Genomic DNA, 72,089 nt, shown 5'->3' on the forward strand with positions numbered 1-72,089 from the left:
TGGTCCGTGAGTTTTGGTGGGCGGCCCTCTCTTGGCAGGTTTGTTGTGGTGCCATATTCTTTCCATTTTTAAATAATGGATTTAAATGGTGCTCCGTGGGATGTTCAAAGTTTTGGATATTTTTTTTATATAACGCAACCCTGATCTGTACTTCTCCACAACTTTGTCCCTGACCTGTTTGGAGAGCTCCTTGGTCTTCATGGTGCCGCTTGCTTAGTGGTGTTGCAGACTCTGGGGCCTTTCAGAACAGGTGTATATATACTGAGATCCTGTGACACTTAAAGTCAACCTGTGTGCAATCTAACTAATTATGTGACTTCTGAAGGTAATTGGTTGCACCAGATCTTATTTAGGGGCTTCATAGCAATGGGGGTGAATACATATGCACGCACCACTTTTCCGTTATTTATTTTGTATAATTTTTTTGAAACCACTTCACCAATTTGAACTATTTTGTGTATGTCCATTACATGAAATGCAAATAAAAATCTATTTAAATTACAGGTTGTAATGCAACAAAATAGGAAAAATGCCAAGGGGGATGAATACTTTTGCAAGGCACTGTATGATCTTCAATGTAAAAACACACATCACATCTCACACACACACTTTCAAAAAAGCTTTAATTAGAAATAGTTATATACACACGGTATAATTAAATTAAACTTTATACAAATATTAAAAATACGATCTTCACACCCCACTGCAACGTACAGAGGAAAAAAACAAAACATGAACGCATTGAAATGCAGAATCAAGAGATGGACTTTGTTTTCATTGTCATTTAGGAAACAACGGTGGTCTGGATGGAAAAAAATAGTTACAAGCTTTTTAAATCCCTTAACACGCAACATTTAAAAATGTCTAATAGACAGAAAAGAAAGTGATTTGTTTCAGGTGCTTAGGCTTTTGAATATCAGTTGCTGAAGAAGCCTTGGGGAGGACAGAGAGAAGGATGGACTTTCTTTAGTCGCGTCCAAAAACAAAAATAAAACGCATTGAAAAATACACAAGACAGTTGTATGACTAGAAAATACAAAAGTAAGGCCATTGGGAAACATTGAAGACGCTTCAATATCTAGCAGGTAAAGATGGAGGAAACTTCCGGTACAATTAGAAACAAAAAGAAAGTAATACAATGTACAAGGTCTAAGGCAACGTTCTCTGTTTGCGTTTATGAAGCCATTGACAATCACAGGTGGACAGACCGACACAAATAAACAAAAAACCCAAAAATAAAATGTGAAAAAAAGAGTTTCAAAAAGCCAGACTAGACCCAGACCCTGTCTCCTCATCCTAAATGGGCTAGGGTGATGACCTCAACCCCAAATGTATAGGAGTGGTTTCATCAACAGAGGTAAATTAAAAAACTGTGCTCACTTAAAATTTGAACTGAACATTTACAACGTAAAGATTACTGTTGTTGTTTCCTGCAACCAGTTGCAGTTGTGTCAATGCTCCGGTTTTGAAGCAAGGTTTTTCAGTTTAAGTCGCAGATCCACGAGGTTACTCTGAAGCAACTCTGCAGAAAATGGAGGACATTTTAATCCTTGAACATTTAAAATATACATCATGTACTGTATTCTTACAGTAAGGACTGTTTGTTCTTATGACCATTGTAAAAAGCAGGAAAAAAAGAGGGCAGCCATTTTGAACTGGGGTAGCTGTGTGAAGCCATCTCTACTAAGGGCAGGGATCCTGGGTACCATTTCCTGTGTACCCATTCTATGGGCATGTCCGTTCTCTCTCGCCTAACGTACACAGAGGCAAGGACGCACACACCCACACACACACCCACACACACACACACACACACACACACACACACACACACAAACACATTTTTAGCGCATCCGAACCAAGTGACAAACACCTCAAGTGGACCCAACCTTGCCCCACACGCAATAAATAGATTGAAAAAAAGAAATATATTATCTAATGTCCAGTCACCAAACACCAAATAAACATGTTTTCATCATGTAAAAAAAAACAACAACAAGGCCTTGGTTAATTTGACATTATAGTGCAGCCCTCTTCATTCATGAAACAGTCATATGTTGTTCAGTTCCACAGCCAGATACACACACATACACACAGCCAGGCGGCAAAAATATACTGACGCCTCCCAAACAAAACCTCCCCCCAGATAGTCACATCAAAAGGGGAGCCCAAAACAACACAGATATCGGTGGTTGTGACAAACAGAAAAAGGCATTGATCTTCTTTTAACATGATACAGTCTGTCTATAGCCATGCTATCTGCTTGCTTTGGTGACGCGCTCCTTCCATCCATCCATCCTACGTGTATTGTCTTCTGACAGGTGACGTCACTCCTATGTGACACTGGTCCCTCAGACGAAAGTGGCGCTGTCTGACCCAAGGAGATGCCAGAGAGTGGCAGCAGAGTTGGAGAGGGGCTTTAATTATTAGCTTCATTCAGAGTGGACAGACAGGGCCACCGTGTGGGGCCGCAGGACGTCATCCATTGATCAATACAGAGAACATGCAGCATAAGCCAGCGAAACCAGGCCAAGGCCCAAACCAAGATAGTCCTCATTGAAGAGAGATACTCCTTATCCGCATTAGAGTAGGGAGATGCACAAGTACAAGTCTGTATCCACAGTAATCATTATCATCAGCAGCAGCGATAAAAGCATAATTATGTTAGCTACTAGCCTTGCGGTTTGAGATAAAGCCTTTGGAAGTGTGTCTGATTGGGTGACGGCACCTAGGCCTAGAGGGAAGTGTGTCTGATTGGGTGACGGCACCTAGGCCTAGAGGGAAGTGTAGCTGATTGGGTGACGGCGCCTAGGCCTAGAGGGAAGTGTGTCTGATTGGGTGACGGCACCTAGGCCTAGAGGGAAGTGTGTCTGATTGGGTGACGGCACCTAGGCCTAGAGGGAAGTGTAGCTGATTGGGTGACGGCACCTAGGCCTAGATGGAAGTGTGTCTGATTGGGTGACGGCACCTAGGCCTAGAGGGAAGTGTGTCTGATTGGGTGACGGCACCTAGGCCTAGAGGGAAGTGTAGCTGATTGGGTGACGGCGCCTAGGCCTAGATGGAAGTGTGTCTGATTGGGTGACGGCGCCTAGGCCTAGAGGGAAGTGTGTCTGATTGGGTGACGGCACCTAGGCCTAGAGGGAAGTGTGTCTGATTGGGTGACGGCACCTAGGCCTAGAGGGAAGTGTGTCTGATTGGGTGACGGCGCCTAGGCCTAGAGGGAAGTGTGTCTGATTGGGTGACGGCACCTAGGCCTAGAGGGAAGTGTGTTCTGTGTACCAGAGCTATTTCAGGGTTCTCCCCAGGATTTATTTTAACAAGGTGGTGCTGCTGAGTACGGCAGGGTCATTTCCTGCAATCTAGAGCAAAAAAATTGCCTTAAATGATAAATTGTTTTTTTAACATGGTGGCGCAGCCAGTCCACAAGGTGGCGCAGCGCCTCTCTTCCAATATTTGGGGAGAACCCTGTATATATAAATGGCTCTGCTGTGTACATAGTGACACATACACAGTACCAAACCTTTGGTCAGTGACTATGTGTGCTCTTATACATACAGTATGCATCTATATTTAGCTGGAACCACTTGATGCCTGTCTGCTTGCCTGTCTGTCTGTGTTGAGATCCATTCTGAAGCTGAGGGGGTCAGTAGTTATTACAGGTTCATCAGTTCCCAGTATGAGAGAGAGAGGGAGGGAGTAGTCATGTCTTTTCTCCACACGGCTAGAAGTTTAGAGATCATTGCAGAAGGGGTAGCCAGGACACGGGGAGAGGATACTGGGGGCGGACATGGTTTGTCTCATTTCTGTGCATGAGTGGTAATAGTTGGGGGTGAAGTGGACTCTACTCGTCTTTGCACCGTGTGAGAAGTTGCAGATGTGGAGGGAGGTTGAGTTTCTTTGACATGATTCCTGTCTTTGCTGCGCTGGGTAATTCTGTAGTTCTGTGGTTCAGAGATATAGGGTAGGGTGGTATAGTTCAGGTAGAAAGCCCCAGTAGGCCCCAGCAGAAGCCTCAGTGTTTCCTGGTCAGCTGTAGGGGGGAGTGGTGCTGCTGCAGGGGGCTTCAGGCTTCCTTTAACAGGGGGATATCTGGAGAGAGAGACACAGAGAGGAGAGAGATTATAGCTACAGGCTACAGTATGTATGAATGCAGGTAGAAGTGAAGATGGGATGAGAGTCCAGTCAGGACTACAAAAGGTAAACAATGTCTAAGGGCTAATACGAAGCCTTGGACAGCGGAGGACATGCATGTGAGCGAGCACACACACACGGCACCACCTACCGTCAGAGAAGTCGTCTACGGAGGTGATAGAAAGAAGGCTGTGCTGGTCGCTGCTCTCTGAGTTCCTACGTCTGGCAAGGGCACCCCCTCCATGCGCCGTAACCCACGACGACGAAGAGGAGGAGCAGGAGGGGGCCTGGTGGACTAGTACCGTCTCTGAGTGACGGCAGGATGAAGGGAAGGAGGAGGTGGAAGGGAGGCACAGCTCTGTATCACTGTCTCTCTCTCCGTCTCTGTGATGGTGGGACTGGGATCTACTGCTGGGCCCCAGCATCTCTGCACCGCCCTCGGCCCCCTGGGGCCCCTCCGACAGGACGATCTGGACCCGGGACTCTGGAGGAGGGGGGAGAGAGGCACCGCCGCTGCCGTACACGGCCTCCTCATAGGAGGGGAGGGCCACCTGGACCCCCTCCACCACGATGGAGGCTGGCTGGCCTGAGACACCCTGCTCACGCCTAGAGGGAGAGAGAGGAGGAGCAGATGGGAGAGAATGTAATAGAAAGAAGGGAGGCGTGTATAAGAGAGAGAGAGGGAGAGAGAAAGATTTAGGATATTGCACGCCACCCAGTATTTATGGTGGTGCGGTGCGGTGTGATGTTCCTGTCCTGTGTAGACTAGAGGTGGTTGTGGAACTCATCATGCATGCCACCATGCCTCAAAGCCCCCCAGGCCTGACAACACAATCAACAGGGCTGCCTACTAACATTAGATCTAATGAGTACCGACTGTTAAATCACACACCCAGAGACGGTACGGCTGTTAGCGATATGCACACCTGTTGGTTAACTGTTGAACTATTTCTACAGCAGCTTTCCACTTTGACGGTATTTTCATTTGCTCGGCCTGTTAAACTTGTAAAACCAGTTTTGTCTTCGCCAAACTGGATCTGACTGGCCCAAAATATCCACGCAGAGGTAAAGGTGTGTACCTGCTGTGGTGGAAGGACTTGAGTTTGGGCTGCAGGAGAACGAACAGCACCACCAACAGCAGGAGGAGAGCTACAGAGGAGGCTGTGGACGCTACGATGGACAGAGCTGGCATCGTCAACGGAGACCGCGGCTCCTTATCTGAGAAGGAGAGAGAGAAAGAGGTTTAGGATTGTTCCTTTGGCAATACGAATATCTACTTTCCAATAACACATTGAATTGACAGAGAGAGAGAGACAGAGACAGAGAGAGAGAGAGAGAGAGAGAGAGAGAGAGAGAGAGAGAGAGAGAGACAGAGAGAGAGAGACAGAGAGAGAGAGAGAGAGAGAGAGAGAGAGAGAGAGAGAGAGAGAGAGAGAGAGAGAGACACAGACAGACAGACAGACAGACAGACAGACAGTCAGAAGAGAGGACACACAGGACTGGCAGTGGACAATACTTTTGGATTCTTTTGTCAATTGAGTTTGAAATGTAATAGGTTTTTTAATAATTGCCTCACAGTCAAATCCGTGTCTCAGGCAGAACAGTGGTCTGGTAAAGGTCTACATTACAACAGGTACGATATGAGGAGTAGTAACTCTGGGTCTTAACCTTGGCTGAGGCGGCAGGTGATCTGCATGGGAGCGTCCCACTCCCCGTTCTCACAGGTGAGGAATTTGTAGTCCCCCTTCAGAGCGTAGCCCTCGTCACAGAAGTACTCTATCACGGTCTTCTGGGTGAGGCGGTGGCAGGGGGACGGGTGGCACCTGTACCCTCCGTTCTCTGGCTCCGTGGGGGGGGGACACACTGGGGGAGAGTCAGAGAGAGAAGTCAGAAAAGTATTCTAATCAATGCAGATTAGAAAAAGCCAATAAGATGTGTAAGGAAGGACAAGTAATGGTGAGTGTGTGTTTTACTACTACTAATCATTGGTTCAGTGTGTGTGTGTGTGTTGTATATATATCTCCCCCCCGTTGGTTCGTATGCAACGTGTGTGTGTTGCTAACCATCAGTGCTTATGCAGTGTGGAGGCTGGTGGGACCATGTTCCAGCGGTGGTACAGGTGATGGTGGTGGGTCCATCGGGGGCGTAGCCTGGCTCACAGCTATAGGACAGCAGGGTACCAGGGGGGGAGGAGCCTCGGTTAGCCTCAGTCTGGTTCACCATCTCCCCATGCTGCACACCCACCGGCCGCGGACATCCTGGAGGAGACAGGGAGAGAGAGGTTAGGGTCGATGGATTCACTCCAGAATTAAAATAGGTGAGATGGGGAGAGGAGGGTTAGCGTTCTCAGTTCAATCTCATCTTAAGGCAGGAGTAGGCAACTACATTCAGCAGCGGGACGATGTTTGTCGGAGTGAATGGTCGGGGGGCCGGAAAATAATTATAATAATTTGTACATTGCAAACTGACCACAACTAGGTCCAAAAAGAGACTGCATTTGAAAATCACAATCATTTCATACATTGATTACATTTAGACACCATCGTGTGTATTTTTGTTTATTTGTGGGAATACTTGGGAACAGATTTCCCGAACAGAAAAATATTTTTTGCTGAATTCCTTGTGATTGTCCAAAAACTAACTTTTGGCCCGTGGGCTGTGTGTTGATGAACCATGATCTGAGCCAAGAGGATGGAAGACCCCCAGTACCGAGACATCTCATGGAAGGATTATATTTATGTTTTTCACAGTGCAATACTAGCAAAGCTAGTCCTAAATGGTGAGAGACTGCAGCATTCACACCAGAAACAGGCATATGGTTAGTTTGAGTGACTACTGTGCATCTCTGTTGTCAACTAAAATGTCTCAGAGGACTCCTCCTCTTCTGTTCAATATCTTCCTTTCATGTATTCCCCCAAAGACTTGGTGAGTTTGTGACAGAAAGAAAGGCCTGACAGGTTAACTGAAGAGAGGAAGGGGCCTGTTAACCTCTACAGGATCGGTGTCCCGTATACGGGACGGTTGAGCTAACCTGTGCTAATGTTATTAGCATGACTGTTGTAAGTAAAAGCAAACTTTCCAGGACATAGACATGTCTTACTGTATATGGGCAGAAAGCTTAAATTCTTATTAATCTAACTGCACTGTCTAATTTACAGTAGCTATTACAGTGAAAAAATACCATGCTATTGTTTGAGGAGAGTGCACAACAACAAAAAACGCATCACGGCAACTGGTTTGATACATTCACCTCTGAAGGTAAATAATGTACTTACATTCAGTAATATTGCTCTGATTTGTCATCCTAAGGGTCCCAGAGATAAAATGTAGCATAGTTTTGTTTGATAAAATCAATTTTTATATTCAAAATGTAGGAACTGGGTTCTACAGTTTCAACCCCTGCTGTCTCTGGCTCCACACCCACCCCGCCCGGCCATCTAGATGTGTGAAAGTTAGTGTATAAGTTAATGATCCATCATGTATGACATTCCTGGGAGTGTGTAAACTTACATTTTGCATTACCATATCATTTTTGTATGTTCTCTATAGTTATGTACTTGAAAATGTATCAATTGACCAATTCGGCACATTTAGGCAGACTTGATACAAAATAGTCCAGTATTACAATGCGTCACTGGATCAATCTGAAACGTTGCACACACACTGCTGCCATCTAGTGGGCAAAATCTAAATTGTGCCTAAACTGCAATATTATAGTGGCCTTTCTCTTGCATTTCAAAGATGATAAAAAAATGCATGTTTTATTGTTTGTATTATCTTTTACCAGATCTAATGTGTTATATTATCCTACATTAATTTCACATTTCCACAAACTTCAAAGTGTTTCCTTTCAAATGGTTTCAAGAATATGCATATCCTTGCTTCAGGTTAGGTTTTAGGCGAAAATTCAAAAAAAGAGGTTAAAAGGTCCAGTGCAGTCAAAAACGTAATTTTCCTGTGTTTTATATATACTGTATATTTCCACACTATGAGGTTGGAATAATACTGATAAAATGATGTTCGTAGTGTAAGAGCTGGTTGAAAAGACCACCTGAAATTTCAGCCTGTTTTGGTGGGATGGAGTTTTAGCCTTCCATGGTGACATCACCATGCGGTATTTAGTTAATAGACCAATAAGAAAGAGAGTTCCAAACCTCTCTGCCAATAACAGCTAACTTTCAGTTTCCCCCTCACCACTCAAACCACTCCCAGACAGTCCTAGCTAAATTCTTGCTTGAGAAATTGCTCTCTGCTAAGAAGCTATTTTTGTTTTGTTGTTTTGTTTAAACGATTTGAAAGAGATAAAAATGGCTACACTGGACCTTTAACAGAGTTGTCATTATCCACTGAGTTTTAATCACAGTCAGAGCCAGGAGAGGACAGCAGCACTAAAGCCGCTCAATAAAGACGGGATGAGGATGAGCCATAGAACCTAGCAGTTAATTGAGATCTGATCCCACTCCCATAATCCATCTGTGATGCTGCCTGGCATGGCGTGCCATACTGTTGTGATGCTGTACCATGCCGTGTGTGTGTCAGTGTGTGTGATGGGCGTGTGTGTGATGGGCGTGTGTGTGTGTGTGTGTGTGTGTGTGTGTGTCAGTGTGTGTGATGGGCGTGTGTGTGTGCGCGTTAGAGACAGAGTGTGTGCGTGTTCCCACCTCCCATCACAGTATGAGGAAGGCAGCATTTCTTCTCTGAATGTGTGCCAGTACACTCACTGCTTTTACCACACACACACACACACACACACACACACACCTCGCACGCACCACACACACACACACCTCGCACGCACCACACACACACACACACACACACCTCGCACGCACCACACACACACACCTCGCACGCACCACACACACACCTCGCACGCACACACACACACACACACACACACACACACACACACACAGCTCAAATCTGGTGAGAAGCGAGGAACAGATCAACCCAAATCCTGCAAGTCTTAACTCATATTCTACCACCCGCACAAATGAAAATCCTGCCAACAGTAAAATAACATCACAGACAGACTGTGTACATTTTCAGCAGCTTGGACTTGTCTCTGAATGACTTGCAGGTTTTATGTGGTAGGATGACATTTAGAAAGTAGAACAGGGAGAGATGGACAGTTTGTCAAGTACAGCTGTGGGCATCTCGTTTGAAGTCACCATGGGACAGAATCTGACTGTCTTTTGTCCTAGAGAGACATAAAAGAGAGACACAAAGAGAGACACTACTGTGCCCATTCTGTCAGAGTTCCTCTGTCGTAAGCACACGCCCAGCTGTTGAGGTTTCTACAGCATGGCCTGTTCTGCTCTGGCCGGTACCAACACATTTGTGTGTGTTAACTGCTGCTCCCTCCAAGTTCCAACTCCATCTTACTCTCTAATCTCTAGAGGGGAAACGTGGCACTAAAACTGCCACCAGAAGATTACGTGTACAACCACACCCACACATCCTTACTGACTTATAACGCCATGGGGCGAGGGTCTCAGCTTAGCATTGGGACTTTGTGTGTGTGTGTGTGTGTGTGTGTGTGTGTGTGTGTGTGTGTACACACACAAAGTCCCAATGCTAAGCTGAGACCCTCGCCCCATGCCGTTATAAGTCAGTAAGGAAGTGTGTGTGTGTGTGTACACGTAATCTTCTGGTGGCAGTTTTAGTGCCACGTTTCAGATTAAAATCCTATTGTTTACAGGTCCATCTCCCTTCTCTTGTTCTGACTCAGACTCTGAATCCTCCCATCTTTAAGAGTCTTCATAATGAGGTCTGGAGATCTGGAGATTGATTAGTTGATGACAAGCGAGACACAAATCAGCCTGGAGGAAGGGTTCAGGAGAGGAGTGCGTCTGTGCGTGCGTGCGTGTGTTTTCTTTGTGTCTGTGCGTGTGTGTGTGTGTGTGTGTGTGTGTGTGTGTGTGTGTGTGTGTGTGTGTGCGTCTGGTCAACAGAGGACAACCAGCACAACAACAAGCTGCAGAGATCAATTACTTATTAGTTGAAGAGGCCTACTTTAATGTTTTATTTCTTATTACTAGGATCCCCATTAGCCAATGCCGACAACTTGTCTTCCTGGGGTCCGACACATAACGAAAAAAGACATTACAGACAGAAATACTTTACAATTGACATACATTTAAAAACATTAACATAGACATTACTGACTTATACATGTATATATAAAACTACAAATAAAAGACACACATTTACAGATACAAAAAAATATTTGTGTTAATTAAGAATAATAAAGAGTGTGTGTGTGTGTGTGTCTGTGTGTCTGTGTCTGTGTGTGTGTGTGTGTGTAAATGTATCTATCAGATACATGTCAGTACATGCACACAAAAAGTAGGTCACATGGGGGAGAGGCCTTATTTGTTGTTTTTTTAAACCAGGTTTGCTGTTCACTTGGTCTGTATGAGATGGGAAGGAGTCCCATGTAATCATGACTCTGTATAATTGTACTGCTGCTTAGAGTCGGCAGTTATGGTTTATTTGAACTCAACTTCATATTAGTTTCTCACTAAAACTGACGTGTAGCCAAGGGGACTGACTTTAAATAAGAGGAAGTATAGTCTGCCTAAATGGATTGATGATTACACATATTCAAAATCACTAAAACAAACAACAACCTTGGAGAACTCAAAACAGTGCACTATGAAGAGTATTAGACTAGCTGGAAATGGGCCAAACACGTACTCAACTCTACTGTCCTCGTTGCTTTAAAAAGGTGTTGAAAGCAAAGCCGTATTAGGCCTATATGGGTGATAACATCATGAGTATGAAACAAACTACTGCATTATCACCAGAGCACCCGGGGGTCGCTATAATTCATTACCTTTAGTGTCTCTACTGCAAGGAAATTCACTTAAGGACTCTCTCTCCCTAGAAGATAGCCTAATCATTCTGCGAGAGAGAGAGCGCGAGAGAGAGAGAGAGGAGAGAGAGGAGAGAGACAGAGAGAGAGAGACAGAGAGAGAGAGGAGAGAGACAGAGAGAGAGAGGGGAGAGAGACAGAGAGAGAGAGAGGAGAGAGACAGAGAGAGAGAGAGAGGAGAGAGAGAGAGAGAAAGACAGAGACAGAGAGAGAAAGACAGAGAGAGAAAGACAGAGATAGAGATAGAGATAGAGATAGAGATAGAGATAGAGATAGAGAAAAGAGACAAACACACAGGAATGAACTGCAACCTTGAGGAACAACTCTCTCGCCCCCCCCCCTCCTCCAAGGCTAGCTAAACCTCCTTATAAGGTAGTTTAGAAGAGAGTTAGGCTTCTACCCCAGTATAATAAGTCATAGATAGTTGGGGATACACAGATATTAATACATCAGGGAAATAATAATACACTGCTTCAAGTGTACGCCTAAATGTTAGCCTCCCTGCTTAACTGTCCTATAGCTGTGCCTGTGTTTAGCCTCCCTGCTTAACTGTCCTATAGCTGTGCCTGTGTTTAGCCTCCCTGCTTAACTGTCCTATAGCTGTGCCTGTGTTTAGCCTCCCTGCTTAACTGTCCTATAGCTGTGCCTGTGTTTAGCCTCCCTGCTTAACTGTCCTATAGCTGTGCCTGTGTTTAGCCTCCTGCTTAACTGTCCTATAGCTGTGCCTGTGTTTAGCCTCCCTGCTTAACTGTCCTATAGCTGTGCCTGTGTTTAGCCTCCCTGCTTAACTGTCCTATAGCTGTGCCTGTGTTTAGCCTCCCTGCTTAACTGTCCTATAGCTGTGCCTGTGTTTAGCCTCCCTGCTTAACTGTCCTATAGCTGTGCCTGTGTACGTCTCTTTTAAGAATCACTTTGTTAATTGTAAGAGTCTAATCCCCTGGTGCCTAAAAGGGAACAGCATTATTACATTAGTGGGTTCCAAGGGGTCCTATGGAGAGAGGCAAGGGGCGTTCAAATCCTCTCTCAACTATCTCTACCCATCTGTCACCAATGACAACGGCCTAACCGAGAGAGAGCGAGAGAGTTGTTCTTCAAGGCTGCAGTTCATTCCTCTGTGTTTCTCTGCCAGCTCTCAATTCAATTCAATTCAATTCAATGGCTTTATTGGCATGGGAAACGTATGTTAACATTGCCAAAGCAAGTGAAGTAGATAGTAAACAAAAGTGAAATAAACAAAAGTGAAATTAACAATAAATATTAACAACATTCAGAAGTTCCAAAAGAATAAAGACATTTCAAATGTCATATTATGTCTATATACAGTGTTGTAACAATGTGCAAATAGTTAAAGTACAAATGGGAAAATAAATAAACATAAATATGGGTTGTATTTACAATGGTGTTTGTTCTTCACTGGTTGCCCTTTTCTTGTGGCAACAGGTCACAAATCTTGCTGCTGTGATTGAACACTGTGGTTTTTCACCCAATAGATATGGGCCTTCTACGCCATCAAAAGGAACATACAATTTGACATACCAATTAGGATCTGGCTAAAAATACTTGAATCAGTTATAGAACCCATTGCCCTTTATGGTTGTGAGGTCTGGGGTCCGCTCACCAACCAAGAATTCACAAAATGGGACAAACACCAAATTGAGACTCTGCATGCAGAATTCTGCAAAAATATCCTCTGTGTACAACGTAAAACACCGAATAATGCATGCAGAGCAGAATTAGGCCGATACCCGCTAATTATCAAAATCCAGAATAGAGCTGTTAAATTCTATAACCACTTAAAAGGAAGAGATTCCAAAACCTTCCATAACAAAGCCATCACCTACAGAGAGATGAACCTGGAGCAGAGTCCCCTAAGCAAGCTGGTCCTGGGGCTCTGTTCACAAACACAAACAGACCCCACAGAGCCCCAGGACAGCAACACAATTAGACCCAACCAAATACAAAAAGATAAAGATAATTACTTGACATATTGGAAAGAATTAACAAAAAACTAGAATGCTATTTGGCCCTGAACAGAGAGTACACAGTGGCAGAATACCTGACCACTGTGACTGACCCAAACTTAAGGAAAGCTTTGACTATGTACAGACTCGGTGAGCATAGCCTTGCTATTGAGAAAGGCCGCCGTAGGCAGACCTGGCTCTCAAGAGAAGACAGGCTATGTGCACACTGCCCACAAAATGAGGTGGAAACTGAGCTGCACTTCCTAACCTCCTGCCAAATGTATGACCATATTAGAGACACCCTCAGATTACACAGACCCACACAAATCCAATTTTGATAAACTCCCATATCTACTGGGTGAAAAACCACAGTGTGCCATCACAGCAGCAATAATTGTGACCTGTTGCCACAAGAAAAGGGCAACCAGTGAAGAACAAACACCATTGTAAATACAACCCATATTTATGTTTATTTATTTTCCCTTTTATACTTTAACTATTTGCACATCGTTACAACACTGTACAGTCGTGGTCAAAAGTTTTGAGAATGACACAAGTATTGGTCTTCAAAGTTAGCTGCTTCAGTGTTTTTAGATATTTTTGTCAGATGTTACTATGGTATACTGAAGTATAATTACAAGCATTCCATAAGTGTCAAAGGCTTTTATTGACAATTACATTAAGTTTATGCAAAGAGTCAATATTTGCAGTGTTGACCCTTCTTTTTCAAGACCTCTGCAATCTTCCCTGGCATGCTGTCAATTAACTTCTGGGCCACATCCTGACTGATGGCAGCCCATTCTTGCATAATCAATGCTTGGAGTTTGTCAGAATTTGTGGGGTTTTGTTTGTCCACCCGCCTCTTGAGGATTGACCACAAGTTCTCAATGGGATTAAGGTCTGGGGAGTTTCCTGGCCATGGACCCAAAATGTCGATGTTTTGTTCCTCGAGCCACTTAGTTATCACTTTTGCCTTATGACAAGGTGCTCCATCATGCTGGAAAAGGCATTGTTCGTCACCAAACTGTTCTTGGATGGTTGGGAGAAGTTGCTCTCTGAGGATGTGTTGGTACCATTCTTTATTCATGGCTGTGTTCTTAGGCAAAATTGTGAGTGAGCCCACTCCCTTGGCTGAGAAGCAACCCCACACATGAATGGTCTCAGGATGCTTTACTGTTGGCATGACACAGGACTGATGGTAGCGCTCACCTTGTCTTCTCCGGACAAGGTGTTTTCCGGATGCCCCAAACAATCGGAAAGGGGATTCATCAGAGAAAATGACTTTACCCCAGTCCTCAGCAGTCCAATCCCTGTACTTTTTGCAGAATATCAGTCTGTCCCTGATGTTTTTCCTGGAGAGATGTGGCTTCCTCGCTGCCCTTCTTGACACCAGGCCATCCTCTAAAAGCTTTCGCCTCACTATGCGTGCAGATGCACTCACACCTGCCTGCTGCCATTCCTGAGCAAGCTCTGCACTGGTGGTGCCCCGATCCCGCAGCTGAATCAACTTTAGGAGACGGTCCTGGCGCTTTAGGAGACGGTCCTGGACTTTCTTGGGCGCCCTGAAGGCTTCTTCACAACAATTGAACCTCTCTCCTTGAAGTTCTTGATGATCCGATAAATGGTTGATTTAGGTGCAATCTTCCTAGCAGCAATATCCTTGCCTGTGAAGCCCTTTTTGTGCAAAGCAATGATGATGGCACGTGTTTCCTTGCAGATAACCATGGTTAACAGAGGAAGAACAATGATTTCAAGCACCACCTTCCTTTTAAAGCTTCCAGTCTGTTATTCTAACTCAATCAGCATGACAGAGTGATCTCCAGCCTTGTCCTCGTCAACACTCTCACCTGTGTTAACGAGAGAATCACTGACATGAGGGGGGATTAAGTTCATTTTCATGGCAAAGAGGGACTTTGCAATTAATTGCAATTCATCTGATCACTCTTCATAACATTCTGGAGTATATGCAAATTGCCATCATCAAAACTGATGCAGCAGACTTTGTGAAATATATATGTCATTCTCAAAACTTTTGACCACGACTGTATATAGCCATAATATGACATTCGAAATGTCTCTATTCATTTGGAACTTTAGTGAGTGTAATGTTTACTGTTTACACAAGAAAAGGGCAACCAGTGAAGAACAAACGCCATTGTAAATACAACCCATATTTATGTTGATTTATTTTCCCATTTGTACTTTAACTATTTGCACATTGTTACAACACTGTATATACACATAATATGACATTTGAAATGTCTTTATTCTTTTGGAACTTCTGAGTGTAATGTTTACTGTTCATATTTATTGTTTATTTCACTTTTGTTTATTATCTATTTCACTTGCTTTGGCAATGTTAACATATGTTTCCCATGCTAATAAAGCCATTAGATTGAATTGAAAGAGAGAGGAGGGGAGAGAAAGAGCGCAAGGGAAGGGACTGGGAAGGGAGGTTGTTAGTCGGCCGGGGTAAATTGAAATTCTAATTATCCTTCATTACAAGCTGCAGGAGGCCAAAACCAATCCCATTATTGTAGTGATGACTTTAAATCTGCAACTACTGAGAGGCTACGACACCCAGAGAGGGGGGGAGAGAGGGAGAGAAAAAGAGAGAGAGGGATTAGGCTAAAGACTGGGAGGAGGAAGATAACCCCTCTCCCTGGTTTGTTAAATATGCTTTTGTTCCTTTGCTGTTGTTATTCTCTCTCTCTCTCTCTCTCTCTCTCTCTCTCTCTCTCTCTCTCTCTCTCTCTCTCTCTCTCTCTCTCTCTCTCTCTCTCTCTCTCTCTCTCTCTCTCTCTCTCTCTCTCTCTCTCTCTCTCTCTCTCTCTCTCTCTCTCTCTCTCTCTCTCTCTCTCTCTCTCTCTCTCTCTCTCTCTCTCTCTCTCTCTCTCTCTCTCTCTCTCTCTCTCTCTCTCTCTCTCTCTCTCTCTCTCTCTCTCTCTCTCTCTCTCTCTCTCTCTCTCTCTCTCTCTCTCTCTCTCTCTCTCTCTCTCTCTCTCTCTCTCTCTCTCTCTCTCTCTCTCTCTCTCTCTCTCTCTCTCTCTCTCTCTCTCTCTCTCTCTCTCTCTCTCTCTCTCTCTCTCTCTCTCTCTCTCTCTCTCTCTCTCTCTCTCTCTCTCTCTCTCTCTCTCTCTCTCTCTCTCTCTCTCTCTCTCTCTCTCTCTCTCTCTCTCTCTCTCTCTCTCTCTCTCGTCATTATTAGAGTGCAAAGCTCATAGCGTGTGCTGGAGAGGACTAGAGGCTGAGGGGGTTGGCTCTATTGACGGGGACAGTAGACTAGCGAGGCTGAGGGGGTTGGCTCTATTGACGGGGACAGTAGACTAGAGACGCTGAGGGGTTGGCTCTATTGACGGGGACAGTAGACTAGAGGCTGAGGGGGTTGGCTCTATTGACGGGGACAGTAGACTAGAGGCTGAGGGGGTTGGCTCTATTGACGGGGACAGTAGACTAGAGAGGCTGAGGGGGTTGGCTCTATTGACGGGGACAGTAGGGTCACTTAGAAATGTCCTTGTTTTCAAAAGAAAAGCAATTTTTTTGTCCATTAAAATAACATCGAATTGATCAGAAATACAGTGTAGATGTTGTAAATGGCTATTGTAGCTGGAAAACGGCTGATTTTTAATGGAATATCTACATAGGCGTAGAGGCCCATTATCAGCAACCATCAGTCCTGTGTTCCAATGGCACGTTGTGTCTGCTAATCCAAGTTTATCATTTTATAAGGCTAATTGATCATTAGAAAACCCTTTTGCAATTATGTTAGCACAGCTGAAAACTGTTGTGCTGATTAAAGAAGCAATAAAACTGGCCTTCTTGAGACTAGTTGAGTATCTGGAGCATCAGCAATTGTGGGTTCGATTACAGGCTCAAAATGGCCAGAAACAAATAACTTTCTTCTGAAACTCGTCAGTCTATTCTTGGTCTGAAATGAATGAAATGAAGGCTATTCCATGCGAGAAATTCTACTCCCTTCACAGAACAGCGCAAACTGGCTCTAACCAGAATAGAAAGAGGAGTGGGAGGCCCCAGTGCACAACTGAGCAAGAGGACAAATACATTAGAGTGTCTAGTTTGAGAAACAGGCGCCTCACAGGTCCTCAACTGGCAGCTTCATTAAATAGTACCCGCAAAACACCAGTCTCAACGTCAACAGTGAAGAGGCGACTCCGGGATGCTGACCTTCTAGGCAGAGTTGCAAAGAAGAAGCCATATCTCAGACTTTTCTTTTTATTGGCCAGTCTGAGATCTTCAGTTTCTTGGCAATTTCTCACATGGAATAGCCTTCATTTCTCAGAACAAGAATAGACTGACGAGTTTCAGAAGAAAGTTCTTTGTTTCTGGCCATTTTGAGCCTGTAATCCCGTGTAGCTCAGTTGGTAGAGCATGGCGTTTGCAACGCCAGGGTTGTGGGTTCAATTCCCACGGGAGGCCAGTATGAAAATGTATGCACTCACTAACTGTAAGTCACTCTGGATAAGAGCGTCTGCTAAATGACTAAAATGTAGTCGAACCCACAATTGCTGATGCTCCAGATACTCAACTAGTCTCAAGAAGGCCAGTTTTATTGCTTCTTTAAAATCAGCACAACAGTTTTCAGCTGTGCTAACATAATTGCAAAAGGGTTTCTAATGATCAATTAGCCTTTTAAAATGATAAACTTGGATTAGCAAACACAACGTGCCATTGGAACACAGGACTGATGGTTGCTGATAATGGGCCTCTGTACGCCTATGTAGATATTCCATTAAAGAAAAAAATCTACAATAGCCATTTACAACATTAACAATGTCTACACTGTATTTCTGATCAATTTGATGTTATTTTAAAAATGGACAAAAAAATTGCTTTTCTTTCGAAAACAAGAATTTCTAAGTGACCCCAAACTTTTGAACGGTAGTGCATGTATGTATGTATGTATGTATGTATGTATGCATGTATGCATGCATGCATGCATGCATGCATGCATGTATGTATGTATGTATGTATGTATGTATGTATATATATATATTCATTCATACACTACCAGTCAAACGTTTGTGATTTTATTGCGATTGGATGTTCCAAACATATTGCTCACCATATGTCTGCTGCAGAGGGACAGAGAGAGCCGTGAGAAAACCAGTTTTGATCAGTCATGGAAATAAAAGTGCTGAAAACAAAATAGTCTCCCTTTAAAAAGATGAAGGAGAACAAGCTATGAAGGAAAAATACTGGAGTTTTGGTGAAGGTACAGCCAACTAATGCAAAAATAACATTGCAATATTGTCAAAACGATACGATATATAGTCAAAAATAATATCCCGAAATGTAACCGTATCGATTTTAATCAACCCATCACTATTACCTACTAGCTAGGTGGAGGCACTGCACTATTTCATTTGATGGTTCGGCCCACACTCTCATTTTCACACGCTGCCTAGTTACACAAACTGATATGAACTCAGGTCCCTCAGAAGAGAGCTCCTTAATGCTGACTCTGTTGAGAAACTGTATATGCTGGCCGACAGACAAAAACAGATGAAATCCATTTGTTCCGCCGAATCACTACCTCCAGTCTCTCACAGAGAGTACATAGGCCTACACACGTGCTGACTGCATAAGAGAGGGTTGCACCACTGATACAGGGACAGACTGAGGCCAGCCCTGAGAGACACCTCACAGCTTCCTCATTGGATGGTTAAACTAGGCTACTCAAAAGCTAAGGGTGTTACATATCATGGACCTGTAATGCAACAAGCTTGATGCCTGTACGAAGACTAGTTATTAGCCGTCTCAGTTTCTCTCTAGGTGTCAGGCTGTCCCACCGAGCTCTCTCACTATGTGCTCTCATGTTTCTGTGCACTCGGACAGCAGATGGGGGATTGAGTCACGAGTCTGAAGGAGATCTGTAGCTGGGAGAGAGAAAGAGCAGAGAGAAAGAGGAGACAGACAGAGAATGAGTGATTGAAGAGGGAACAGGCTGCAGAGTGGAGAAAGTCATTTTCCTTAACGACAGGCTTAGGTATTCCTTATGTATCCGTAGGGAGGAGAGGTGTCAGTGAGTGAGTGTGGGGGAGACAGCAGCAGGTTTTTTACATGTCTGAGCACACCGATACAGACCAGTCATTCAGGCTAGGCTGCCAGACCATGGAGGACTCTGAGTGTGTAGTCCTCCTCTGTGTGTCCAGACTCGGTGGGGACTAGGGAGAGCTGGTGTGGGACCTGGACTCTGGTCTGACTGGGAGATGTTGATACAGTGACTGTGGCTACCCACATCCATACACACCACACACACACTACAGTGACTCCTCACCCACCCACTCACCCCCAGACCTTCCTTAGAAATGCTCAAAGGGAACAATGTGCTTAACTAGGAAGCCAGTCACGTGTGTCTGTATTCCAGCTAACGTCTCCTACCGTCTCCTTTCAATACAGGAGGTCATTGAGCAGGCTGACGCTGAATAGGACTGAGACAACTGAACTCTATATCTACTGAGGTAGATTATGGATGAGAGGTCAAGGGGTTCCCTGTCGTCTGGCTGAAACCCTAACTAAAACCCACGCACACATACGGAGAGACACACACACACACACGCACACATACGGAGAGCACACACACACACACACACACACACACACACACACACACACACACACACACACACACACACACACACACACACACACACACACACACACACTCTCTCTAGGAGCAGATGGGTGTAGTATATTGGGGTAGGAGGGAACTGATAGGACAGGGGAAAGTCCCCTCTGTCCCATGGACAGCTGGAAGGCAGACATTCTTTCCTCTCAGCTTTCAGCTCCAAACAAAGACAGCAGGCTCTGTCACACCAGCCCAGAGCCCCTCCCAAAACACACACAGGAGACCAGACCCAGTCATAAGTTACACCCTCGCACATGCTGTTCAAAACACTGCACTGCATTACACTGCCGGTGCTCTGTTCAAAACACTGCACTACACTGACGATGCTCTGTTCAAAACACTGCACTGCATTACACTGCCGGTGCTCTGTTCAAAACACTGCACTACACTGACGATGCTCTGTTCAAAACACTGCACTGCATTACACTGCCGGTGCTCTGTTCAAAACACTGCACTACACTGCCGGTGCTCTGTTCAAAACACTGCACTACACTGCCGGTGCTCTGTTCAAAACACTGCACTACACTGCCGGTGCTCTGTTCAAAACACTGCACTACACTGCCGGTGCTCTGTTCAAAACACTGCACTATACTGCCGGTGCTCTGTTCAAAACACTGCATTACACTGCCGGTGCTCTGTTCAAAACACTGCATTACACTGCCGGTGCTCTGTTCAAAACACTGCACTACACTGCCGGTGCTCTGTTCAAAACACTGCACTACACTGCCGGTGCTCTGTTCAAAACACTGCACTACACTGCCGGTGCTCTGTTCAAAACACTGCACTACATTACACTGCCGGTGCTCTGTTCAAAACACTGCACTACACTGCCGGTGCTCTGTTCAAAACACTGCACTACACTGCCGGTGCTCTGTTCAAAACACTGCCGGTGCTCTGTTCAAAACACTGCACTACACTGCCGGTGCTCTGTTCAAAACACTGCATTACATTGCCGGTGCTCTGTTCAAAACACTGCATTACATTACACTGCCGGTGCTCTGTTCAAAACACTGCACTACACTGCCGGTGCTCTGTTCAAAACACTGCATTACATTGCCGGTGCTCTGTTCAAAACACTGCCGGTGCTCTGTTCAAAACACTGCACTACATTACACTGCAAGTGCTCTGTTCAAAACACTGCCGGTGCTCTGTTCAAAACACTGCACTACATTACACTGCCGGTGCTCTGTTCAAAACACTGCCGGTGCTCTGTTCAAAACACTGCACTACATTACACTGCCGGTGCTCTGTTCAAAACACTGCCGGTGCTCTGTTCAAAACACTGCACTACATTACACTGCCGGTGCTCTGTTCAAAACACTGCCGGTGCTCTGTTCAAAACACTGCACTACATTACACTGCAAGTGCTCTGTTCAAAACACTGCCGGTGCTCTGTTCAAAACACTGCACTACATTACACTGCCGGTGCTCTGTTCAAAACACTGCCGGTGCTCTGTTCAAAACACTGCACTACATTACACTGCCGGTGCTCTGTTCAAAACACTGCCGGTGCTCTGTTCAAAACACTGCACTACATTACACTGCCGGTGCTCTGTTCAAAACACTGCCGGTGCTCTGTTCAAAACACTGCACTACATTCCACTGCCACAACTCTGATGATCATATTCCAACTGCCTGTTAAAGGGGTACCAGGCGCTGCACAGTTCTACAGATCACGTGCAAGATGGATGAGTCAGCTCAATCATTGGCCAGACCATCCAGATGCTACGTAGATCAGAAGAAACAGGAAGTCCTAGTTAGCCCAGCAGTGAACTACGGCTCTCTGTGTAAGGCTGTTTAGTGGCAGTCTCCTGCCTGGGGGGTCAAAGTAGGGTCGAGAGAGAGTGTGTGTAGAGGTTAGTTTAGCGTTAAGATGTCAACAACATCTATAATGTTTCAACCCAATTATATAAAATGGACATACAGTGCTCTACGATGCTGGGCATTTCTCTAGCTAATGTTACAGCAGGCATCCAGGGTACTCTGCATCTCACAAAGACACGGCGGTTGGAACCAAACATCTCAAATTTGGACTCATCAGACCAAAAGGACAGGTTTCCGCTGGTCTAATGTCCATTGCTCGTGTTTCTTGGCCCAAGCAGGTCTCTTCTTCTTATTGGTGTCCTTTAGTAGCTATCCATTCCAGCACCATAACTAGTAACTAACCCAATCCTGCAGGCATCATACATAATGATGGTGACGGTCCATAAACTCATAGCCTGGGTAAACTCTGCATTAGTGTGTAGCTATGCCAACCATGATTCCATTAACTTTAGCTTATCATATTAGCTGCTCTTACTGTGAGTCAATGCTTTACATTTATGTAGTTCTGTCCTTTGAGCGGTTCTTGTCTATTAATGTTCTGTATTATGTCATGTTTCATGTTTTGTGTGGACCCCAGGAAGAGTAGCTGCTGCTTTCACAACAGCTAATGGGGATCCTAATAAAATACCTAAGCTGTATTAGAGGGGAATCAATGGTGCTTTCCCAAGAAAAATGAGTGTGTGTGATAACAGATGGAGAAGAGGCCAGCATGTACTGTCCAGCCACGTCTGACAGTGTCTGTGAGGCAGTCAAGTCATTGAGTTTAACATGTCCTTACCGTCTGAGTGGTAGTGTGTGTGTGTGTGTGTCACTGCTTTAAGCCTGTGTGAAGGAGTAGTGGTCTGTCGGAGAGTGGAAACATAGCTGGAGGGACAGGATGGAAGGAGAGAAAGGAAGGAGTGAGAGAGCAACAGAAAGAAAAGGACAGAGGAGCCTGAAGGAGTAGTGTGAGTATCTTTAGTTGCGTCCTCTCTGTCTCCTCCTCAGGGTTGCTGAGTGAATGACGTCCTCTCTGTCTCCTCAGGGTTGCTCTGTCTCCTCCTCAGCTAGTCTTCACTGGAGTCTCTTTTTTAAATCACTATATATCAGAGAGAATGGTGCACCACTCGAGTTACTGAGCCACTAGAGTTACTGAGCCACTAGAGTTACTGAGTTACTGAGCCACTAGAGTTACTGAGTTACTGAGCCACTAGAGTAACTGAGTTACTGAGCCACTAGAGTTACCGAGCCACTAGAGTTACTGAGTTACCGAGCCACTAGAGTTACTGAGTTACCGAGCCACTAGAGTTACTGAGTTACCGAGCCACTAGAGTTACTGAGTTACTGAGCCACTAGAGTTACCGAGCCACTAGAGTTACTGAGTTACCGAGCCACTAGAGTTACTGAGTTACCGAGCCACTAGAGTTACTGAGTTACCGAGCCACTAGAGTTACTGAGTTACTGAGCCACTAGAGTAACTGAGTTACTGAGCCACTAGAGTTACCGAGCCACTAGAGTTACTGAGTTACCGAGCCACTAGAGTTACTGAGTTACCGAGCCACTAGAGTTACTGAGTTACTGAGCCACTAGAGTTACTGAGTTACTGAGCCACTAGAGTTACTGAGTTACCGAGCCACTAGAGTTACCGAGCCACTAGAGTTACTGAGTTACTGAGCCACTAGAGTTACTGAGTTACTGAGCCACTAGAGTTACTGAGTTACCGAGCCACTAGAGTTACCGAGCCACTAGAGTTACTGAGTTACTGAGCCACTAGAGTTACTGAGCCACTAGAGTTACTGAGCTACTAGAGTTACTGAGTTACTGAGCCACTAGAGTTACTGAGTCACTAGAGTTACTGAGCCACTAGAGTTACTGAGTTACTGAGTTACTGAGCCACTAGAGTTACTGAGTTACTGAGCCACTAGAGTTACTGAGTTACTGAGCCACTAGAGTTACTGAGTTACCGAGCCACTAGAGTTACTGAGCCACTATAGTTACTGAGTTACTGAGCCACTAGAGTTACTGAGCCACTAGAGTTACTGAGTCACTAGAGTTACTGAGTTACTGAGCCACTAGAGTTACTGAGCCACTAGAGTTACTGAGTTACTGAGCCACTATAGTTACTGAGTTACTGAGCCACTAGAGTTACTGAGTTACTGAGCCACTAGAGTTACTGAGCTCCTGAGCCACTAAAGTTCCTGAGCCACTAGAGTTCCTGAGCCACTAGAGTTACTGAGTTCCTGAGCCACTAGAGTTACTGAGCTCCTGAGCCACTAGAGTTACTGAGCCACTAAAGTTCCTGAGCCACTAGAGTTCCTGAGCCACTAGAGTTACTGAGTTCCTGAGCCACTAGAGTTACAGAGCCACTAGAGTTCCTGAGCCACTAAAGTTCCTGAGCCACTAGAGTTCCTGAGCTCCTGAGCCACTAAAGTTCCTGAGCCACTAGAGTTCCTGAGCCACTAAAGTTCCTGAGCCACTAGAGTTACTGAGTTCCTGAGCCACTACAGTTACTGAGCTCCTGAGCCACTAAAGTTCCTGAGCCACTTGAGTTCCTGAGCCACTAAAGTTCCTGATTCACTAAAGTTCCTGAGCCACTAGAGTTACTGAGCCACTAAAGTTCCTGATTCACTAAAGTTCCTGAGCCACTTGAGTTCCTGAGCCACTAAAGTTCCTGATTCACTAAAGTTCCTGAGCCACTAGAGTTACTGAGCCACTAAAGTTCCTGATTCACTAAAGTTCCTGAGCCACTAGAGTTACCGAGCCACTAGAGTTACTGAGTTACCGAGCCACTAGAGTTACTGAGTTACCGAGCCACTAGAGTTACTGAGTTACTGAGCCACTAAAGTTCCTGATTCACTAAAGTTCCTGAGCCACTAGAGTTACTGAGTTCCTGAGCCACTTGAGTTCCTGAGCCACTAAAGTTCCTGATTCACTAAAGTTCCTGAGCCACTAGAGTTACTGAGTTCCTGAGCCACTAGAGTTACTGAGTTCCTGAGCCACTAAAGTTCCTGAGCCACTAGAGTTACTGAGCTCCTGAGCCACTAGAGTTCCTGAGCCACTAGAGTTCCTGAGCCACTAAAGTTCCTGAGCCACTAGAGTTCCTGAGCCACTAGAGTTCCTGAGCCACTAGAGTTCCTGAGCCACTAGAGTTCCTGAGCCACTAGAGTTCCTGAGCCACTAGAGTTCCTGAGCCACTAGAGTTCCTGAGCCACTTGAGTTCCTGAGCCACTAAAGTTCCTGATTCACTAAAGTTCCTGAGCCACTAGAGTTACTGAGCCACTAAAGTTCCTGATTCACTAAAGTTCCTGAGCCACTAGAGTTACCGAGCCACTAGAGTTACTGAGTTACCGAGCCACTAGAGTTACTGAGTTACCGAGCCACTAGAGTTACTGAGTTCCTGAGCCACTAAAGTTCCTGATTCACTAAAGTTCCTGAGCCACTAGAGTTACTGAGTTCCTGAGCCACTTGAGTTCCTGAGCCACTAAAGTTCCTGATTCACTAAAGTTCCTGAGCCACTAGAGTTACTGAATTCCTGAGCCACTAGAGTTACTGAGTTCCTGAGCCACTAAAGTTCCTGAGCCACTAGAGTTACTGAGCTCCTGAGCCACTAGAGTTCCTGAGCCACTAGAGTTCCTGAGCCACTAGAGTTCCTGAGCCACTAGAGTTCCTGAGCCACTAGAGTTCCTGAGCCACTAGAGTTCCTGAGCCACTAGAGTTCCTGAGCCACTAGAGTTCCTGAGCCACTAGAGTTCCTGAGCCACTAGAGTTCCTGAGCCACTAGAGTTCCTGAGCCACTAGAGTTCCTGAGCCACTAGAGTTCCTGAGCCACTAGAGTTCCTGAGCCACTAGAGTTCCTGAGCCACTAGAGTTCCTGAGCCACTAGAGTTCCTGAGCCACTAGAGTTCCTGAGCCACTAGAGTTGGTATTCTTAGGTAGAGTGTCTCCCTAACAGGGATGGGGGAAAACATTTATACAGTAGTGTCTCTCAATATTATTATTATAGATTCTATGACTCCAAGTAAATATATTTTTCTAGGTAGTTAACGTTAGCTAGCACTAGTCGGCTGAATGCCAACATTTCGGTATTTCTCCTCTTATAGCTTTGCCTAAATCTTATTATTTTTATTTTATTGTGAGCCAACATGTTTTCAGCTATTTTATTTCTATGACTGATCAAAATTATATTTTATTATGGCTCGTTCTTGTCCCTGTGCAGCAGACTTATGCCATGAGCAATATGTTTGGAACATCGAATCGCAATACATATAAAAACGTGATAAATCGTGACACATATAGATTCGCAATACATATAAAACCGTGACACATATAGATTCGCAATACATATAAAACCGTGATAAATCGTGACACATATAGATTCGCAATACATATAAAACCGTGATAAATCGTGACACATATAGATTCGCAATACATATAAAACCGTGATAAATCGTGACACATATAAAACCGTGATAAATCGTGACACATATAGATTCGCAATACATATAAAACCATGATAAATCATTGTTATAATATCGTATTGTGGGGTCCCTGGCAATCCCCAGCCCTAGTCCCTAAGCTAAGACCAGCTAGGATCAACTTCGCCTTCAGCCAATCCTGACTGTCAACACTGACTGGGGATAAAGGGAGGTAACTGGGTAGTGTTCAGTCGAGAGAAAATATTTTAAAAACTGGAAGATAGACCTACTACCTTAACTTGTCTAATAAGAACACAGATTTTCGTTTTCCATTGCAAAATGTTTTGCTACGGTGTGACCTAATGAACACAAGCCTGGCTTTCAGTTAGCGCTCGAGTGCAACTCCCTCCTCACCTAGGTCTACACACCCTCCTACCCAGGCAGACATGTTGGGAGTTGGTGATGTGGCGCCACTCCTTGTCCCTGCTCTGACATTCATTAACCCTATATTAACCTTTACTACACAGAGCTGCCTTGTCATTTACCACCCATTGACTGTAAGGTGAGTGACAGGGAAACTAACTCAATTGCTTTTAGTTTCACTGTGGTTGTAAACAGTGGACCTTAGACCTTCCTCTTGCCTAGCTGTACCTAATAAGGAAGTGAAGAGAGAGAAGAAGTCAAACAACAAGAGATTCAAGGCCCCACAATCTAAAAACAGCACCAAAGAGAAACTGAACGCACAGAAACTGAACACACACACACAGAAACTGAACACACACACACACACACACACAGAAACTGAACACACACACACAGAAACTGAACACACACACACAGAAACTGTGCTAAAATGCTAAAACACACATTTCAGAGCAACACACACACAGCAATAATCGACACGTGCAAACACAGGCACGCACAAAAACACCCTCCCATCTCACTAATGACTTTGTGGTGATCTAGCCGAGTGTGACGGTGGTGTGGTGCGCAGTCCAACTCCAACACCCTGCTGAAAGACATCTTTGTCCTCACCTTTCAAAAGGAGCAGCATATTGGTTTACATCTTCTCTCCTCCCTGAGCAGGGCTGATGGGGGCTGGCTAACAGTCCTTCTCTCCTCCCTGAGCAGGGCTGATGGGGGCTGGCTAACAGTCCTTCTCTCCTCCCTGAGCAGGGCTTATAGGGGCTGGCTAACAGTCCTTCTCTCCTCCCTGAGCAGGGCTGATGGGGGCTGGCTAACAGTCCTTCTCTCCTCCCTGAGCAGGGCTGATGGGGGCTGGCTAACAGTCCTTCTCTCCTCCCTGTGTAGGCCTGGGGCCAGGGGTTTAGCCTGGAGGGGCTGGCTACAGGTCTATTCCCCCTCCCTGTGTAGGCCTGGGGCCAGGGGTTTAGCCTGGAGGGGCTGGCTACAGGCCTTCCCCCTCCCTGTGTAGGCCTGGGGCCAGGGGTTTAGCCTGGAGGGGCTGGCTACAGGTCTTCCCCCTCCCTGTGTAGGCCTGGGGCCAGGGGTTTAGCCTGGAGGGGCTGGCTACAGGTCTTCCCCCTCCCTGTGTAGGCCTGGGGCCAGGGGTTTAGCCTGGAGGGGCTGGCTACAGGTCTTCCCCCCTCCCTGTGTAGGCCTGGGGCCAGGGGGTTTAGCCTGGAGGGGGCTGGCTACAGGCCTTCCCCCTCCTGTGTAGGCCTGGGGCCAGGGGGTTTAGCCTGGAGGGGGGCTGGCTACAGGCCTTCCCCCTCCCTGTGTAGGCCTGGGGCCAGGGGGTTTAGCCTGGAGGGCTGGCTACAGGCCTTCCCCCTCCCTGTGTAGGCCTGGGGCCAGGGGTTTAGCCTGGAGGGGCTGGCTACAGGTCTTCCCCCTCCCTGTGTAGGCCTGGGGCCAGGGGTTTAGCCTGGAGGGGCTGGCTACAGGTCTTCCCCCTCCCTGTGTAGGCCTGGGGCCAGGGGTTTAGCCTGGAGGGGCTGGCTACAGGCCTTCCCCCTCCCTGTGTAGGCCTGGGGCCAGGGGTTTAGCCTGGAGGGGCTGGCTACAGTCCTTCCCCCTCCCTGTGTAGGCCTGGGGCCAGGGGTTTAGCCTGGAGGGGCTGGCTACAGGCCTTCCCCCTCCCCTGTGTAGGCCTGGGGCCAGGGGTTTAGCCTGGAGGGGCTGGCTACAGGCCTTCCCCCTCCCTGTGTAGGCCTGGGGCCAGGGGTTTAGCCTGGAGGGGCTGGCTACAGGCCTTCCCCCTCCCTGTGTAGGCCTGGGGCCAGGGGTTTAGCCTGGAGGGGCTGGCTACAGGTCTTCCCCCTCCCTGTGTAGGCCTGGGGCCAGGGGTTTAGCCTGGAGGGGCTGGCTACAGGTCTTTAGGGGGACGCCTTGGAAGGAACAGAACAGACAAAGGCCATAGTTTCCTGCATGCTTTGTTTGCTAGATAGGCCGGGTGGTTTAGGGTTAGCAAACTTCCTGTATGAGGCTGAGAAAGAGAACAGCGAGCAGGCTGAGCCAGAACCACACAGTGAACAGCCACACACACACACACACACACACACACACACACACACACACACACACACACACACACACACACACACACACACACACACACACACACACACACACACACACACACACACACACACACACACACACACACACACACACACACACACACACACACACACACACACACACACACACACACACACACACACACACACACTACACGCTCATTACCAGCGAATAGCCTAGCCCAAACCGGTCTTCTCTTTCACAACAATCACTTCACAACTCATGAAAACACACACACACACACACACACACAAAGAATGCAGTTACAGATGCAAGAGAGAGATCTAGGGCATTGCTGGTCTTGACATTTTCCTTTACGGTGTGGTCAGGCAGCCATGATGACGTATAGCCTAGCCTGAACTGCTCTTCTCTTTCACAACAATCACTTCACAATTCATGAAAAACACACCACTGTCGAGGAAATGTCTTATAACACAGTCATACAAAGACAAATCAAAGTGTGTTTTCTAAAACAGACGCCAGCAGCCTGTTCAGTCTATGAGATGGCCCTCAGCAGCCGAAGTGACCGTTTATCAGCGGTAGACGAAAGAGCTGTGAGAAATTCATATGAAACCAAGAGAATGGAAAACAGAGACCAAACACGAACAAGTCTTTGAGGTTAAACAGAAAGACAGAAGTGTGCAATCAGACCAAACATGGGAATAAACCCTCCTCTGTCCTCCTCCTCCTCCTCCACTTCTCTCTCTCTCTCGCTCTCTTTGCTATACAAAGAGACGTCAGTTTGTTCTGGGCCAGAGTGGAGCCACTTCAACAGAACACACGTCTCGTCACCCACTGACCCACACAGAGACCAGGCCTGTGTGAGATTCACTTTTAGCCCCCACTGTTCACTTCCTGTCCCTTCCTCAGAATCAGTGAGAGGTGTATTCCTTACCATCTGATGCATGCTATGCTACTAGAAAAGTCAAGAGGCTGAATCAGAGCAAAGGTATACAGGCCTGGATGGCTCCTTGGATCTGGGTCTCAGAGGGAGAGCGCTCACTGTAACTAACTGGCTGTGTGCAATGAATGAACAAACTGGTTACACAATCAGTGGGAACTACGTCACTTCTCATCTCTGTTCCCCCCTCCTGTGTCTGTGACCACTTCCTCTCCTCTCTGTTCCCCCCTCCTGTGTCTGTGACCACTTCCTCTCCTCTCTGTTCCCCCCTCCTGTGTCTGTGACCACTTCCTCTCCTCTCTGTTCCCCCCTCCTGTGTCTGTGACCACTTCCTCTCCTCTCTGTTCCCCCTGCTGACTGTCTGTCTCCGTCTGTGACCACTTCCTCTGGAATTACACACTCATCTACAGACAGACGCACAACAAGGTGGTATGCGAGTACAACCACCCTATACATCAATTTTCATACACTGCACTATTCAATGGTTTCCTGTGCTAAGCTCTTTGAAGCCTGTTTCGGCACAACAAGTCTTAGTATGCACACGTATTGGCCTACATTTCTGCTCAGTATTCATCTCTATTCCACTGCCGTGACTTTGTTTGTATGTGGATGGAATAAGCCTGTCAAGAGTAATGGACTTTTTATTTTATATTCATGAAACCCTCCAGCAGAACAATCATCCGGCTCCTAAATGTGATGTGCCCTGGGCTTACCTGTGTGAATAATGTATTATGGTGGGGCATATGAGGATGGCTAGAGGAGAGGAAATGTTTTTTTGTTTGTTTGAAAACATAAAATCCTTGCTACTAGCTGTCAAATCCTTGCTCCCTCCGTCCTTGTTTCCTCAATTCCTCCCAAAGCTCATTGGAGGAACGATCTATGGTACCTCCCTCTGACCACCTCCTCCAAATGAGCTTTGAGAGGAATTAAAAAGAGGAGACAAGGACAGAGGAAACATGATTTAATGGCTAGTAACCTTTTCAGACCAAGCCACAGACTAAGGAGACCAGAGGATGAGAGGTATACATATAAAATAAAAATAAATAAACGTGGGCCCTGTAAAGCTGATAATAATATGTTCCTGCCAGGGATGCCATCTCTGCTATCTGTTTATCTGGTGGGAATGAGGCTGGGGCAGCAACACAAATCGGGAATATATGGGCCCGATTGGTATGGACACACACACACACACACACACACACACACACTCGTCCGAGGACAAACTCCTTGCTCTCCTTCCCGCTGGCATTGGCTGCAGATGAAGGTGGGAGTGTGTGTGTGTGTGTGTGTGTGTGTGTGTGTGTGTGTGTGTGTGTGTGTGTGTGTGTGTGTGAGAGAGAGAGAGAGCCTGAAACGAGCCCCCATGAGCTCTCCGTGACTCACGAGCGTTACACTAGACTGTAACCCTAACACACTTACTCAGGAACCGATGCTAACCGGCGCGCACACACAGTTATACGGTAATTGTGCCAGTCCTAAAACACACACACACGACCTGGGATAACTATAGTTTATAATATGCTTTGTGGAAAGTAACTAGTAGTTGGGGGGGGAGGGGTGGGGACCAATAGTTACTTTGGAGGTGACTACACTTATTTCAAGACAGATCACACCAAGAGACTACTTTTGTAAACTTTTGAATACAGATCTAAGAAAGCATCTACTTTTTACAAATATTTGAATACAGATCTCAGGAAGTAACTACTTTTCAGAAACTACTGAATTGGCTACCTTCAACTAATGGAAGGGCTGTATCTGGAACTGCATGTTGCAGTAGGTATAAATAAGGGTAAGTATAAATAAGTGGTGATAGTTAACTACTGTACGACTCTTTAACATGCCACTGAAAGGGTCAAAAGCGACAAATAATTGTATGATAGCTGAAAATACCGCATTAGATAAACCCTCTCAAACTTTTTTCAGCTAGCTGGCCGTCAAAATTGCACTGATAAACAATGAGTAATAGGCTGCTCGTCCCTGTGCAGCTTGCCTGCCAATGCACACGTTGTCCCAACCAAGCACCCAAGCTAACTGGCTAAAGTTAGCGAGCTAGCTACTTCCAGACACAAAATGAGAGAACATCTCACTGACCATTTTACTCACCCTAGCAGAGCTGGTTAGGCTGTTTACATGTTATATAGAGCGTTCTTGACTTAATATTAGTTTTGTTGCCTACGTTTACTGACACTGGTCATATTTAGCGGGTGTTGCGCGTTCGTAAATTCATCAGTTATTCTGCGCTCTGGCACACTCAGACAAGAGTGCTCTGAAATTGGAATTTTGCGAACGCAAGAGATATGCTAACTGGATAACAGTCATTCAGCATAGCTAGCTAGCAAAGCGATTCACATTTCTTGCTAGCTAACCAAATGACAGGTGCATCTCTAGCTGTGTAGCCAACGAAAACGATACAAGGGAAAAAAATTCAGTCAGCTAGCTAACGTTAGGCTCTGCGTTTTTAGCATGCTACATAAATAGATACGCTAGCATATTAGCCACGTTATGACTGACTGATCATTGCCCTTGCTAGTTCGATTGTATTGACATTCCCAGCCTAAGTTACATTCGTCCATTTTTTTGTCCAAAATATTGAGTCATTGAAACTGAAACAGTGCATTCCGAATGGAGGCAGCAAACAATGTACCAGGCCAGCTGTGATTTATAACCTGATAGCAATATTTTTTGGACTACCAAGAAATGTATTGGTGAATTATATTAACCATGCATTGAACTGCATCCATCTACTCTGCCAACAATGACTTACTGTACGTCATGGAATGTTGAGTCAAGTATAACCTATTTTTAAAACCTCTTATAAAGTTGGTTTTGTAGCATAAACTGGGAATTTTTAAATATTTTTCTGGCTGATATTAATGATTGTCTGTTTGTTTCATATCTGCAAAGTAGTTAAAATGATGTCAGTTCCACTTTAGCCATATTATGTTACTGTTCATATTCTCACTAACACTTAACATTAAACGGTTCTTGTGCCTGTGTAATATAACACTAATTACTTTATAGATCAAGATTTTATTAAACATTGTTACATAATTGCATTTTAATTTCATATCAATGAGCTGAGAGTTTGTCACTAATGTACACAAGAGGAATGAATAGTGGCTGTTCCTCATTCCACTTATGTAATAACTCCATTATCCAATTATAAAGCCATTTCTAAAGTCCTATGTAACAACAATGTTGCTATTGTAGCAATCAAAGTTACTACATATTTATTAAAAACTTGATGTCAAATGTTACTGTATTAATTATGTCTCATGAAAATGTATTTCTTAGTCATTTTGAAACTGTAAAAGTGTTCTACTCGAACGTTAAGATGAGTCCCTCAAAAACGTTTGCCTAAATCTAAATCCCTGAAAGTGACATTTATAAGATGTTTTCAGGCAAAACAAAAGTCATAAATCCATGTCCATTAGTTGTGTAGATCCAGCTACTGTGCATTGGGAAAGTATTCAGACCCCTTGACTTTCCACATTTTGTTACGTTACAGCCTTATTCTAAAATTGATGAAATAATTCCCCCCCCTCAATCTACACACAATACCCCATAATGACGAAGCAAAAACAGGTTTACATCTTTTTGCAAATTTATCAAAAATGTAATAATAATAATAATATGCCATTTAGCAGACGCTTTTATCCAAAGCGACTTACAGTCATGCGTGCATACATTTTTTTTTTTTTTTGTGTATGGGTGGTCCCGGGGATCGAACCCACTACCTTGGCGTTACAAGCGCCGTGCTCTACCAGCTGAGCTACAGAGGACCACATTATTATTATTATAAAAACAGGTTTACATCTTTTTGCAAATTTATCAAAAATGTAAAACGGAAATGTCACATTTACATAAGTATTCAGACTCTTTACTCAGTACTTTGTTGAAGCACCTTTGGCAGCGATTACAGCCTCAAGTCCTCTTGGGTATGAAACTACAAGCTTGGCACACATGTATTTGGGGAGTTTCTCCCATTCTTCTCTGCAGATCCTCTCAAGCTCTGTCAGGTTGAGTGGGGAGCGTCACTGCACAGCTATTTTCAGGTCTCTCCAGAGATGTTCGATTGGGTTTAAGTCCGGGCTCTGGCTGGGCCACTCAAGGACATTCAGAGACTTGTCTTGAAGCCACCCCTGCGTTGTCTTGGCTGTGTGCTTAGGGGCGTTGTCCTGTTTTAAGGTGAACCTTTGCCACAGTCTGAGGTCCTGAGTGCTCTGGAGCAGGTTTTCATCAAGGATCTCTGTACTTTGCTCCGTTCATCTTTCCCTCGATCCTGACTAGTCTCCCCACAGCATGATGCTGCCACCACCATGCTTCACCGTAGGGATGGTGCCAGGTTTCCTCCAGACGTGACGCTTGACATTCAGGCCAAAGAGTTCAATCTTGGTTTCATCAGACCAGGGAATCTTGTTTCTCATGGTCTGAGAGTCCTTTAGGTGCCTTTTTGCAAACTCCAAGCGGGCTGTCATGTGCCTTTTACTCTTCCCCAGGTCTGTGCCTCGACACAATCCTGTCTCTGAGCTCTACGGACAATTCCTTCAACCTCATGGCTTGGTTTTTGCTCTGACATACACTGTCAACTGTGGGACCTTATATAGACAAGTGTGTGCCTTTCAAAATCATGTCCAATCAATTGAATTTACCACAGGTGGACTCCAATCAAGTTGTAGAAACATCTCAAGGATGATAAATGTAAACAGAATGCACCTGAGCTCTGATGGGTCTGGAGCAACGAATAGAGAGAAAGGAAAAACCAAGAGAAGGGTTCATAGAGTTCACACGTGTGGGTCTGTGCTCCGCCAGTGTGTCTGTGCTCCGCCAGTGTGGGTATGGTCTGGCAGGCGTTGTCTCTTACCTGATGCGTTTCCGTGGGGGAGCAGGGTAAGGAGGAGGAAGAAGAATGCAGACGTAGCCAGCCTGTTGACTGGTGAGGAAGAGGAGGAGGAGGGGGCCAGGGCTCTTGTCACACACAATACCATTTCATCGCTCATCTTTCCCCCAGATACCAGCTCTACAGTCCGCTAAGGCTTAACCTGCATGGAGAGGAGGGAGAGGGAGTTAGGGACACAGATTAGTTCAGTATCAACAGCAAGAATTACATAACACACACACAGAGACAGAGAGACAGAGAGAGAGAGAGAGAGACAGCAGGTAGCTTAGTGGTTAAGAGCATTGTGCCAGTAACCGAAAGGTCGCTGGTTCTAATCCCCGAGCCGACTAGGTGAAAAATCTGTCGATGTGCCCTTGAGCAAGGCACTTAACCCTAATTGCTCCTGTAAGTCGCTCTGGATAAGAGCGTCTGCTAAATGACTAAAATGTAAATGTAAACTGTCATGCAAATGACTGCCGGTCTCACCGTTAATTAACATAAACACGTTTAGCTTCCACGCATACAAGCTACTGATGGAATATCTACATTTTAACAATTCAAATAAAATCAATTTACTATACACCATCACAATACATTATTTATTTAGTTGTGATGGGCCTACAAACCTTAGAATGTCTTAGAAATCAAAATATATGGGCAGCATGCTGCGTGCTGCACTCTGATTGTTGCGTTTCCCGCGGGGGAGAGAGACAATAGCATTGCTGCTCTGCTTGTGTGGCAAGCGAGTTAGGAGATATCTAAAATCAATGGTAGATGGAACTAAAATGACAGAACTAAAAGTGAAATGAGAAGGAAAGGCTACAACGACCAAAAGCCAACTGGTAGGCTGCCATTTATAATCTGAATGGAGTTTATTGTAGGCTAACTGTGCAGTAACGTTATAACTAGCCTCGGTTTGATGCAGTCAAGACAGGTAGGCCTACTAGGTTATCAGATGGGACGATAACTAGCATGAAGTTAGTCTAGTTAGTCTAGTTCAGGGGTGTCAAACGTCCGGCCCGCGGGCCGGATCAGGCCCGCAAACGGGTTTAATCCGGCCCGCGAGATGATTTAAAAAAAATATATATATATATTTTTTTTTTTGTCAAGTATAAAAATGCGCTGCAATTTTTCAATAAAATAAACTGCTGTTCCAATTGCGTCCACTGGATGGCGCAATAGCAATTGTGTTGAGCAAGCAAACTGTTTATACCGGGGCAGAGCAAGTATGTCAAGCACGTGCAGCCAATGAGCTACTTTGTTTTGCCCGCGATATTTATTACGGCTTCTACTTTTAACATTATGTGCTTTGGCACCCTCATTGCCCCAATATGTCTCTGTCAAAAAAGAGAAAAGTGGACGCAGAGTGCAGAGTGTTCCAAGAAAAATTGTCATCCTATTTATTCACTGAATTGAATGGGAAAGCTGTATGTTTGGTGTGTTCAGAGCATGTTGCAGTGCTGAAAGAATATAACCTTCGGCCGCCACTATGTGAGTCTTCATGCCGACAAATATGACAACTTTCAAGGACAGCGGAGATGAGAGAAGGTGAATGAACTGTTGGCGGGTCTGAAGAAACAGCAGTCTGTGTTTACTCACAGCCGAGACATCAGTGACGCTGCAGTGAAAGCTAGCTACCTCATTGCTAATGAAATCGCAGTGGCTTCAAAACCATTTAGTGAGGGTGAATTTGTAAAAACATGCATGATGAAGGCAGCGGAGATTGTGTGCCCTGAAAAGCGGCAGGCTTTTGCAAATATCAGCCTGACAAGAAACACAGTTGCAGACAGGATTTCCGATCTTTCAGTGGATTTGGACAGCCAGTTGAAGCAAAAAGTAAAGTCATTTATTGCGTTTTCGGTTGCAATTGATGAAAGCACGGACATTACAGATGTTGCACAACTGGCCATTTTCATCCGCGGAGTTGATGACACATTGACCGTCACCGAGGAGTTCGTGGAGTTGGTGCCGATGACAGATACAACGACAGCAGCTGATATTTTTACCGCACTCGTCGGGCGCGCTGGACAGGGTCGGAGTGGACTGGTCCCGCGCTGTCAGCCTGGCTACAGATGGTGCGCCCTCAATGATCGGGAAAAAAGCAGGCGTTGTGACAAAGTTCAGAGAGAAAGTGCAATCTGCAAATGGAGGACGTGATTTTTGACTTTTCACTGTATTTTGCACCAGGAGGCTTTGTGTTGCAAGTCATTAAAGATGGATAACATCATGAAGGTGGTCATCCAAACTGTTAATTTCATCCGATCCAGAAGCCTGAATCACCGTCAGTTTGACAGCCTTCTCAGAGAGAAAGACCACATCTATGGCCTGCCATACCACACTGAGGTAAGATGGTTAAGCCGAGGTGCTGTGCTGAGGCGTTTCTTTGATTTACGAGAAGAAATTGAACAGTTCATGGAAGAAAAGGGCAAACCAGTGTTAGAATTCCATTCCGCAGAATGGATGCAGTACCTTGCATTTATGGTGGATGTTACAGAGCACCTGAATAACTTGAACAAACAGCTGCAAGGGCGCAACAAAGTTGTCACGCAGTATTATGACAGCATACGTTCTTTCAAGTTGAAGCTGTCATTGTGGGAGACGCAACTTGCCGGTGGTGATGCAGCTCACTTCCCCTGTCTGAAAAATGTGTGCGCGACCCAACATGTGGCAGACATGAAGCGGTTCAAAGATAAAATAACGGGACTGTTACGGGAGTTTGAGCAACGCTTTCAGATTTATGTTTATATGTTTTTATGTTGATGTGCTATTGTTTTTAATTGATTTTATTTTATTTGTATATTTAACCTATTCTTGACTCTGTGGTTCTTGCACTTGTTTGGGGAACAGGATTTCATTATTTTTATCTACATTTCTGCCTGAGAAATGACACCCTGATATAGTTCTGTGATCTGTGAAACAGTTCTGTTAATCACTGAGGCAGTGTGTGTTTGTGTGTTCTTTTTCTTTAGAATTTTCAAATAAACTTGACGTGTTTTATGATTAATAGTGATGTTGTGCTTGTACTATTTTGGACACACTGTCCTCAGGCTCCAGCTTTATGTTGTATGTTGATCGTATTAAAACAAAGAAAACAATCTGAAGTTGTTGTTTTTAAGTTATATATATATATATATATATACCATGATTTTTCCGGTCCGGCCCACTTGGGAATAGATTTTCCTCCATGTGGCCCCTGAGCTAAAATGAGTTTGACACCCCTGGTCTAGTTAGTCTAGCGCGAGCGAGTTAACAGTGTTTGTTGTCTCTCTCGCTGCCTGCTCCGGTGCTCCGAGCCTCATGCATCTTACTCACACATTCACGCCCCTCCACGCCCGCTCCCTGGTAGCCTAGGCTCTGTGCCGCTCGCTCTCCCCTTAGCTCTGGTTAATAAAGTAGCAAAACAATTGGCTTTTCTGCTGCTTCCCCTCACTCGGATTGGACGTGGACCCGACCGGGTCCATACGGGGACGGGTCTAGTTGTCCTTAGGTCCGTTCAGAACGGTAAAATAAAAGTAACATGTATTTATGCATATTGGATCCGGGGCTTTCCAGTGTCCATTTCGGAACCTCTAATTCCCATCACCATTGTCCTCATCATTCAGATTCAATCATGAAGTGTTTAGAGACTGGTTAGAGAGACAATAGAGCGCTGAGTACCAGGCCATTAAGCGAGGGCTGTTAGTAAATTCCCATGTAGCTCAGTTGGTAGAACATGGTGTTTGCAACGCCAGGGTTGTGGGTTCGTTTCCCAAGGGGAACCAGTATAAAAAAAATTTTTTTTATGTATGCACTTACTAACTGTAAGTGGCTCTGGATAAGAGCGTCTGCTAAATGACTAAAATGTCATGTAAATTGGGTAGGCTACCCATCAGCACCATTAATTTGCACAATTTTGGATGGGATTACTGTGACCAACGTTCACGTGGAATTTGACTGTGGTCATGACTCGTGACTGCCAGTGTGGCGGTAATACGGTCACTGCGACAGTTCTACTCGTTCCAGTTGGATTACTGATCCAGTGGTTGACAGACAGTGTGTAGCGTGCTGATCTCCCTCTCAGAATGAGAGAGAGAGAGAGAAAGACAGAGAGCATAGCCTGGCAATAGAGACAGGACGCCATAGAAGGTCAGAGAAGACAGACTTTGTCAGCACTGTGGGTCAGGTGACGTCCAGGAGGACCAGCCTTTCCTACTCCACTGCTGCACATAGGACATTTTATGAAATTGAGCAATATACCACATTACGTCTTACTAATCCATTTCTTGTTTTAGAAACATTACAAAGCATGGTCATCAATAAACGGAAATTTTTTTATGTAGTTATGGCAACAACAAAAAAAAAATGCTGGTAAAAAAATAATCTACCTGCCACAGTGGCTGGTGGGCTAAAAAGTAAATTTTAGGCACCTACTTTCCATTTAGAATTGTTTTTGTTGATATATATTATTATTGTTGCTCAAACATATTGTTAATTTCTGTAATACTTCATATATATCTATCTATGGCAACAGTGGCAACCACCCATTTATGCCAATAAAGCATTTATTGAATTGAGTGAGTGAGAGATAGAGGCCTATGTATCATTCCATTATTTCTCCCACTACAGAGAACATTGGTTTTATCGCCATCATCAATATGAAATTACTCTGATCTCTACTGATGTATGCTCGCTGTGGATAACCGTCTTAATGAAGCAGCCATTCTGCACTGTGGATGACTCCACTGGGAAATATAGCACTCTAATCTACTGGGATTGATGAGAAAGAGGGAGAGGTAAAGAAAAATGGAGGGAGAAAGAGAGTGGGAAAAAGAGCAAGAAACACAGACGTTGAAACGGAAATCACAGCAGAGAGAGAGAGAGAGAGAAAGAGACAGAGCAAGACAAAGAGACAGAGGCAGAAATCCCATCCCCCAGCCCTGTCCTGTCCCACAGCCTTGTCCCCCAGCCCTGTCCAAAACCCAGAGGGGAAATGAACCGTTGGGTTCCCTGAAACAGCTGGAGATGAAGAGAAGAGCGAAGCAAAGGCAGCGGAGAGAGAGAAACAGTGAGAGAGATGCAGATTGAAAGAGCGTAGTAGAGAGCTACAGTAGATAGAGAGAGGGCGGGGGAGGGAGACGCTTTATGGTTAAACCCCTTTACACCAGCAGGGCCTGAGAAACACGGAGCCAAGCAAACCTCCCTTAGTCTCCCGGAGAAATTACCCTTAGCGCCCCCCTGAGAAACGACCCTTAGCCCCACCCCCTCTGAGAAACAACCCTTAGCCCCCCCTCGGAGAAACTACCGGTAACAATCAGCTCTAGCGGATAAAAAACAAAAAAGGAGAAAACAAATCCACATCCAGGAATCAAGATCATCAACACAAATGAGATCCAGGTGCAGAAGCTTCATTGCTGGGAAGCGACTAGGCAGCGATAGCCTAGCGCTAGGCTGTATTAGTCAGCAGTCAGCGGCAGTAGCAGGCTAGCCTGGCAGGCAGTGTACTTCAGGAGAGAGAGAGAGAGAGAGAGGGCAGTGGGTCCATTAGCTCAGAGCTAGCCAGTAGTCACAGCCAGCCTGCTGATTGGATTCCGTTTCTGCTGCGTGGCAGCTGGCTCCAGAATGGAGGCCCGGTGGGTAACGGCACAAGACACACACACACACACACACACACACACACACACACACACACACACACACACACACGGTGGCCTATGATAATCCTGTCTGGTCCTGCCACCTTTTCTTCTGCTCCCCAGTGGAAAGACAGAGTCACCTGCAGGCTGGTGGGAGGTGGCAAGGGCTATGCTGGCACAGTGGCACTGCATCATGCCAAGGGGCCATAGTCTGAACAGAACAGAGCAGCCATCCATCTGGCTGGAAGTACAGCCAACAGATACAAAAACAATCATGTTGGTGGTGTCATCATCATCATCAGAGCATTGGTTGCACTTGCAATGCACTCTGGGATATGCTGTAGAGCTTCGTTGACGCAGATGGGACTCGGTAAGGACAAGATGGCCCGCCTCTCTAACCAACAACAAACACACACAATCAACATCAACTGTCATCTTGTGTTAGATCAAAGGACCTCTTCAGGTGTAGCCTAGCTGTTTGTGTGACGGTGTGTTTGCATAGCAGGGCTGCAGCTACAGCCGAGGCTGTGATATCTGGGAAGGGAAGATGAAAGCAGAATGAGCTTAATTGCTTTCTCAAGCCTGAGAATGTGAGAAGTGAATGAAAGATCTATTAATATTTTAGTCATTTAGCAGACGCTCTTATCCAGAGCGACTTACAGTTAGTGAGTGCATACATTTTCATACTGGCCCCCCCGTGGGAAACGAACCCACAACCCTGGCGTTGCAAGCACCATGCTCTACCAACTGAGCTACAGGGGTCTACACCTCTTAATCCAAGGTTGTGAAATTCTGCATTCCAAAGCAGCCCGATTGGCCTGTAGCAATAAGATGGCCAGGAAGGCATTTCTTCCTCTTGTGAATATATTGTGTCATCTATCGGAGTCATTATTTCTCTTTTCCATTCCTAAGTCGTTTGACCTCGTATCTGCGTCCTCCACAGTCTTCCTGTGTTGTCCTCCGCAGAGTAAAGTAACCAAGGTTCCAAGGGCGCACGCGTGCTGCGTGATCCAGTCCCTTAAGGAGAATGGCATCGCCACATGACCTGCTACTTCAGATTGGATTGTCTGACATTAACGCTGAATCACGTTATTGATAATAACTGGGTAATAAGACAGAGTTGTCGTAATAACACATAACACATTTGTAATAACACATCACACATTTGTAATAACACATCACATAGTTGTAATAACACAAAGTTGTAATAACACATCACATAGTTGTACTAACACATAACCTAATATTGCTCTGCTCCTATCGCCCAACCTTTCCGCTGAGCTCTGCTCTCAGTTGGCCCTTCACGAAAGCATTGTTTTGGCCTCTGTCGTCAACGTCTTCTTACGTAACATAACACAATGACAATATAAATGAATGTTTCCTGGTTTTATACTGCGAGGAACACCTTCAAAGTTTGAACAAACCGGCCTATCAACAGCACACTTCCTTAAACAAACACTCTGGCCCCCAGGCTTACAATACAACTGTCCCTGAAACGGATATGTTACTGGAAATAAATTGGTACAAAACAACAAAACCGATGTCATCTACACAGATTACCAAAATAATTCATTTAGCCTAGTTGTCTGAATTGGTGCCCACAACTGATGTTATTCTAGATGTTGTGTCGTAGATTAGTTAGTTAATTTACAACCCACGTAATCTCGTGACAGACGAAATAGAGTATCTGGTCCGCAAGCAGGCGAGATTTGGTTCCGGGTGCAGAAATTACAACCCTGAATATTGAATTGAATCCTTACAAGAAATAAACATTCTCCCTGGTCAGCGCATGGTGAGGTCAGCACAGTGTTCTCAGTCTGAAATCTGATGGCCTACTTGTAACTTCTCACATCTTGGCCCTGTCCCAAATGGCACCCTATTCCCTATATAGTCTCGTGCACTACTTTTGACCATGACCCATAGGGCTCTGGTCAAAAGTAGTGCGCTATGTAGGGAATAGGGTGCCATTTGGGACGCAACCCTTCTGTCTGGTTAAGAGGGAAAAGCTCCCAGTGCTACTCTACTGTCATCTGAATGCTGCTGTAAGTCAGTGCTACTCTACTGTCATCTGAATGCTGCTGTAAGTCAGTGCTACTCTACTGTCATCTGAATGCTGCTGTAAGTCAGTGCTACTCTACTGTCATCTGAATGCTGCTGTAAGTCAGTGCTACTCTACTGTCATCTGAATGCTGCTGTAAGTCAGTGCTACTCTACTGTCATCTGAATGCTGCTGTAAGTCAGTGCTACTCTACGGTCATCTGAATGCTGCTGTAAGTCAGTGCTACTCTACTGTCATCTGAATGCTGCTGTAAGTCAGTGCTACTCTACGGTCATCTGAATGCTGCTGTAAGTCAGTGCTACTCTACTGTCATCTGAATGCTGCTGTAAGTCAGTGCTACTCTACTGTCATCTGAATGCTGCTGTAAGTCAGTGCTACTCTACTGTCATCTGAATGCTGCTGTAAGTCAGTGCTACTCTACTGTCATCTGAATGCTGCTGTAAGTCAGTGCTACTCTACGGTCATCTGAATGCTGCTGTAAGTCAGTGCTACTCTACTGTCATCTGAATGCTGCTGTAAGTCAGTGCTACTCTACTGTCATCTGAATGCTGCTGTAAGTCAGTGCTACTCTACGGTCATCTGATTGCTGCCGTAAGTCAGTGCTACTCTACTGTCATCTGAATGCTGCTGTAAGTCAGTGCTACTCTACTGTCATCTGAATGCTGCTGTAAGTCAGTGCTACTCTACTGTCATCTGAATGCTGCTGTAAGTCAGTGCTACTCTACTGTCATCTGAATGCTGCTGTAAGTCAGTGCTACTCTACTGTCATCTGAATGCTGCTGTAAGTCAGTGCTACTCTACTGTCATCTGAATGCTGCTGTAAGTCAGTGCTACTCTACTGTCATCTGAATGCTGCTGTAAGTCAGTACTACTCCACTGTCATCTGAATGCTGCTGTAAGTCAGTGCTACTCTACTGTCATCTGAATGCTGCTGTAAGTCAGTGCTACTCTACTGTCATCTGAATGCTGCTGTAAGTCAGTACTACTCTACTGTCATCTGAATGCTGCTGTAAGTCAGTGCTACTCTACTGTCATCTGAATGCTGCTGTAAGTCAGTACTACTCCACTGTCATCTGAATGCTGCTGTAAGTCAGTGCTACTCTACTGTCATCTGAATGCTGCTGTAAGTCAGTGCTACTCTACTGTCATCTGAATGCTGCTGTAAGTCAGTGCTACTCTACTGTCATCTGAATGCTGCTGTAAGTCAGTGCTACTCTACTGTCATCTGAATGCTGCTGTAAGTCAGTGCTACTCTACTGTCATCTGAATGCTGCTGTAAGTCAGTGCTACTCTACTGTCATCTGAATGCTGCTGTAAGTCAGTGCTACTCTACTGTCATCTGAATGCTGCTGTAAGTCAGTGCTACTCTACTGTCATCTGAATGCTGCTGTAAGTCAGTACTACTCTACTGTCATCTGAATGCTGCTGTAAGTCAGTGCTACTCTACTGTCATCTGAATGCTGCTGTAAGTCAGTGCTACTCTACTGTCATCTGAATGCTGCTGTAAGTCAGTACTACGCCACGGTCATCTGATTGCTGCTGTAAATCAGATTACAAGCTCAGTAAAACACGGGTGGAAAATTGTGTCTAATGTCAAAGGGCTTTTTGAAAAGAGGAACATTCTTAACGCTCTGTTCTCCCTAACTCCTCCCTCAGACAAAAGTGGGCCTTATGTTGTTTGTCAACAACAACATCAAAATAGTCCTCCTGGTCATGAGGTATCCTTATCTTGTTCACCAGTCAGTCATGTGAGGCACATTGGCACAACACGCCTAAGGATCTCAACTTCTGAAGGAGTGAGAGAAATAGAGGAAAGAGGGATAGGGGGAAGGAGGGAGCCTTGGGGAAGGAGGGAGCCTTGGGGAAGGAGGGATCCTTGGCGAAGGAGGGATCCTTGGCGAAGGAGGGATCCTTGGCGAAGGAGGGAGCCTTGGGGAAGGAGGGAGCCTTGGGGAAGGAGGGAGCCTTGGGGAAGGAGGGAGCCTTGGGGAAGGGAAAATGCAGGGACTCCTCCACTCCAACGTGCTGTGGTTTCCCTGCTGCCCATGGCTTCTAGAGCTCAAAGAGAGAAGGGGAGAGATGGAGAAGGCAGAAAAGTGGGGAGAGAGAAGGCACGAAGCAGCAGGGGGATAAAAGAGCAGGGGAGAGAGAGAGAAGGAGCAGGGGGGAGAGAGAGAGAGAGAGAGAGAGAGAGAGAGAGAGAGAGAGAGAGAGAGAGAGAGAGAGAGGAGGAGCAGGAGAGAGAGAGAGAGAGAGAGAGAGAGAGAGAGAGAGAGAGAGAGAGAGAGGAGCAGGAGAAAGAGAGAAGGAGCAGGAGAGAGAGAGAGAGGTAAATGTAAATGTAGAGAGAGCGAGAGAGAGAGGGAGAGAGAGAGAGAGAGAGAGAGAGGAGGAGCAGGAGAGAGAGAGAGAGAAGGACCAGGAGAGAGAGAGAGAGAGAGGTATGTGTCTGAGGAGAGAAAGGAGGAGGGGGGAGAGAAGGAGGAGGGGAGGGAAGGCATGTGTCTGGGAACAGAGCACTCAGTGTGCCAGGGAACAGCCGTGAAGAGATTGCCATCTGATAGGCCTGACTAATGCCTTGAGTTCAGCCCTCTACTCTGATGGAGCTGCCTAGAGCCAGGCTGGGGCTGAGAGGAGAGAACCCAGAGTGAGGCAAAGAGAGAGAGAGAGAGAGAGAGAGAGAGAGAGAGAGAGAGAGAGAGAGAGAGAGAGAGAGAGAGAGAGAGAAAGAGAAAGAGGCAGAGAGAGAGAGAGAGAGAGGCAGAGAGAGAGAGCGGCAGAGAGAGAGACTCTGCCTGAGGAGAGGGGGAAGAGAGCGAAACGAGAGAGAGGAGGGCCTTGGTATGGTGAGAGAGACAGCATGTGGAGTGAGAGAAAGAGAGAGGGACAGAAAGAGTAGCAGCAGAGAGGAAGAGGCAACCACCAAATATATGTCCACGAAAATAAGCCCACAAAGTGAGGAATATTTTATAGAGGTTTTACTCCACCCAAAATCTGTCCACGGACATTTTTGTATGAGGTCAATGAGCGAGTGTCGAATTTGGTCAACGAAATGTTTTATTGCTAATTTGCTATGTGAGGCTTATTCGAAACAACGTCTATTCAATCAAATAAGCCTCACTTTGCCCATCCTTGCTCTATGTGGCCTGCTGTACCAGAGAGAGAGAGATTTACTTTTTCTGAGACTTCAAAACGTTTTTGTTGCTTATCAAATTCTACTTGCCTACTTTGTTGTCTTAACTGCTTTTTAATGAGCAATTACTTTAACTGGTCTATGATATAACCACAATATTTAAACCTACCCTTTAAACTAAAATATATATACATATAATAATCAATGAACTGCGCCTAGCAGACTTGGCTAAAGGTAAATAGAAAATGCCCTCATACTAGTACAGCTGATGCTGAATCCGCACGAGTCACACGCGCTGACACGTGCAACTGTACCGCCAGCTATTTAAACAGAGTGCAGTGCGCCTGCCCGACCGACTGTACACACCATTTTACGCACGCATACATCTTGATACATTGTAATCAGTTGAACATTCGGATATATTGCAACAATGTATCACTAAAGCGCTATGATGAAATGAAGCCGACCTAGAAGATGACAACAATTACACAATGTAGGTTGAAATGCATTGCTAGTGATTTGCTGGCATGTCAGGACCTGTCAACATGTAAAATATTACTGAGAGCCAATATTACAACCCTAACGTTACCACAATGTAGGTTACTGCGGTAACTGGATAACTAGCTAATACATTATATTTTGTACAAAGCTGATGATCACGTTTATTAGACAAAGGTTATTGTAACAAAAGAGTCCCAGTCGGTTGTAGTACCACCCATCTAAAGGAATGGGCAACTTGTATAATCACATTGTTTTATGTCTTTTACCAACTGCTTCTCAGTAACTTTTTATGGTCCTACAGGTAGATAGGTATTATGGTATCTATTTTACTAGGCATTGTAACTTCCCCCTGGCTAATCATCCACAACCAACGGGTTTCCTTCCTCATTGCAATGGCCCTTGGCCGTCCTATCTATCTATCTATCTATCTCTTTTGTATCTCTGTTGTGGCAGAAGACCCACTGACTGACACGCCATTGTTGGTTTACAAACACTGAAGATCTTTTGAAGGTTAGTCTGAAGGGTCAGATTGCCTTGAAAATTACAGATCAACACAAAAAGCCATCCTTCACAATTCAAACCCGCTAACTAGTAGCTAGCTCTAACGTTTGTTAGCCAACCTAGTCCCTAGGACATTGTTGAGCTCACATTTATTTTATTTTTTTACATTTTAGTCATTTAGCAGACGCTCTTATCCAGAGCGACTTCCAATTAGTGAGTGCATACATTTTTCATACCGGCCCCCCGTGGGAAACGAACCCACAACCCTTGCGTTGCAAGCGCCATGCTCTACCAAGTGAGCTACAGAAGGTTAGTAGTAACTTAGTTAACAGACAGATGTTGACAAAAGTATTGACTAGATACATTTGTTTCTGTTTTTCACAGGTACAGAACATAGAAAATGGGCCTAAGCCAAGCAGGAGGCCAACATCAGAAGCAGTATACTGACAGAGAGGACAGCAGCACAAGCCAGAGAGATTCCGTATGCTAAGGCTTACCGGTAGCTTGAGAAAAACAGAAGACACTTACCAACGAAAAGGCTCACTACCTTCAAGCCCTCCTCTTCGTTTTTACTGTCGGGACATGGACACAAATAATTCAAATAGACAGACTATCCTCCAATTGTTAAGTGCGAATTGGCTTCTTTCGTATGGTATTGTCCCAAAAGCTAGCCCGTTTCGTTCTTCTCAGTGCGAGGTAAGCGGAAACACTGTAACGAGCTCCACAGCAGCCGCCTCGCTTTCGCACGGTTTCTATGGGAACCAGTAGCGGAGACTGTGGTCAGGCCAATGACTGGATATACGTATGGACCATAGAGAATGATAGAGGCCTCTAGTGGCCAAAAGGCCGTTTTAGCATGGCAGCGCCATTTTCTTCTTCTTCGTCTTCTGTGGGTTTTATGGCGGACTACAACCCCAAAGGTGTTTTGCCGCCACCGACTGGACGGGTTGAAACCAAAACATGGTAAATAAAGAAAATCCATATGTGATAGGGAAACTAACTTAATCCACCCAAATAAAAATGGTACATTGACAAAACAAAATAAAACTCCCACTTCTTCCTTTCTATTGTCCATATCACCCTTCTCAGGCTCTAGTGCCTGAGAGGGTGGTACGGCTTGTGACAATATTCCATGTAACTCCTTAGCCGAGAAATGTTTCAGCCCCAGGAACCGCTCCACAATGATTTATATCTTCCTGGACCTTCTCTCCACCTTGGCAGTGCCATTTATCACCATAGCTATAAAGGCCACAAAGTTCACCTTCTTAACCTTTAAAATGTCAGGATCCTGCTGGTGAAAGGCAACCCCTGCAACCTGCAGTAAAGGCCTATCCACCACCATGGACTCTTCAAGTGCACCATTCAAACCCTCAACCCTTTTAACAGCTGCTGCATATGAAATGCTCTGGACAGCCCTGACTTTGGCCACCTCATTCACTTTCACCCTTGTGGGGCATTCAGAAGACATGGCTTCATGGTTCCCACCACAATTACAACATGTCACATTTTCATCACTTTTATAACACATAATATGATATTTTCCACAACTTGGACATCTCTGCTTCTCCCTTCTGCAAACACTTGAAACATGACCAACAGCTTTACAGTTATCACACTGCATTGGTCTTGGGATAAATGCTCTGACACTGTAGTTAATATACCCTAACTGCACTTGAGTAGGGAGAGACTCCATATAAAAAAAACAAAATAACTGATAGACTCTTCACTGGATTCCTCAAGATTGGTATTTCAATCAGCTGCTCCTCATTAACAAACCGTCCTCCTACAAGATACGAAGGGACATTCTCATCACTGTACTCTACTGTGCTCCGTTTTCCATTCTTTTGGACAATATTCAAATTCTCCTTGATTCTACCACCATTAGATTCACAATCCACTTCATCATCCACTTCCGCCATCTTTTTCCCCACATCCATGGGCAGCGCCGTTGAGGGCTTCCACCACTTTAATGTAGCCAACTGGGTGGGACTTCCAACTTCATTGGCTGATCCCTCTTGGTGACTCTGTTTGAGTCATGTCCAACCAGGTCATCAGGAGGATTCAGCCAATCATGAAGAAGAAAATTGACTACTTGAGAAAATCAGCTAGAGAGAATGGGAGAAAATCCCCAAATCCAGATGTGCAAAGCTAATACAGACATACACAAGACGACTCAAAGCTCTAATCTCCGCCAAAGGTTATTCTACAAAGTATTGACTGAAGGGTGTGAACACTTATGTAAATTAGATATTTCTGTATTTCATTTTCAATACATTTGCACACATTTCTCAAAACATGTTTTCACCCTATCATTATGGGGTACTGTGTGTAGATGGGTGAATTAAAGTGGTAACACAACAAAAATGTGGAATAGGTCAAGGGGTATGTATACTTTCTGAAGGCACTGCCTTTACTATAAAGGAGGGGGGCTCAGACTGGCCTCTGCCTGGGGCCTCTAAATCACTAAGTCCGTCCCTGAATACAGAAGTGTTCTGATGAAGCTGATGCTAAACTACGGACTGTTTCGCTAGCACAGACTGGAATTTGGGCGGCAGGTAGCTTAGTGGTTAAGAGCGTTGTGCCAGTAACCGAAAGGTCGCTGGTTCTAATCCCCGAGCCGACTAGGTGAAAAAATCTGTCGACGTGCCCTTGAGCAAGGCACTTAACCCTAATTGCTCCTGTAAGTCGCTCTGGATAAGAGCGTCTGCTAAATGACAAAAAAATAAATAAATAAATATATATATATATATTCCGGGATTCATCCAATGGCATTGTCACCGGCTTCATTAATAAGTGCATTGACGACGGCGTACCCACAGTGACCGTACGTACATATCCCAACCAGAAGCCATAGATTACAGGCAACATCTGCACTGAGCTAAAGGCTAGAGCTGCCGCTTTCAAGGAGTGGGACACTAATCCGGACGCTTATAAGAAATCCCGCTACGCAGTCCGACGAACCATCAAACAGGCAAAGCGTCAATACAGGACTAAGATTGAATCCTATTACACCTGCTCTGACGCTCGTCGGATGTGGCAGGGCTTGCAAACTATCACAGATTACAAAGGGAAATCCAGCTGCGAACTGCCCAGTGACGCAAGCCTACCAGATGAGCTAAATGTTTTCTATGCTTGCGTCAATGCAAGCAACACTGAACCATGCATGAGAGCACCAGTTGTTCCAGACGACTGTGTGATCACGCTCTCCATAGCCGATGTGAGTAAGACCTTTAAACAGGTTAACATTCACATGGCCACAGGGCCAGATGGATTACCAGGAGGCATACTCAGAGCATGCGCTGACCAGCTGGCAAGTGTCTGACCATAGTCCCTGTGCCCAAGAACGCCAAGGTAACCTGTTTAAATGACTATCACCCCGTAGCACTCACACATGTAGCCATTAAATGCTTTGATGATGGCTCACATCAACACCATCTCCCAGACACCCTGGACGCACTCCAATTTGCATACCTCCCCAACTGATCCACAGATGACTCAATCTCTATTGCACTCCACACTGCCCTTTCTCACCCAGACAAGAGGAACACCTATGAGAGAATGGTGTTCATTGACTACAGCTCAGTGTTCAACACCATAGTGCCCTCCAAGCTCATCACTAAACTGCCCTGCGGCTGAACACCTCCCTCTGCAACTGGATCCTGGACTTCCTGACGGGCCGCCCCTAAGTAGTGAGGGTAGGCAACAACATTTCCGCCACGCTGACCCTCAACACGGGGGCCCTTCAGGGGTGCGTGCTTCGTCCCCTGAAGGGCCCCCATGTCTTTGTGAGACGCGGTGTGGGTGAACGGATGATCTCTGCATGTGTATTTCCCACCGTAAAGCATGGAGGAGGAGGTGTTATGGTGTGGGGGTACTTTGCTGGTAACACTGTCTTTGATTTATTTAGAATTCAAATCACACTTAACCAGCATGACTACCACAGCATTCTCCAGCGATACGCCATCCCATCTGGTTTGGGCTTAGTGGGACTATCATCTGTTTTTCAACAGGACAATGACCCAACACGCCTCCAGGCTGTGTAAGGGCTATTTGACCAAGAAGGAGAGTGATGGAGTGCTGCATCAGATTACCTGGCCTCCACAATCCCCCAACCTCAACCCAATTGAGATGGTTTGGGATGAGTCGGACCGCAGAGAGAAGGAAAAGCAGCCAACAACTGCTCAGTATATGTGGGAACTCCTTCAAGACTGTTGGAAAAGCATTCCAGGTGAAGCTGGTTGAGAGAATGCCAAGAGTGTGCAAAGCTGTCATCAAGGCAAAGGGTGGCTATTTGAAGAATCTCAAATGTAAAATATATTTTGATTTGTTTAACACTTTTTTGGTTACTACATGATTCCATATGTGTTGTTTTGATGTCTTCACTATTATTCTACAATGTAGAAATTAGTAAAAATAAAGAAAAACCATTGAATGAGTAGGTGTTCTAAAACTTTTGACTGGTAGTGTATATATATATATATATATTACATTGATTTTAGCGTTGGCAAATTGGCTTAGTCTCGTAGTGAGGAGCCTATAAAATGTAGCTAGCTTCATAAACATATTTGTTGGAATTCTGAAATGTATTGGAATAAATGACCAAACTCTAAAACTAGCTAGTCAGCTATGGGTAACTGTAGCTAGCTACGTTAGCTTGCTAGGTACATTAATAGCTTTAGCTTGGTTGTGTTTAAACTCAACTTCAAGATTTCCACCAAGGACGTTGCCTCTCCGATCATCACTCTCCCTCACTTGGGCAAGGGACATTTAAGATACAAGACGATACTACACTTTTTCTGAAAGACGCTAGTCAGATTCCCATATCGATCAATGTAATAGAATCCTTTTCCAAAGCATCTGGTCTATGTCTTAACATGAATAAGTGTGAACTAATGGCTGTCAAAGATTGTGTGACACCCTCATATTATGGTATTCCAGTGAAAGAAGAATTTACATATTTAGGCATAACCATTACTAAGGATCAGGGACCAGATACGCAAAAACGTAAGAAGCTTTTTAAGAAAAAAGAAAAGTTCAGAAGATAGTAAGTGTAATTCCACAACAATATCTTTCGATTTTATGATTTTCTTACGGACTTCTCAAATATCTTCTTAATAATATTCTTAAGATGTGTTGCTAGGCAACCAATTTAGCTAGCTATCTAGCTAGCAATTGTAATCATGTTAGCATATTTCAGACTGAGATTACTGTTCTAAAACATGTTCTTGGGTTTAAAATAATCAGTACTGAAACTTTCAGATCAAGTTTGTGAGTGAATTAAACATGTTCAATTGCTTTCATGAGCTTATTCTCTCACTGCCCTGAGTTTAAGACAAGGGTTTATCTATCTTGGAAGTAAGAACAAATCCAATAACATTATTTTCAAGAATCACATTTCTTCTTAACTTTTTGCTTAAGGAGAAAGAACATTTCCAAGAACATTTCCAATAACCTTTTTGAGGAACAGCAACTTTGCTTAACTTTCTCCATAAGCCTTTAGTTAAGAAAAAAATAGCAGTTAAGAAGTCATTTTTTCTTAAGAAGGTTTTGTGAATCTGGGCCCAGAAGTCTAGAGGCTTACAACATTTTAACCCACTTACTAAAAAAAAACCCAGAAGAAGCTAAAGCAATGGCCACAGAGGGACTTATCTTTAAAAGGAAGAGTCATAATAACCAAGGCTCAGGGTATCTCCAGGCTAACAATGCCAACACTATCTTCATAAAAAAAGCAAAGAGATAGACCAGATGCTTTTCAACTTTCTGTGGAGAAACCGTACCCATTACATTAGGAAAACGGTGTGGCGTGTGATTTTGACAGAGTCAGGCGCAGGAGGGTAAATCACAGAATAAAGGTTTATTCCGTCTACATGTCGATACAAAGCACAAGGAGCTCCACCGAGCTCATATAACCTCCACAATAAACAATCACACACAAAGACAAGGGGGCAGAGGGAACACTTATACAGGTACTGATGAGGGGAATTGAAACCAGGTGTGTGTAATAAACAACACAAAACAAATGGAATTATGAGATGAGGAGCGGCAGTGACTAGAAGGCAAGTGACGACGAATGCCGAAAGGCCGAAGCCTGCTCGAACAAGAAGAGGAAGCAGTTTCGGAGGAAGTCGTGACAAACGGATAAAACAATTCCTAAGAAGACCCACTTCTACGTGGAACTTTATTCCTCATCATGTCTTCTCTACTTTTGGTGGCCTTAACTTCATGTTGGTTTACAATTATAGTATTGACAAAGTTCCAGCGAAACTCTCTGCTTTTCATCGGCAGGTTTTCTTCTCATGGTCCTTCATTTATAAGCATAATTTTTTCCCACACAGATATTATATGTGGAATAATCGAGACATATTGTATAAAAATACTTCTTTGTTTTTAGAATATCCATTCCGAAATAATAACCTATGGGTGAGCCAACTTGTAAATGCAGAGGGTATTTTACTTAATTATAAGGAATTCTTATCACTTTACAAGAACCCCCCTAACACCTAAAGATTTTGCAATTGTTTTAGATGCCATTCCCTCAGGCGTTGCTTTATTATTCAGGAACGTGTCAAGAACTGACCCTCAGAACATACCTACGAGTAACCCTGTTGACTCATCAGTAAGAAATATTTTTTTTTTATTTTTTTTGTCCATTCAACAACAATAGAGATATAGGAGCCTTGTTTCAGCAGGATGTTGTATCTCTACCTTATGTCATGCCTTATCGGAATGGTTTTATTGATAATATCTGTTGGGGAAAAGTTTGGATGTTGCCACACACATATCTACTTATAAAAAAAAATTAAGGAAGTCTCTTTTAAAAATATTCATAAATATTATCCTGCCAACCGCTATATGAAGACGTTTAAGAAAGACCATTGTACCTTTTGTAATGACCACCCAGAAACGGTGTTGCATCTTTTTGGGGCATTGTATTCATGTAATGAATACAGTAGATTTATAATTGAACACATTTATGAAGATTTTACACTATGATGGAGAGATGTACTGCTTGGATTCTTTACCTACGATATAAATAAATTAAAACAATTTTATGTAATTTATTTCATTATTCTTTTGGCCAAATTTCATATTCACAAATGTAAATTTACAAACAAAACACCACATTTTCTTACCTTACAAAAAGAAATTGAACTATATTTTAAGACAATGAAATACTCAACCAACAAACAAGCCGTTAGAATTATAAATATGTGTATGCCCCTTAAGGTCCTGTGTAATGTGATATTGTACCCCCTAGCCCCGCCCCTAGACCAATTGTCCTTTGTCTATTCTTTATATATACTTGTGTTCCCCCATGTACTTTTTGAATTGATTTGTTGTTAATAATAATAATAATAATAATATTAATAATAATTATTATTATTATTTAAATAAATAAAAACATTTAAGTTACAGTCGGATGTGACGACATAAAACGTCATTCATGTGCTGAGGGTTTAGGGCCGAGGGCTATCTACTCCGATTTCAGAGCACTGTTGACTTAGTGTGCCAGAACGCAGAATATCTGATGAATTTACCTACGCTCAACACCGTTGAATATGGCCGGTGTCAGTAAACATCTGCAATAAAGCGTTATTAAATTGTTGCCAGCAGCACAGTTACAGTCACCAATGCTATGGATAACACTGTGTCTCCTGAGTGGCGCAGTGGTCTAAGGCACTGCATCGCAGTGCTAACTGCGACCGGGAGACTCATGGGCGGCGCACAATTGGCCCAGCGTCGTCCAGGGTAGGGGAGGGAATGGCCGGCAGGGATGTAGCTCAGTTGATAGAGCATGGCGTTTGCAACGCCAGGGTTGTGGGTTTGATTCCCACGGGGGGCCAGTATAAAAAAATATGTATTCACTAACTGTAAGTCGCTCTGGATAAGAGCGTCTGCTAAATGACTAAAATGTAAAAAAATGAAAACAGCTTAACCAGCTCTGCTAGGGCGACAAAAATGGTCAGAGTGAGGTATTCTCTCATTTATGTCTGGAAGTAGCTAGCTAACTTTAGCCAGTTTAGCAGCAACTTTAGATGAGTTAGTTTGGGTGCTTGACTGCCGTTGTGAGGTCAGAACGCTCGGATCAACCCTACTCCTAGGCCAGAGCGTCCAGTGTGCGCGCACAACGCTCCGAGAGCGAAACGAACGGACAATCTGACAACGCTCTGAATTTACGAACGGACAATCTGACAACGCTCTGAATTTACGAACGGACAATCTGACAATGCTCTGAATTTACGAACGGACAATCTGACAACGCTCTGAATTTACGAACGCCCAGAGCGCACTCTGAGAGCTCTCTGGCACTCCAGAGTGAATTTACGAACGCACCCTTTGAGTTTGGACTGCAGTGTTCCCAGTACAGTAGGTGGCAGCAATGCACCACAATAGGTGTAGACTGCCATACAACCTTGACGACGAAGAAGAAGTGTTCCCAAACAACAACCATTCCGCGCACCTCAACTGATCGTTCAGTACAGTACAGCACCGTTTCCGTTCAATTGAACTTTCCAGAGCGTAAAAACTAATGCAGCGCTGGTTTCAAGGGGTTTACAAAACAATGTGTTCGCAACAGGTTCGCGTTAGGCTTCTCCCCAGCCCTCGCTGTTTCTTCGACGAGCAACTGCACGTGCAGGTAGATGGACTTTCTCCACACCAGAAAGTGGAGTTGAGGTCCAAACTCCGGGACGATAAAGGGGTAATCTTCAGAGCTTCTGCCCTGTACGAGGCAGATGCTACAGGACAGGTGGACCTGTGCCGCTCTCCCTCTCTGGGCGGCAGCTACACGGGAGTTGAACCCATGGGCTTGTTTTGGGCCATGGCGCCCGAGACTCCACACAGCAAAATGTTAAAAAAGAATGTGTTGGATTCAATGATGGTTAATATAGACGTTCTGCATGGGGATACAGGTGAGCTCTTGGTCACAGAGACCAACGAGAGGCGGTTCATGACAGAAGGGGTGAGGAGGATACCGTTGGACTTGAAAGAAGGAAGAATTCGGGGTGTCCTCTTTCTACCACCGGGTCAGTAGGCCATTCAAACTGCTCTCAAGTGGGAAATTGTATTTTTGGGTCCACAGGGCCAGTATTAATAAACACTGCTCTAAGGAAATGGAAATCCATTGATTGTATGTACTGTTATTTTTTAACCATAGGGCCTATACTGTTGATGATTTAAAAGTCTGCCAGTGTGTTGTTGTGAGTTCTCCTAAGAAAAACACAAATTACATTTTAGATGTCCTATAGGACTTTGCATTAGACAACAAGGCCTACTTTGCATTGCGTAGGTATTATATAGGTAGGCAGGCCAGAAACCATCTCCATATGTAGTGTGACAAAACAGCAATGGGCCTACATTTCTCTCTTGTTATTCTCTCTTGTTATTCTCTCTCTCTCTCTCTCTCTCTCTCTCTCTCTCTCTCTCTCTCTCCTCTCTCTCTCTCTCTCTCTCTCTCGTCCTCTTCTATTCTCCCCTCCTTAGGTAAGGGTCCATTTCCTGGGGTACTAGATGTGTATACTCTGGGTGGAGGTCTATCTGAGGTCCGGGCCAGTCTGCTGGCTAACAAAGGCTTTGTGGTTCTGGCGCTGGCTTACTATGGCTACCAGGACCTGTCCAGAACCGTTCCTAAACACTTTGACCTGGAGTACTTTGAAGAGGCCATTACATTCCTGAGGAGACAGCCACAGGTTAGTGGAGGAAGAAGAGGAGGAGTTGTGATCAGGCTCCTCCATATAATGTCCAGGGCTGGGTTTCCCAAAAGCATCGTAGCACTAAGATCATCGTAATTCCGTTGAAACTAAATGGACGAAAAATGATCTTAGTGCAATGATGCTTTTGGGAAACCCAGCCCAGCACTCTTATTTTGAGACGCATCATGAATATGGGCCATTTGTTCCATTAGAAGAAAATATCACCTTGAGGTTTCTCTCACTAGGCGTCAATATTTTGTTAGCTGTGTAAAGGCTGCCATCTAGTGGCTGCTGTTTGCTTTACACTAGGGCTGTCCCCCGACCCAAAAAAATCTTGGTCGACCAAGAGTTGTCTGTTCTTTCGACCAATTGATTGGTTAAAATTTTACAAAACGTGCATTTTTCCATAGACGCATCCTATGTGTTTTAATCAAATCAACTATATGCACTGAGCTTGTCTGATGCTTTAAGCGAACTGTTTGAAATAATTAAGACACACAAATGACTAGAGGGAGTCCGACCGCAATTTATTTGATTGTGCCGCCAGGCTCAGACTTGCTGTGTTAAAAAAAGACAGCGAGTGACTGTGACTAGCACCCGTTGTCTCTCTCTCCTCCCTGCTGCAGCGACCACCACAGAACATCAGTGTGTATAGCCTGTATTGCTGAAGCTGCAACAATATATATATATATATATATATATATATATATATATATATATACAGCCATTTCTGACTGAAAAGTTATGTTACCAAAATCCCTCATTTGTTTAGGGAAAACATTCCCTATTCCCTCAACCCTTGCTCTCTTTATGTGACACATGTATGCTTCGCATGCATGTGACCAATAGGGCCTGACCTATAGCATGTCATAATCACATCAATAAATTGGTTATAACAAACTCTGAACACCGTAACACATGTAACAGCAAAACGGATGCAGATGACGTGACAAATAAACTCGAAACGGGGGACTGTTTTCTGGTTGCGCAGGAAGTAAAGGGGAAGTCAGATGTGTGGAATAAATAAATAAATTGTGGGAAACACAGGAGATCAAGAAAAATAAGGTATAAATTAATTTTTTTTATAAATTAGTTATTTAGCAGACGCTCTTATCCAGAGCGACTTACAGTAGCAATTAGGGTTAAGTGCCTTGCTCAAGGGCACATCAACAGATTTTTCACCTAGTCGGCTCTGGGATTAGAACCAGCGACCTTTCGGTTACTGGCACAACGCTCTTAACCACTAAGCTACCTGCCTGCGTTCATATTTATTGTTTAAGCTAATTTTTCAATGGTCGTTGTTATTTTATTTTAAAACAAAATTGCTGGATTGCATTTCACATCATGAATGACTCGTATGCTGTGTGATTTACATGATACGAAATAATGATTGATTGATACAGTAGCCTATATAAGTATTGAAATAAAGGCCTAAGTAAGTTCCGGTATTAAGACTAAACAGGATGTGCTCTTAGGCTACAGGTCCATGGTGGTTATACAATACTGCTAAACTAAGCCTACTAATGATAATTACATCACTTATTATAATGATTATCATCAATAATAATAATAATAATAACAATAAGAAGGAGATCAAGGAAAAAGGAGGGTTATTAATATTATAATTATTCAGACTATTTGGAACTGTAAACAACACTAAATACATTATAAATAATACCAGAGAGGCTGGTCTAACGACTAAAAGTGCAAAGCCTTTATTACAGCAAAATAAAGATTAAAAACAGCCGAATTTGTGAAATTGTTGCGTGAGGCTTGTTGCTCCCGGAATCAGTAGGCTATCAACCAAACAGGTAACAGAAGCAGGATCTGTCTTATTTCTGTAGATATATTGATGATTTATAAAGCCAGGCCCATTTAACAGTTAGGCTGTTGATTATAGACCTAATTAAGTTGGGGTTTCCTCTCTCTTCACATTTTTCGACAATAAGGCGAGGGCTGTTTTCTCATCTAACTCCGCTGCTGCCTCCGCCACATTGTTCTCAACACCAATATGCTGGTTAACTTTGCTATTATGCACACAGCAACATGGTCTAGGAAAAGGCGCCAATTCAACAGCGCACTGATGTGTTTCAGAACCGTGGACAGCGACCGCTATCCAACGTGGGAGAAAGCGCATTTTGTTATAAAAATAATATAATTTTGATTTGTGTTGCACCATTGCTCTTACATAATATAACCATATACAATTTAAGTAGCACATGCTTTAGAGTGATGGACTGTGACACCCCCACGGCCTCCACAATGGGTCAGTCCACTCAGACAGGCGCGAACCAGGCAGGTGTCTTGGACAACATTATTATTTTTTTTGCTACTGCTCGACTAAAGAAATCTCGGTGACCAACAGCCTATCGACCAGTCGACTAAATGGGGTACTCTACACGTATCAACAGAACATCTAAACCCATAACAACGGCACAACGCAATAACAATGCTCTTTATGTGTTCAATTCAACCATCTATTTATTGGTTTGTCAAAACCGGTTGACCTTGATTGTCTGTAATGATTTTAAGTCCCTTGGCAAACCATGCTATTTTCCTCTAGATTCAAGGTCCAGGAATAGGAATCCTGTCCATCTCCAAGAGTGGCGACCTGGCTCTGTCCATGGCCTCGTTTCTCTCTGGCATCTCCGCCACAGCCTGTATCAACAGCAGCAACGCTAATATCATGACGCCTCTGCACTACAAAGACATCATCATCCCCCCCCTCATGCCTGTCCTAGAGAATGTCACTCTCTTACCGTCCGGCCTCCTCGACGTCCGAGACGCCATTCCGGACCCAGAGACTGAGGGGAACCGCGGTTCTGTGATCCCAATAGAACTTTCCGGATCTAGGTTCCTCTTCGCCGTCTCGGAGGACGACAGGAACTGGAACAGCTGTCTCTTCGCCCAGCAGGCCGCCGCCCGGCTGAGGCATCATGGGAAAGATAACTTTGAGGTTGTGACGTACCCCAGGGCGGGGCATTTCCTGGAGGTGCCCTACATGCCCCACTGTCCGTCAGGCTTCCACTCTGCTCTGGGTAAAGTGGTGGTGTATGGGGGAGAGGCTAAAGGCCACCATGAGGCTCAGCTGGACCTGTGGAGGAGGGTCCAGGAGTTCTTCAGGAAACACCTGAAGGACAGCAGCAACACTGTCCAGGATGCCAGGCTGTAACACTAAGAGGATGGCTAAGTTCCAGGTCTGGACAGGTGTTTTAATATATCAGCTAACTAGGGAGTCAAACGTTCAGTCTGCTGCACTAGTTTAGAGCGCCTGGTGAAATTGTGCTTAGGAGAAGAAAAAAAAAGTACATCTAAATGGTTAAAGTAGTGAGAAATGTGTGATTATTGAAAAAAAAAATCTGAGTTTGCTTCATTTACTATCATGCTAAATTAAGATATTTAATTGTTTTGCCATATCTAATTAATGTATATTACACTACCTTCCATTATGTGTTACTACAGTTACACAAGCTGACGGTTTGACCACATCAAATTGCGGGGAATTACCCATCATTTTCACCTCTGATTGGTGATGTTAGTATATACGTTTTACTCAACACGATGACACAAGATAAATTAGTTAAAACAGATCCATCTTTGGTTTTGTACTGTTGTTTTGTCATACGTGCTGGGCCACACACCAATACACGGATTTCATAGTCAAACTATCACTTAAATAGCAGCCAACGGTTGTCACTGTTGATATCCTATGGTGGGTCGCGATGCGTTGATGTTAACTAACAGAAAACGTTTGTTTGGTTGTCCGTGATGGCAGTCTCCCGAAATCAACATCTGCCATTCCAAAATATAGATAAAGGCTTCTGCAAATTCTCATCTAACCAACCATGTATGGGTTATTCCAAGTTTCTGTGAATAGTGTTAGTTTAAACAGCGCTACACTCTATAAACATGTGTCCCCTGTTCTATTGATTTCAGCGTGAAATCGATGGAAGTGATTTACAAAAAGTGTTGCTTTACACTTACGCCGTTGGCGACCCACTTGAATCAAAATGCAACACTTCAAAATGTAGCTAGCTGTCTTCTACAAATTGTCCTCTTAACCATTGATGTATACATTATTCCCAGATTCTGTGTGTTTTTTTTTTAACTGTTCCGTTTTTACAGGACGTGAAGCCTCATCTCTCCTCTCGCGTGCAATTTATTTCAACGTGATAATCGATAGGAGTGATTGACAAACAGTGGCGTGTCCTCATGGATGCCAAGGGAAGCCAGGCGTCCCCCCCCCCCAAAAAAAGAAAAACAACATGTAATGTATCTTTAGTCTTTCTGTGTTTCATAATTTACCAGAGGCTGAATGTATCTCACCGGAGAAAGCATCTGAGCGAGCGAAACAACGACCATCTATCTGATGCTGTCTGGTCAAAAAGAGTGTGACATTGTTGCCGCCCTTAGTATTGAATGCAAGGGAAGCCAGCGAGCACTTCGACTCCCTTGATTAAAAAAAAGAAAGAAAAGTAAAATAATAGCCAATCAGCGTTGAGCTAAACTGAGCGAGCTCAGCTGTGAATGGTCTAGGGCTGTCCCCGACAAAAAAAAAAATATTGGTCAACCAAGAGTCTTATGTTCTGTTTTAAACGTGTATCTCTCCATATATTGACACATCCTATGTGTTTTAATCAAATCAACTGTTTTCACTGAGCTTGTCTGATGCTTTAAGCACACGGTTTGATTAAATAATTAAGAGAGACAAATGACTAGAGGCAGTCCGACCAGCAATTGATTTGCTGTTTTATCGCGCTGTTCGTGTTGATGAAGCTGCAACATAATTACAGCCATTTCTGACTGAAAAGTTCTGTTACCGGTTATGTAATTATTACTCGGTTATTCCAGAAGAGGATTCGGACGGGATTCGTTTTTTCCAAACTGACCCCTGTAATACAGAAGGCCTCCTGTAGCTCAGTTGGTAGAGCATGGCGCTTGCAACGCCAGGGTTGTGGGTTCGATTCCCACGGGGGGGCCAGTCTGAAAAATTTATGCACTCACTAACTGTAAGTCGCTCTGGATAAGAGCGTCTGCTAAATGACTAAAATGTAAAATGTAATACTTTCTTCTTCTTTTTTCTCCAATAAACTGACAGTTATGAAGGAAGCCTGGAGGTTTTTATTCTAGGTTTGAAGATCCAGTATTTCAACATGTCCAGGTGATAGGGTCACACCAACTCCATCTTGGTTCCCAAGTTTCTAAACCATACCAAACAGTCTTTGGTATAGTGTCGCCATAACATTTGATTTGAGGAAGTGTGATCATAATCATTCGGATATTTTAGCGATCCGCAGTACGTCCTAAATGCCCCGCCCCCCCAGACTTCAGATGTTAGCCAAACAGTGCAGTTGCACTTGAAATGCGTTTTAAGGCTATGGATGAGAAAGCTAACTTATCATTTCCAAACATTTAGCTCAGTTGTATGCTGCTGCTTTGCGATCTATTAACAGCAAGGGTTGCATTAAATAAGCTCAATATTTTTTACTGATGCATTTGGCAATATTCAATTCATACGCACAAAACATATAAACAAAAGCATTCACTGTGAGAGTTGCTAGGCTACATGTAGGCCATTCATATGTACAGTGAGGGGAAAAAAGTATTTGATCCCCTGCTGATTTTGTACGTTTGCCCACTGACAAAGAAATGATCAGTCTATAATTTTAATGGTAGGTTTATTTGAACAGTGAGAGACAGAATAACAACAAAAAAAATCCAGAAAAACGCATGTCAAAAATGTTATAAATTGATTTGCATTTTAATGAGGGAAATAAGTATTTGACCCCCACTCAATCAGAAAGATTTCTGGCTCCCAGGTGTCTTTTATACAGGTAACGAGCTGAGATTAGGAGCACACTCTTAAAGGGAGTGCTCCTAATCTCAGTTTGTTACATGTATAAAAGACACCTGTCCACAGAAGCAATCAATCAATCAGATTCCAAGACCAAAGAGCTCTCCAAGGATGTCAGGGACAAGATTGTAGACCTACACAAGGCTGGAATGGGCTTCAAGACCATCGCCAAGCAGCTTGGTGAGAAGGTGACAACAGTTGGTGCGATTATTCGCAAATGGAAGAAACACAAAATAACTGTCAATCTCCCTCGGCCTGGGGCTCCATGCAAGATCTCACCTCGGGAGTTGCAATGATCATGAGAACGGTGAGGAATCAGCCCAGAACTACACGGGATGATCTTGTCATTGATCTCAAGGCAGCTGGGACCATAGTCACCAAGAAAACAATTGGCAACACACTACGCCATGAAGGACTGAAATCCTGCAGCGCCTGCAAGGTCCCCCTGCTCAAGAAAGCACATATACATGCCCGTCTGAAGTTTGCCAATGAACATCTGAATGATTCAGAGGAGAACTGGGTGAAAGTGTTGTGGTCAGATGAGATCAAAATGGAGCTCTTTGGCATCAACTCAACTCGCCATGTTTGGAGGAGGAGGAATGCTGCCTATGACCCCAAGAACACCATCCCCACCGTCAAACATGGAGGTGGAAACATTATGCTTTGGGGGTGTTTTTCTGCTAAGGGGACAGGACAACTTCACCGCATCAAAGGGACGATGGACGGGGCCATGTACCATCAAATCTTGGGTGAGATTGAAAATGGGTCGTGGATGAGTATTCCAGCATGACAATGACCCTAAACCCACGGCCAAGGAAACAAAGGAGTGGCTCAAGAAGAAGCACATTAAGGTCCTGGAGTGGCCTAGCCAGTCTCCAGACCTTAATCCCATCGACAATCTGTGGAGGGAGCTGAAGGTTCGAGTTGCCAAACGTCAGCCTCGAAACCTTAATGATTTGGAGAAGATCTGCAAAGAGGAGTGGGACAAAATCCCTCCTGAGATGTGTGCAAACCTGGTGGCCAACTACAAGGAACGTCTGACCTCTGTGATTGCCAACAAGGGTTTTGCCACCAAGTACTAAGTCATGTTTTGCAGAGGGGTCAAATACTTATTTCCCTCATTAAAATGCAAATCAATTTATAACATTTTTTACATGCGTTTTTCTGGATTTTGTTGTTGTTATTCTGTCTCTCACTGTTCAAATAAACCTACCATTAAAATTATAGACTGATCATTTCTTTGTCAGTGGGCAAACATACAAAATCAGCAGGGGATCAAATACTTTTTTCCCTCACTAGTTTATACGCATCACTTAGTTCAATTTATCTAATCAGTTGTTGTTTTCTTTCTCAAACCGTTAGCAACACCTGTCAAACTCACACTGTAAAAAATAATGTGCTAGTTCTACTATTTGCATCAGCTTTTTGAGTATTTCCAACAAAAGGTATTTTTATGTATAATATACTTTGCTTTTAGTGTTTCACTAACAATATTATATTAAGTGCAAACAACTTACAGCATCTCACAAATTGGTTAGATCTAACTTAATTTTATAATTTTCAGAACTGTTATTGTAAGTTTGATCTTCTTAATTTCTGATTAGTTACTTATGGTAATCAGGTTTGTAAAATGTTTTTTAAATTAGGTTCCTATAACTTGAAATAGTTATTACAAATATACTAAAATAGCTGATGCAAATAGTTGCCTCAATTTCTTTTGGATAATTTAATCAATTATTTGTTTGATGCAACAACACCTACATGGAAATATACATAAAAGTAACAAACACTTTTTTCTTGCTTACTTTTTTATTTTAAGTGTAATGTGTTTCTGCAAGACAAAACAACTGGCAAAATGAATATGTTTCAGTGGGTAAGTTAACAAAAGGGAAATGTCATCACTTTTCAACCTCATTTGTTTTCTAGCAGCTCCCCAATGTCAACATGTGAAAACGTCATGTTTTATAGTAAAAAGGATGAGTGTTTTTAATGAAACTGGAAACTGATGTTACAATAATGTTCATCATGTGATGTTTAAACAAATACGAGCAGGCAAAGTTAGGTCCAACACCAAGTCACCACCCAAACCAGACCAATACCAAGTCACCACCCAAACCAGACCAATACCAAGTCACCACCCAAACCAGACCAATACCAAGTCACCACCCAAACCAGACCAATACCAAGTCACCACCCAAACCAGACCAATACCAAGTCACCACCCAAACCAGACCAATACCAAGTCACCACCCAAACCAGACCAATACCAAGTCACCACCCAAACCAGACCAATACCAAGTCACCACCCAAACCAGACACTCTGCACTTGTGGAAAACGGAGAAGATTTGACAGTTGTTATCAATCTGATAATAACGACACCTTGCCTCCCTTGGTGGTAGTTACACCATATTGTGTATAACAATCAAATCCTCTCATATCTTCACAAGTGCGTAGGGTTTAGGAGATGATTTGAGATTGGCCCTTTAACCTTTCCTGCCCATTTGGTTAAAGGACAACTGTCTTGGCGTGTATTGGTCCAGCTTCTCCATGAAGGTGGACTGAAAGCAGATGGTTTCTGATCCTTCTGATAATTCACCCAAATTACCAAATGATAAGTAAATCATGAATAAGAGGTTGAAAAGTGATGAGATTTGAACAGATTCAAAAAGACACAGCAGATATTGTTTAGTGGACAGGTGAGGCACCACAATTACCCTTCTGCAGGAAAAGTCCTCTTTGCAATCTCAAAAGGCTGCCCAGTCTTTTAGTTAGAATAAACTTTGCATTAAACATAAAACTTTGTATTAAGCATTGAACACTTTTCTGCTGCCCAAAACATTTCAAAGATTCAAGTAGGGCTGATTTTCAAAACGATGCACAATGACTTGACAGAAATATCAGCAAACAGTAAACACAGAACATCACATCTGATTAAAGTCTTAGGTTGCCTAGGCAAAAGCACCGTCATAATTGTACACTTCCCATTAAGGCCAGGGCCCCCCCAAAAAAAAAACATCCTCTCCACCTCAAAAGTATATTTCAGTTCTTTGGGGTAGCTTCATTTTGTGTTGTGGAAAGAACAGCTGCTTTCCCCAGTGACATGGACTCTTTACAACATTATTACACTTTGTTGCTCCTTGTTTTAGCAAAGTGATGTAGCAAAAAAGTATCATGAAATATATGCACCCAATCGATGGCTTACCAAAACAAAAATAGAACACACTGACTTGACTAGAGAAATACCAGCAACAAGTTAACACAGAACAGCATACTGATGATGTTTTGATTTGAGTCTTCGGTTGCCTAGGTAATAGCTGCACCTTCACCGTTTTTATAGGCTTGCCATTAAGGCCAGCGTTTCCCAACCACCAGAGTTTACTACTGGTCCTTGGCATAACAACTTAAATAAAAAATCCCCAAGCACATGGGGTTGGGTAGATGGGTTTTTGGGAACCCCCGATTTTGGCGAGTAACTTGGTCCTCAGAGTTTGGATAATAATAATAATAATAATATGCCATTTAGCAGACGCTTTTATCCAAAGCGACTTACAGTCATGCGTGCATACATTTTTGTGTATGGGTGGTCCCGGGGATCGAACCCACTACCTTGGCGTTACAAGCGCCGTGCTCTACCAGCTGAGCTACAGAGGACCTTGAGAGGCTTTCAATGTATCTATATCCAAGAAGACTTTCTGGAAAGTCTCAAGGGTGTATTTCAGTTTTTTTTTGGGGGGGTAGCTTTGGTTTAAACAATTTTATAAATCTGAGATGATGGAATCATCAACAACACAGCCTTGTTTCCTTAAACAGGAATGAACAATGTCTCTTATGGACTGGACCTGACACTGAGCATGATGGGAACTGCAGCTCCTCCACCACCTCATTGATACACTTATTAGACACATTGTAAATACTCTCCCATTTCAGGAAAAGGTGGCCTATCTTCTGCACAATGACATTTTGCTTCTAAAGTATCCTCTTCAAGGACTACATTATTATCTTGGGTATTTGACAGGTCAACATATTTTCTTCCAAGATTCCAGTTCCAAAGTCCTCCAGACTATGAGGATTGTGTTTTCGTCTGTTGGTTCTCTCTTCATAGAGTTCGCATCCAGCTCTGGGCGTTCGATTATATCTCAGTTTTGCTCTGTAATTACCCATCTTATAGTTCAGGCTGCATTGCCACCCAGACATGCCTGAAAAGGACCCAGGCTCCTTAAGGCACGGGAGTTTTTTGTACCAAGGCTTCCGCAACTTGGCATATCTGTAGACTTGAAGGATAGGCTGTAGACTGGAATATACTGTAGACTTGAAAGATGTCATCAGTATCCGTCAAGGAGAAACACTGATCTCCAAATTCACTGTACTCTAGACTAACATCCCTTTTTGAAGCTGAAATGTCTCTCGCACAATTGAGCTAAGTTCGGCGACGGTAGCAGGTGTTCCAGAGGGCAATACAAGCTTCTGAATATCGAGGTTCTCCAACATGACCCGCAGTCTGACAGACACTTCCTGTTGTATAAAGAAAGATCCTATAACAAAAATAAAAGGCATGTTAGTTATCATATTGCCAATTCTCAATAAAAAAAGGTGTATCGGTGTCCCATTCAATCACAAGTAAAGTGCTGCTTAATAATTCAATATTAGACATCTTATTTAGAAAACATGTCCAGTAATCCTTATAAACATTTAAAATGATATGCTAAATATACACCTAAAACAGTTGTATGACCAATGTAGAGTGTTTCATCCCAAGATGTTGGGTAATATTTTTGGGTAATATCAAGATGTTGTATATTGGGTGGAATAGACCTTCAGGGTAATATCAAAAGTTTAAATGCATGGCTTATAAAACGAACGTTATTCCAATCATATCAGTTAATATATAAATAACGTTACCTAATACGGTAGACATATGTGACGCTTCAGGGTGACCGTACGCTTTTGCCCAACAGTGTGTGCTACTAATGGGCAGATGTCTGCCAATTCCTTTTGCTCAAGGACTTCCTATGGATTCCAGTATAAACCCCTAAGGTGCTCATTGTACCAAGTATTCTGACACTTGACAATAAAAGCAGGTTTGCCATGAACAATGATCATTAGAAGTATTTCTAAGTATTTCCGGTAGTCCTCCAGTGGACCCGTGGGCCAAGATCATTCCGACAGAGTAATTGGTACCATTGCAGGAAATGGTGTTGGCCAACTGAACACGTCTCATCTGGAAATGTTCTTTGCACTACTTTCTTTATGTCGTCCTTTTAACACTTCTAAAGCCACTGTGGACAGCTTTGTGACAGAGGGGGCAGGTTTGACAACATCTGTGCCATACAGATAGTGCGCAGGCATCAGTTGATACTTAGCTGCAAGAGACAGTAAAATGTTTCAAAAGCTGATGGTCTGTCGAACAATTAGCTTAAAAAAAAGCTGAGTTTTAGCTTTGACGCGCATAGTCCACAAAGCTATAAGGGGTCCAAATGCCTTTATCAGTTGTGGGTAGTGTTCAATGACATGATGCTTCGGGATAAGTCTTTCCTGAGGGGAAAACCTCCAAGAATCTATGCCTGTGCTCAGATATCTTTGTGTCAAGGTACCAAATAGTCTCCTCTGTGTGAAGTGGAGCAACCACAAGTTCAACAATATCTTTGAGGTCCAATTTTATCTGCCATGATGGTTCACCTGAAGGTATTTTTGTTCAGATTATGAATGGAAGCAGAAGCAATAAGCACCAGTTTTCATGAGCGTTTCCTCCAATGCTCAAGCAGAAAAGTTCAGTGGAACTGATTGTGGGCAGTCAGTTTTATCATTCCACTTATATGTGAACTGTTTGATTTAGATTAAGTTCCAACAGAGTCAAATATTTATTCTTGATTTAAAACATTTAAGCACAATGCGTTGCAACTCCAGAGGCAAGACTCCCTCAAAAAAGTCATGAAGCATATCTGGTGGATAGCCAGACAACACGTGAAAATCTTTAAGTTTTTCAGTGAACGCACGCTGCTTTTTCACACCATAACAATGTGTTAAAGTGTGATTTTTCCAAAGCAGTTTGAACGTGTTCAGAATGTTGCTGTTTTGTTCTGGGTTGGAATGTTTCGGTTCTTACTTCCTTTTCCTGGAGCTTAGAAATGTCCCCCAAACAGAACCTTCAGATATGTGATGCACTAAATCTTTCCACAAATCCACCAATGGAGTGGGCTCCAAGATGATCTGCCGCCACGCTAAAAAACAGTGCCCTTAAGGATCTTTCCCAGCACAGGAATAAAAAATCCTTCCTCCTCTAATTGTGCAAGTTCCTTTTAAAAGTGGCTCTAGCACCTTACCAAATCCACATTTCTTCACATCAACAGCCTTGCAGAGAATGGCTAAGTAAATAGATGTCAGTGTAGACCTAAACTGTGAGGTCACGTTCGCCAACACCCAATAGACTGCAGTGATTTTGTGCTTTTTTGCAGGATGTTCCAAGGGGATTGCACACTTCAAAGTCATCAACATGGAGAAGTAAAGAGAGGGGGGGTAGTTAATCTCCTGATAAACACTTGTTTTCTTTGAAATGTGTGCCATCATAAATTGACTTGTACAGAGACACACCCGTATGCCTACTTTGAGAACCTTTTAAAGCTTTCTCCTGAATATCCTTATTGCTTGAGACTGCAGAACAGGGCCGTACTGGAAGCTTCTTCCTTCCTTTGCGTCAATTATATATTCTACAGGCTCAACTACAGAAAAGTATTTCTTAAATTCCTTTCTCTTGTACGGTGTGGCAAGGGGTCCATCCGCCCCCAAAGCTGAGTTGATGGGGTTTGTCTCACAAATGTATTTTTAACCAAATCTGAGATGATGGAATCATCAACAACACAGCCTTGTTTCCTTAAACAGGAATGAACAATGTCTCTTATGGACTGGACCTGACACTGAGCATGATGGGAACTGCAGCTCCTCCACCACCTCATTGATACACTTATTAGACACATTGTAAATACTCTCCCATTTCAGGAAAAGGTGGCCTATCTTCTGCACAATGACATTTTGCTTCTAAAGTATCCTCCTCTTCAAGGACTACATTATTATCTTGGGTATTTGACAGGTCAACATATTTTCTTCCAAGATTCCAGTTCCAAAGTCCTCCAGACTATGAGGATTGGATTGTGTTTTCGGCTCCTATGAGATGCAAAGGTTCCATGAACATTTGTTCTAAACCCACATGTCAAATACAGTTTCCTGTCTCTTAAGATGGATTCCAAGATGTTCCAAATAATTATTTTCTGTTGAGAAACTGGGAAAGTTGCACACTTCACATCTAAAAGAGAAGACTTCTCCTCGTCTTACTGACTGGTCAGTTGGATGTTGTCTGGACAAATGTGACTTGAGGGTACTCCATGTTTTTAGTGGTGTAGAGTACCTACATTTACATTTAAGTAATTTAGCAGACGCTCTTATCCAGAGCGACTTACAAATGGGTGCATTCAACATATGATAGCCAGTGGGACAAGCACCCCTTTATTTTTTTGTTGAGGGGGGTAGAAGGATTACTGTTATACTATTCCAGGTATTCCTTAAAGAGGTAAGGTTTCAAGTGTCTCCGGAAGGTGGTCAGTGACTGCTGTCGTGGGGGAGCTTGTTCCACCATTGGGGTGCCAGAACAGCGAATAGTTTTGACTGGGCTGAGCGGGAACTGTGCTTCCGTAGAGGTAGGGGGACCAGCAGGCCAGAGGTGGATGAACGCAGTGCCCTCTTTTGGGTGTAAGCCTGAAGGTACTTAAGTAAAAATACTTTAAAGTACTACTTAAGTATTTTTTGGGGGTATCTGTACTTTATTATTTATATTTTTGACAACTTTTACTTTTACTTCACTACATTCCTAAAGAAATTAATGTACTTTTTACTCCATACATTTTCCCTGACACCCAAAAGTACTGGTTACATTTTGTATGCTTAGCATGACCGGAAAATGGTCCAATTCACACACTTATCAAGAGAACATCCCTGGTCATCCCTACTGCCTCTGATCTGGCAGACTCACTAAACACATGCTTCGTTTGTAAATGATGTCTGACTGTTGGAGTGTGCTCCTGGCTATCAGTAAATAAAACTGTTCTGTCTGGTTTGCTTAATATAAGTAATTTGAAATTGAAATTATTCATACTTTTACTTTTGATAATTTAAGTATATTTTAGCAATTACATTTACTTTTGTTACTTAAGTATATTTCAAAACAAATACTTTTGGACTTTTACTCAAGTAGTATTTTACTGGGTGACTTTCACTTTTACTTGAGTCATTTTCTATTAAGGTATCTTTTACTTTTACTCAAGTATGACAATTGGGTACTTTTTCCATCACTGCCATGTTTTGAAGGAACAAAAGCAATGTTCATAGAGACAATGTTCATAGAGACTGTGTCCATAGAGACTGTGTCCATAGAGACTGGGTCCATGCTTCAGCCTATAGTGCTTCAGAAGTTCAGTTTGTTTGGATAACCTGACCTATAGCCTAGCCAGAGACCTATAACCTGACCTATAGCCTAGCCAGAGACCTATAACCTGACCTAGGCCAGTCTTTGCCATTCTAGACCGAAAAATGCTGCCCCTTGCAAAACTAGAATAGTCCGAGTAAGCTAAGACCTCTAAAATATGTATTTTCCAGATGTTAAAGTTAGGTTGAATTTAGGTTCTGAATGAAAGGTGAAAAGGTATTTTCCCTATGTTTAAAATATATTTCCCAGGACGCTGAAAAGGCATCTTTTCTGGATGTTGAAAAATATGTATTTTCCCTGACTTTGAAATCAGGTTCATTTTCGGTTCTGAATGAAAGTTGAAAATAAGTAATTTATAGACGTCTATGTTTGGGCCAAATCAAGGCTGTTCCAGATCGGTCCAAATCTGAACCAAACATAAACTTCTATGATTGGTTCAGATTTGGTCTGGACCGGACCAAAAACCAATGTCCATGCATGTGGAAATCAAGGCTGGTCCGGAACTGCACCAAAAAAAGAGTCCAAAAGGCATCAGCATCGGCCCGTGCTTACTGAGGTGTAGCAAACAATGTTGCCTGAAAAATGAATTTTATGAATGCCCATCAATGTGGTAAGCTTACCCTTTGTAAAACAGCAAAAAACTACTTCCAGACACGACAACAACAACTAAAAAGACGTCCGAAAGACGTCGGCTCCTGCTTATTACCATGTCGGTCTGCAATGGAGTTTTACAAATGCCCATCCATGTAGGCCCACCGTTTGTAAAACAGGCCATTGCATTGGCATGATTAGTCTTGATTCCCGTGACTAATCAATTTGGCTATATAAGCTCTGAATATCAGCTACCCAACTTTATCAGGAGTTATCGCGAGCCTATTTGCAATGTGTTTACACAGCGGGAAATGCAGAAGTATTTTTTTTTTTCGCTATGATCAGCTTGTCAATAAGTTTACGGATACAAACTTGAAACGACTGATCATGACAATGGGGTGAAACTCCTGGACAACAGTTGTGATTGTCCATTTCATATTGTCCATTTTACTTTGACCTGTCCCTGTTTTTAGGATATGTTGCTTTGTTAACATGACAGCTAATTTTTTATTCGATTGAGCGCCATTTAGGTTGGGCTATTTGATCGGAGAAACCTGCATGATGTAAAAAGTGTCCGTCTCATTACATTGTCATACATTTTATCTCCAGCCTGTAGGCTACAGAAAAGGCCTCATACTCTTTCTACCATATCCTATAAATGCTACATGGTTTATGTTAGATAATTTTTTTGAATGAAAGATTCATCTCTCCAACAGCACCCCAGAGAGGCGCGCTGGGAATGAACAAGCAACATATTTTGCGCCCCTGCCTTTGACAAAATGGCCACTGCTTAACAAGGGACGGTATCAGTGCTCACCTAAAAAGCCCATATGCCACTAGTTGACAGAAATTGTCATTGTCTTGGGGCAGAATTATGTGAGGTTTTATGTGTTGTTGTTGTTGGAGGTGCGTCTTGGTCAATTTAGCTCAGAAAATGCCGCCCTGGTCAATCTTGGCGGCCGCCTAACGGCTCGTGTACATTAATCCATATCATGATCACATCAATAAATTGGTTATAACAAACTCTGAACACCGTAACACACGTGACAGCAAAATGGATGCAGATGACGTGACAAATAAACTCGAAACGGGGGAATATTTATAGGTTGCTCCTGAGGTAAAGGGGAAGTCAGATGTGTGGAATAAATGTGACTAGTTGTGGAAAATACTGGAGAGCATGCGCTGCGTGCATATTATGTGTGCTAAACAGGTGCTGTATAGATTACAATATAATTTTTCTGACCGTTTGGAACAATGTAAACAACACGAAATAAAGTATAAGCGTACCAGAGCGTTTTTTTGGTGAAGCCTTTATTACAGCAAAGACTAAAAAACAGTCGCATTCATTCGTGAATGCAATTTCTGAAACGGAACGGTTTATTTATTGTTTAAGCGAATTATTCAAGGCTCACTTTATTTTATTTAAAAACCTAAAATGCTTCATCGCATTTCAACTCATGAATGACTCGTATACTGTGTGATGACATAAACTAATGAATGATTGATTTGATA

General features: G+C 43.9%; 2 protein-coding genes across 2 annotated transcripts; one reads left to right on the plus strand and one right to left on the minus strand.

Annotated features, from left to right (window-relative positions):
* Positions 1-606: 606 nt before the first annotated feature.
* On the minus strand, positions 607-46,956 carry LOC121552856 (sushi domain-containing protein 6-like). Its single transcript, XM_045211235.1, has 7 exons — positions 46,495-46,956; positions 34,146-34,323; positions 6,195-6,389; positions 5,800-5,994; positions 5,211-5,349; positions 4,283-4,737; positions 607-4,089 (listed from the first exon to the last, which is right to left on the minus strand). Exons 2-7 carry the CDS (start codon positions 34,279-34,281, stop codon positions 4,064-4,066), a joined length of 1,146 nt encoding a protein of 381 aa, XP_045067170.1. The 5' UTR covers positions 34,282-34,323; positions 46,495-46,956; the 3' UTR covers positions 607-4,063.
* Positions 46,957-54,355: 7,399 nt separating this feature from the next.
* LOC121552403 (acyl-coenzyme A thioesterase 1-like) lies at positions 54,356-59,248 on the plus strand. Its single transcript, XM_041865305.2, has 3 exons — positions 54,356-54,992; positions 55,450-55,655; positions 58,222-59,248. Exons 1-3 carry the CDS (start codon positions 54,497-54,499, stop codon positions 58,828-58,830), a joined length of 1,311 nt encoding a protein of 436 aa, XP_041721239.2. The 5' UTR covers positions 54,356-54,496; the 3' UTR covers positions 58,831-59,248.
* Positions 59,249-72,089: the final 12,841 nt, after the last annotated feature.

Source organism: Coregonus clupeaformis, chromosome 36 (assembly GCF_020615455.1).
Source record: "Coregonus clupeaformis isolate EN_2021a chromosome 36, ASM2061545v1, whole genome shotgun sequence".
Taxonomy (NCBI): Eukaryota; Metazoa; Chordata; class Actinopteri; order Salmoniformes; family Salmonidae; genus Coregonus; species Coregonus clupeaformis.

Bases quoted from the DNA above. Each gene is read 5' to 3' on its own strand.
- LOC121552403 (XM_041865305.2), top strand. From the start codon at position 54,497: ATGCAGCGCTGGTTTCAAGGGGTTTACAAAACAATGTGTTCGCAACAG. The intron at 54,993-55,449 runs GTCAGTAGGCCA...TCCCCTCCTTAG, and splicing joins TGTCCTCTTTCTACCACCGG to GTAAGGGTCCATTTCCTGGG. The intron at 55,656-58,221 runs GTTAGTGGAGGA...ATTTTCCTCTAG, and splicing joins TCCTGAGGAGACAGCCACAG to ATTCAAGGTCCAGGAATAGG.
- LOC121552856 (XM_045211235.1), bottom strand. From the start codon at position 34,281: ATGAGCGATGAAATGGTATTGTGTGTGACAAGAGCCCTGGCCCCCTCC. The intron at 4,738-5,210 runs GTACACACCTTT...CTCTCCCTCTAG, and splicing joins AAGTCCTTCCACCACAGCAG to GCGTGAGCAGGGTGTCTCAG. The intron at 4,090-4,282 runs GTAGGTGGTGCC...CTCTCTCTCCAG, and splicing joins CGTAGACGACTTCTCTGACG to ATATCCCCCTGTTAAAGGAA.